Source organism: Ranitomeya imitator, chromosome 5 (genome assembly GCF_032444005.1).
Source record: "Ranitomeya imitator isolate aRanImi1 chromosome 5, aRanImi1.pri, whole genome shotgun sequence".
Lineage (NCBI taxonomy): Eukaryota > Metazoa > Chordata > Amphibia > Anura > Dendrobatidae > Ranitomeya > Ranitomeya imitator.
Window position 1 is genome coordinate 539,238,149 of NC_091286.1, and position 72,089 is coordinate 539,310,237.

Genomic DNA, 72,089 nt, shown 5'->3' on the forward strand with positions numbered 1-72,089 from the left:
GCTAGGTCTGTTACCATCAGTACTGTACAGCCTAAATTTCTTTTATCTGTGACCCTGATTTGCTCATTGTCGTCCTTTTCTGTCATGGCATTTGTGGATTCAGGTGCTGCCCTGAACTTAATGGACTTAGAATTTGCCAGGCGCTATGGTTTTTCCTTGCAGCCTTTGCAGAGCCCTATTCCTTTGAGGGGCATTGATGCTACACCATTGGCCAAGGATAAACCTCAGTACTGGATGCAGATGACCATGTACATGGCTCCTGCACATCAGGAAAATTGCCGTTTTGTGGTGTTGCATAACCTGCATGATGTTGTTGTACTGGGATTTCCATGGTTACAGGAACATAATCCATTGCTGGATTGGAAAACTATGTCTGTGACTAGTTGGGGTTGTCAAGGGGTACATAGTGACGTTCCTTTGATGTCAATTTCCTCTTCCCCCTCTTCTGAGGTCCCTGAGTTTTTGTCGGATTTCCAGGATGTATTTGATGAGCCCAAGTCCAGTTCCCTTCCTCCACATAAGGACTGTGATTGTGCTATTAACTTGATTCCAGGTTGTAAGTTCCCTAAGGGCTGACTTTTCAATCTGTCTGTGCCAGAGCATGCCGCCATGCGGAGCTATGTTAAGGAATCTTTGGAGAAGGGGCATATTCGGCCGTCTTCATCACCATTGGGAGCGGGTTTCTTTTTTGTTGCTAAGAAGGATGGCTCCTTGAGACCCTGTATAGATTATCGTCTTCTTAATAAGATCATGGTCAAATTCCAATACCCCTTGCCTTTGCTTTCTGATTTGTTTGCTCAGATTAAGGGGGCTAGTTGGTTTACTAAGATTGACCTCCGAGGGGCATATAATCTTGTTCGTATTAAACAGGGTGACGAATGGAAAACTGCATTTAATACGCCCGAAGGCCATTTTGAATACCTTGTGATGCCATTCGGGCTCTCTAATGCTCCATCTGTGTTCCAATCCTTCATGCATGATATTTTCCGCAATTATCTTGATAAATTCATGGTTGTATATTTGGATGATATTTTGATTTTTTCCGATGATTGGGAGTCTCTTGTGAAGCAGGTCAGGATGGTATTCCAGATCCTTCGTGATAATGCTTTATTTGTGAAGGGGTCTAAGTGCCTATTCGGAGTTCAGAAGGTCTCTTTTTTGGGTTTTATTTTTTCTCCCTCGTCTATGGAAATGGATCCTGTTAAGGTCCAAGCTATTCATGACTGGATTCAACCCACATCTGTGAAGAGCCTTCAAAAATTTTTGGGCTTTGCTAATTTCTATCGCCGTTTCATTGCCAACTTTTCCAGTGTGGTTAAGCCCCTTACTGATTTGACGAAGAAAGGCGCTGATGTGACGAATTGGTCCTCTGCGGCTGTTGAGGCCTTTCGGGAGCTTAAACGCCGATTTACTTCTGCCCCTGTGTTGCGTCAGCCAGATGTTTCTCTTCCTTTTCAGGTTGAGGTTGATGCTTCTGAGATTGGGGCAGGGGCCGTTTTGTCTCTGAGGGATTCTGATGGTTCTTTGATGAAACCGTGTGCTTTTTTTTCCAGAAAGTTTTCGCCTGCGGAACGCAATTATGATGTCGGCAATCGGGAGTTGTTGGCTATGAAGTGGGCGTTTGAGGAGTGGCGACATTGGTTTGAGGGAGCTAAGCACCGCGTTGTGGTCTTGAGTGATCATAAGAATCTGATTTACCTCGAGTCGGCCAAGCGGCTGAATCCTAGACAGGCTCGATGGTCCCTGTTTTTCTCCCGTTTTGATTTTGTGGTCTCGTATCTTCCGGGATCTAAGAATGTTAAGGCTGATGCCCTCTCTAGGAGTTTTTTGCCTGATTCTCCTGGAGTCCTTGAGCCGGGTGGCATTCTTAATGAAGGGGTGATTCTTTCTGCCATCTCCCCTGATTTGCGGCAGGTGCTTCGGGAATTTCAGGCTGATAGGCCTGACCGCTGTCCAGTGGGGAAGCTGTTTGTTCCTGATAGATGGACAAGTAAGGTGATTTCTGAGGTTCATTGTTTAGTGTTGGCTGGTCATCCTGGGATTTTTGGTACCAGAGATTTGGTTGCTAGGTCCTTTTGGTGGCCTTCCTTGTCGCGCGATGTGCGTGCTTTTGTGCAGTCCTGTGGGACTTGCGCCCGGGCCAAGCCTTGCTGTTCCCGCGCTAGTGGGTTGCTTTTGCCTTTGCCGGTCCCTGAGAGGCCCTGGATGCATATTTCCATGGATTTTATTTCAGATTTTCCTGTTTCCCAGAAGATGTCTGTTATCTGGGTTGTTTGTGACCGGTTCTCTAAAATGGTCCATCTGGTACCTTTGCCTAAGTTGCCTTCCTCCTCAGATTTGGTTCCATTGTTTCTTCAGCATGTGGTTCGTTTGCATGGCATTCCGGAGAATATTGTGTCTGACAGAGGTTCTCAGTTTGTCTCTAGGTTTTGGCGGGCCTTTTTCTGCTAGGATGGGCATTGATTTGTCTTTTTCTTCGGCGTTTCATCCTCAGACTAATGGCCAAACTGAGCGAACTAATCAGACCTTGGAGACCTATTTGAGATGCTTTGTGTCTGCTGATCAGGATGATTGGGTGGCTTTCTTGCCGTTAGCCGAGTTTGCCCTTAATAATCGAGCTAGTTCGGCTACTTTGGTTTCACCTTTCTTTTGTAATTTTGGTTTTCATCCTCGTTTTTCTTCTGGGCAGGTTGAGCCTTCTGATTGTCCTGGTGTGGATTCTGTGGTGGACAGGCTGCAGCAGATTTGGACTCATGTGGTGGACAATTTGACGTTGTCTCAGGAAAGGGCTCAACGTTTTGCTAACCGCCGTCGGTGTGTTGGTCCCCGGCTTCGTGTGGGGGATTTGGTTTGGTTGTCTTCTCGTCATGTTCCTATGAAGGTTTCTTCCGCTAAGTTTAAGCCTCGGTTTATAGGTCCTTATAAGATTTCTGAAATTATCAATCCGGTGTCTTTTCGTTTTGGCTCTTCCAGCCTCTTTTGCCATTCATAATGTTTTCCATAGATCTTTGTTGCGGAGATATGTGGTGCCCGTTGTTCCCTCGGTTGATCCTCCTGCCCCGGTGTTGGTTGAGGGAGAGTTGGAATATGAGGTTGAGAAAATTTAGGATTCTCGTTTTTCGAGGCGGAGGCTTCAGTATCTTGTCAAGTGGAATGGTTATGGCCAGGAGGATAATTCTTGGGTTGTTGCCTCCGATGTCCATGCCGCTGATTTGGTTCGTGCTTTTCACTTGACTCGTCCTGATCGGCCTGGGGGCTCTGGTGAGGGTTCGGTGACCCCTCCTCAAGGGGGGGTACTGTTGTGAATTCCGCTCTTGGGCTCCCTCCGGTGGTTGTAAGTGGCACTTTTGTGAGTTCTGCTCTTGGGCTCCCTCCGGTGGTTTTAAGTGGTATGGCTGCTCCTTGGATTTAGCAGTCTGCAGCTGCTTCCACTGATTGTCTTTCTGCTCGGCTATTTTTGCCTGGCTCTTCCCTTCAGCCAGTGCCACTTGTCTATGGTTCCTGGTTGGATTCACATCTCTTTTGGATTTCCATGTTATCCTGACCAGTTCAGCAAAGTTAAGTCCTTGCTTGCTCTTTTCTGTCCACAGGACTTATCCGTTCTGTGCTTTCTATGTTTTGTCCAGCTTGTCAGTATAAATTAATTCAGTGAAGCTGGAAGCTCTGGGAAGCAGATTTACCCTCCACACCTTTAGTCAGGTGTGGAGATTTTTGTAAACTCTGTGTGGATTTTTTGTAGTGTTTTATACTGACCGCACAGTATTCCATCCTGTCCTATCTATCTAGCTAGACTGGCCTCCTGTGCTACATCCTGGTTTCATTCTGTGTATGTCTTTTCCCTCTCCACTCACAGTCATTACTTGTGGGGGGCTATCTATCCTTTGGGGATTTTCTCTGAGGCAAGATAGTTTTCCTGTTTCTATCTTTAGGGGTAGTTAGTTCTCAGGCTGTGACGAGGTGCCTAGGGAGTGTCAGGAGCATCCCACGGCTACTTCTTGTGTTGTGTTGAGCTTAAGGACTGCGGTCAGTTCAGGTACCACTTCTTCAGAGCTCGTCCCATGTTGCTCCTAAACCACCAGCTCATAACAGCTGGCAGAGCGAATGTGCGCGCTGCTGTCCACCATTTTTGAGTGCATACACCTACTGTAGGCAGACATTTAGTCATAGTAGACTGTGTCTGAGAGTGTTCACCTCCAGTAGTCCAGAAAATTATGCAGATCAGAGCGCATGTTCGCTCTGGTGGCACCATTACAGCCTATGACTCCCTTGGCACATACTGTTATGATAGGCAATTCAGTAACACAATGTACATAGCGATCAGAGCACATACAGTGATCTGACAATAACCCAAAATAATAGAACAAGCTCTGAGACGTGGAAACTCTGTAGACCGCAATTCCTGATCCTCTCCAAACACAACTAGAGGCAGCTGTGGATTGCGCCTAACGCTCCCTATGCAACTCGGCACAGCCTGAGAAACTAACTAGCCTGAAGATAGAAAAATAAGCCTACCTTGCCTCAGAGAAATACCCCAAAGGAAAAGGCAGCCCCCCACATATAATGACTGTGAGTAAGATGAAAAGACAAACGTAGGGATGAAATAGATTCAGCAAAGTGAGGCCCGATATTCTAGACAGAACGAGGATAGGAAAGATAACTTTGCGGTCTACACAAAACCCTAAAGAAAACCACGCAAAGGGGGCAAAAAGACCCTCCGTACCGAACTAACGGCATGGAGGTACACCCTTTGCGTCCCAGAGCTTCCAGCAAAACAAATAGACAAGCTGGACAGAAAAAATAGCAACAAATAGCAAAGAAGCACTTAGCTATGCAGAGCAGCAGGCCACAGGAATGATCCAGAGAAACACAAGTCCAACACTGGAACATTGACAGGAAGCATGGATCAAAGCATCAGGTGGAGTTAAGTAGAGAAGCAGCTAACGACCTCACCAGATCACCTGAGGGAGGAAACTCAGAAGCTGCAGTACCACTTTCCTCCACAAACGGAAGCTCCCAGAGAGAATCAGCCGAAGTACCACTTGTGACCACAGGAGTGAACTCTGCCACAGAATTCACAACAACATACTTCCAAATCCCTGTTTTGCGTGTGGCTTGAACATATACCGAGCATCTCTCTAAATACAATGTGAAAGTACCCTTACCTAAACATGTGCATATGTGCATGCACTGTAGTGTGAGTGCATTAATATACTCACCTACCGCCGCATTCTCTGGTATCCAGCTCCATTCTGTGCCTCTTTTTAGTGACTACAAATTTAAAAAAATGACCGTCACATCCAAACATAGACTAAGTGTGAACAGGTGCTGAACCTAGAGTCACCTGGAAAGGCAAAGTCCTGGTAAACAAGAAATACCTTATCGTGGCTACCAGGTACACATGAATTGGCCAATTTATGCGCTAACCTTTCTAAATTTTTCATATTTCTAGTGCACTAATGCAATTCAATTTTCATATTTCATGTTTGCAAGTTTTGGTGCTACAGAGTGCTGCCTTTTTTGTTTGAATCTTTTTAGTGATGTCAGCGCACTTCAGACAATCCATCTCACTCTATGCTCTACGCGTGAGCCAGAAGTCTTTTTTGCAATGTAGATCTATTGAGCTTCGTTCTGACGCTACATAGACTTACATTGTAAGAGAGACTTCTGGGTCATACAAAACACAGTGTGACCCAAAGACTCTGAAGAGTCATGATGTCATTGTGAACAATGCTGGACACCGGATAAGATAGAGGCAGATAAGTATATTATCACACTGACAGTTCACTATATGCACATCTACTATATAATTGTCTAAGGGTCACTTCCTTCTTTCTGTCTTTCTGTCTGTCCTTCTTTCTGTCGCGGATATTCATTGGTCTGTCATGGAAATCCAAGTCGCTGATTGGTCGCGGCAAAACAGCCACGACCATTCAGCGACGGGCACAGTCCGGAAGAAAATGGCCGCTCCTTACTCCCCGCAGTCAGTGCCCTGCGCCCGCATACTCCCCTCCAGTCACCGCTCACACAGGGTTAATGCCGGCGGTAACGGACCGCATTATGCCTCGGGTAGCGCACTCCGTAACCGCTGCTATTAACCCTGTGTTTCCCCAACATTTTACTATTGATGCTGCCTATGTGGCATCAATAGTAAAAAAATGTAATGTTAAAAATAATAAAAAACAAAAAACCTGCTATTCTCACCCATCCGTAGTCCGCCGAGCCGCTCGCGCCGGCCGCCATCTTCCGTTCCCGGCGATGCATTGCGAAATTACCCAGAAGATTTAGCGGTCTCGCGAGACCGCTAAGTCATCTGAGTAATTTCACAATGCATCCTGGGAACGGAAGATGGCGGCAGCCGCACGCATATCGCCGGAACTTCGGTGGATCCCAGGGGGTGAGTATATAACTATTTTTATTTTAATTATTTTTTTAACAGGGATATGGTGCCCACACTGCTATATACTATGTGGGCTGTGTTAGATACCGAGTGGCTGCTATATACTACATAGGCAGTGTTATATACTGCGTGGGCTGTGCTATATATTACGTGGCCACTGTTATATACTGCATGGGCAGTGTTATATACTACGTGGCTGCTATATACTGTGTGGGCAGTGTTATATACTACGTTGCTGCTATATAGTGCGTGGGCTGTGTTATATACTATGTGGCTGCTATATACTGTGTAGTCAGTGTTATATACTATGTGGCTGCTATATACTGCGTGGGCTGTACTATATATTACGTTGCCAGTGTTATATACTATGTCGCCTGTGTTATATAATGCGTGGCTGCTATATACTGCGTGGGCTGTGTTATATAGTACGTGGCTGTGTTATATACTGTGTGGCCACTGTTATATATTGTGTGGCCTGTATTAACGCATCGGGTATTCTACAATATGTATGTATATAGCAGCCACATAGTATATAGCACAGGCCACGTAGTATTTGTCTGCTATATACTACATGGCTCCTATATACTGCGTGGCCTGTGCTATATATTATGTGGCTGCTATATACATACATAAATACATATTCTAGAATACGCGATGCATTAGAATCGGGCCACCATCTAGTGTACACATATTTAGGCAAAATAAGTTCATGGTAGTGCTTCTTTAAAGTCTATATTACTTCCCAACATAGCTGAGTATAGTGCTCAAGTATCTCCAGCAGCCCCATAGACTCTGAATAGTGCTCCAGTGCACTACTCTATTCAAGGTTTTGGCTTATTGACCTCTAGGGATTGGCAATGTTTAGGCAAAGTGGCCAGTTTTCATCTCTAGAACTTCTACAGACTTCTAAATGAACTTCAGCGTCTGCTAAAATCATTGTTAGTGCATCCCTTGTATAAAATATATGTTCATTGTTAAGGGCAATTGGCAAAATACAGTATGCTTCAGAACGGAGAACTCTATATTGGGCCACTGGTCTAGTTAAATAAAACATTCACAACTGTAGGAAAATAGCGTCTGCACACTTCATTATTATTGTACTCCAAATACGTGAGCAAAGACGGCAAGTTCACAAACTTTTCCACTAGTTATTTAAAGGAGTGTAGCATTTAAGTCTCAGTGAATGAATGTCTTCTTTGAATGTATTTAGGTTTTCATGAATGCAAGCTCATGACACATGAAAGTTTTCCTACTAATAACATGTCATCAACTGTCAGTAAATGATTAATGATAACACATCATGTAATGTCAAGTGATACTGTAACCAACTGGATAGTATTTGGGCAGTATATAATGTACCCTGCGAGTGCTATATGAATGTATCATGCAAAAATCCTTCTCAACATTGAAATTGCAACACAAAGAAGGAAAAGTCGTAGAATTATGGAAATCACAAGAACAATTGACATGCTAATGATATACAAATGATGAAAAACTGGAGTAAAATTTTTTAAAACATCTTGATTTATTCAGCATTGACTATGGGCCCCACGCCCAGAAATACATGTATTTACCAGCCTTGGCTGCTATTAATGAGGTTATTAATGGTTCTCTGAGGAAAGTTCTGTTACACTGAATGTAGTTGGGCACCAAAATAATTAAGATCTGGTGCTGGCAGGTCCCTTTGCACTGCCCCACCAATGATGTCCCAGATGTGATCGATGGTTGACAAGTATGAAGATGCAACAGGTCATGGTAGGACATCATTTTAAACCCTTAGTGACAGATGAAATTTTAATCTTAATTAGGGTTGAGCGAAACGGGTCGGCCACTTTCAGAAGTCGCCGACTTTTGGCAAAGTCGGGTTTCATGAAACCCGACCCCTGTGTGGGGGTCGGCCATGAAGTCGGCAATCTTCTGAATGTGGTATCGGAATTCTGATCCCGATTTCCGATATGTTTGCAATATCGGAAATCGGTATCGGAATCCATATTTAATGTTAAATGAAGAATTAAAATAAAAAATATCGCTATACTTACCCTCTGACGCGCCCTGGTACTAACCGGGAACCTTCCTTCGAATCAGCGCTTGCAGGACCTTGCGGTGACGTCGCGGCTTGTGATTGGTCGCGCGGCTGCCCACGTGACCGCTCGCGCGACCAATCACAAGCCGCGACGTCACCGCGACGTCACGCAAGGTCCTGCAAGCGCTGATTCTTAGGAAGGAAGGCTGCCGGAAAGAAGCAGGGCGCGTCCGAGGGTGAGTATATGCCTAATAGGAATATACTCACCCTCGGACACGCCCTGCTTCTTTCCGGCAGCCTTCCTTCCTAAGAATCAGCGCTTGCAGGACCTTGTGTGACGTCGCGGTGACGTCGCGGCTTGTGATTGGTCGCGCGAGCGGTCACATGGGCGGCCGCACGACCAATCACAAGCCGCAACGTCACCGCGACATCACCGCAAGGTCCTGGATGCGCTGATTCGAAGGAAGGTTCCCGGTTAGTACCAGGGCGCATCAGAGGGTAAGTATAGCGATATTTTTTATTTTAATTCTTTATTTTACACTTAAATATGGATCGCAGGGCCTGAAGGAGAGTTTCCTCTCCTTCAGACCCTGGGAACCATTGGAAACCCAATGCACTGCATTGGGTTTTGAGTTTCGGCCGACCCCGACCCCATTTAATTTCTAGGATCGGCCGATTTCACTCGACCCGACTTTTGAAAAAGTCGGGTTTCATGAAACCCGACCCGATCCTATAAAAGTAAAGGTCGCTCAACCCTAATCTTAATGACTATGCCAAATTTTTTAAGTTAGACCAATGTCACTTTATGTGGTAACAACTCTGGAAGATTCAAGGTATCCCAGTGATTCTAAGAATGCTTTGGTGACACATTGTACTTTAAGTTAGTTATAAATTTAGGTCGATATGTTTTACACTTCTTTGTGAAAATATCAGAATTTTGGCAAAAATGTTGAAAAGTTCATAATTTTCAAACTTTCAATCCTTATATCCTTAAACCAGTTAGTCATGCTGTACAAAATAATTAATAAATAACATTTCCCATATGTCTACTTTACATCTGTATCAATTTTCAAATGTCATTTTATTTTGTTAGGGTTATTTTGTTAAGGTTAAAACTTATTAGCAATTTTTATTTTTTTTTCAAGAAATTTACAAAACCTGTTTCTTTAGGGACCTATTCAGATTTAAATAGACTTTGAGAAGTCTATATATTGGAAACTCCTCAAAAAGTATACCATTTTAAAAACTGCACCCCTCAAATGCTTCAAAACTACTGTCAGGAAATGTTTCAACCCTTCAGGTGCTACACATGACTTAATATACCTTTATAAGGAATAGCACAAAAAAATGGACCCCACTATTTGCTACCTGTTTTTTCTAAGTTCCCCACATGGTCAGACACCTTTTGTTTGGACAAACGACGGGCTCAGAAGGGAAGGAACACCATTTGAACCACCCCAAAGGCACCCAAACAGCAGAAAACCCCCACATTTTGGAAACTACACCTGAGCATTTTGAATTCACAGGTACTACACAGAATTTGATAAGATTATATCGTCATCTTGAAAATGTTCATTTTTTTTTTACAAAAACGTTGTGAAATGGTTTCAATTTTGCAAGAGGTAACATAAAAGGTGGACCCCACAGTTTGCGACCCACTTTCTCCTGAGCATAGCAGTAAACCACATGTAGTCAAAATTTCTGTTTGGACATACGGCAGAGCTCAGAAGGGAAGACTGACATTTGGTATTTGGAATGTACATTTGGATGGAATAGATTGCAGACACCATGTTTCGTTTGCAGAAACCTCACAAGTGACCTCATTTTGGAAACTAGACGCATCAATTAATTCATCTAGAGCTGTGTTAAGTTTGTTGAACCCATAAACGCTTCACAGAATTTTTTAAAATGTGGATGTGAAAATGAAATTACGTTTTTTATCCTAAAATGTTGTTTTAGTCTCAAATTTGTAATTTTCACATTGAATAATAGGAAAAAACAGACCTCATAATATTTTGTGAAATTTGTTCCAAAGATGAAAATACTCCATATGTGGTCAGAAGCTGCAGTTTGAGAACACGGCAGGGCTCAGAAGGGAATAGGGGACATTTTGCATTTGGAATCTAAATTTGGCTGGAATAGATTGCAGACACCATGTTTCATTTGCAGAGCCCCTCTGGTACCAAACCAGCAGAAACCCCAACAAGTGAACACATTTTGGAAACTAGATGCATCAAATAATACATGTAGGGCTTTGTTGAGCTTGTTGAACCCATAGGCGCTTCACAGAACATGGAATAATAGGAAAAAATGGACCTGATAAATTTTTACGAAATTTGTTCCAAACACGAAAATACTCCATATGTGGCCAAAAACTGATGCTTGGAAAGGTAAAAGAGCTATTTGATTTTCGGAGTATAAATTTGTCTGGAATAGAATTAATTCACATTGTCATGAATGCAATGAATCATGGCATCTTCATGAGGGACACAGTATTTACATTCTACAGGATGTCAGCTTAGAGGAACCCGACCTCAGCTGAAAAAATACTGATCTGCTCCATTGGCCATCACTGAACCCATGGATACGTTTGGTGGTGTCAGGATGTGGAACCACCGGTCACCTGAGCTCCTTATATACATTTGAGAAAGCCAGGATTGGGACCCACCATTCACTTAGCTTTATGGAGATGTTTGGAGAAGCCAGGTTGTGACCCTCAGGTCACCTTGCCTTGTACCTCAATGGACTGTCAGCTTTCTAAGCCTGTCATTACCTCCTCTGTGTGTGTGCCACAGGTGGGGGTAGTTGGTCCTGGAAGCTCTGAAGTACCAGTTGCTCTTATCCCAGCGAGTCATTGGAAGGGTGAGACTCTGTAATTTTGCACTTGAGTATTTGCTGAGACTGTTCTATATGTTATTGATTGTTAGTGGTTCAATAAATTATTGCCACACTGTTTTACCCTCAACCTATGTTGTCTGAGTAGTATTATGCCCACAATTACAGGATAGTGAGCGTTCAGTGGAATTATCTCTGGTCCAAGCGGTCTCGAGGCAGCAGACTATAGCACCCATTTATCCCCCTGTCTCCACAAGCCTTATAAAATATTTTTTCCCATTATTAAGGAGTGGGTATCCTAGACTGATAATGCCCATGCACTAAATTCATAGGCTGAAAAACATAACCCATAGGGGGTATACATATATATCAAAGAAAGTTTGATGGGGGCTTCGAAAAATTGTCAATGCGGGCATCATAAACACCTTTAAAAAAATTATAGCGATGGTAGCAGGATCACCCTGTTGATGTGGTGGTGGTGGAGGAGGAGGATGACACAAAAAAGACAAAATGCTGAAGCATATACCCATTTTTGCTTGGGAAGGGGTGCATGGGAATAGACCAGAAAAAAAAACCCCAAACCGCTGCATTTGAGTTTATGTTCCGCTGCTGTCATCTGGTGTTATATAGAAGTCTTGCCCAATCCAGCCCTTATTCATTTTGATAAGAGTCAGCCTTTCAGCATTTTCAGTTGACAAGCGAATGCACTTATCGGTTATAATACCCTTGGTGGCACTGAAAAGCCTCTGACAAAACGTTAGCGACAGTGCAGGCCAGGACCTCCATAGAGTAGTGAGACAGTTCATACCACATGTCTAGCTTGGATAGCCAATAGTTAAAAGGCACAAAGAAATCACAGAGGATGCTGGTATGGTCTGCAAGTTACGCCTTCAGCATCTTCCAAAACATTTCCATCCTTGTCAGAGTACCCCACGCATCAAGGCCTGGGAGATGGGAGTCTGGGAAATCTGTCTCAGACCTTTGAGAGTGCTCCCCTGATTCTGCTACATCTGGTGTGTGTCTCCCTAGTCTCCACTCCTTGATTGTCCAAGGTACTGTGACTTCTGCTTCCTGACTTCAGAGCTTCAGGAGTTTAAATATCTGATAACCCTTCCAAGGGCTCTCAGGAAGGTTCAGGGGTTTAAATAGCTTAGAACTCTACCCAGAGTACTCAAGAATAAGTGATCAAAACCAGACCAAAACTAACCTCACAGCTCCCTGATTAAGTAGCACCAAAAGTTCTAAAAAAAAAAACAGGCCCAGCGGCAAAAGTGGAAATTGACGGAACACATGTATACGCAGATGTTACAAACAGATTATTGGGGAATATAAGAGTAATAAGGCTGCATTAACAGTCAGTTTCAGAAGTAATTATACAGTCTTTTGTTGTTTGAATGTCTGTCTATGGATTGGTACAAATACGGTGATATGAAATATTAATACTTTATATATGAAACATTTTTTAACAAAAAAAAGCATCTCTATGATATATTTTGTGTGATTGCATTCTGAGAGACATAACATTGATTTGCCTTCAATGACTTATATTTACATCATAATTTGCCAAAGGGCTACATCACGCTTCAAATGATCAAATGGATCTCAGAGTAAAATTACAATTAAATGTTGGCAACAAAAAATAAGTTAGGAGGTCAGTGGACAGTAATATCTACGGCAATAAAGAAATGGACATTTGACTAGTTAAGGGGAATCTGTCCCCAGGTTTTTGCGATATAATCTGAAAGCAGCATAATATAGGAAAAGAGACCCTGATTCCAGGGATGTATCATTTAGTTGACTATATGCTTCAGATGTGACACAATCAGAGTTTTTAGATACCAGGATGTACCAAAGCTCATAATGTTAACCCCACCCACACCTCAGCTTTCTTTGTGGATTGTCCATTAACAGTGAGATGTTTATCACAGGATGGGGTGTCATCATCAGATCAGAGCTCACAAGCTGCTGAAATCCAGCAGTGATAATCTAACCAAGTGATGAAGCCTTCTTTGTAAGTATATAACACACAAGAAGTGTAACAGAATGCCTAATAAGTGACACATTCAGTGTCTTAACCCTTAATTCATGCTCAGATCACATAGCAAAAACCTGCTTACAGATTGCCTTTAACCATTTTACTGTCCCCAAAAAGTGTACCTTGCCCATAAAGTGTTCCTTAACGGCAAATTGTATTCCTACTTCATAATGCCAGCATATTTACCGTATTTTCTTGTGTACAAGACGACTGGGTGTATAAGACGACCACCAACTTTTCCATATAAAATATGGAATTTGGGATATACCCGCCGTATAAGACGGAGGTCATCTTATATGCCCAGTCATCTTATACGGCGTGTGTGGTGCGTATGTTTGCCAGAGTCTGGAGAAGAGGAGACTCTCCTTCAGGCCCTGGGATCCATATTCATGTAAAAAATAAAGAACAAAAATAAAAATTATGGATATACTCACCCCCTCCGACAGACCCTGGCCCTCAGCGGTGCAAGCGTCTCTCACTCTGTTCCTAAGAATGCAGTGAGTGAAGGACCTTCGATGACGTCGCGGTCACCTGACCGGTCACGTGACCGCGATGTAATCGAAGGTCCTTCACTCACTGCATTCTTAGGAACGGAGGCAGACGCTTGCACCGCTGAGAGCCAGGGTCCGTCGGAGGGGTGAGTATATCCATAATTTTTATTTTTATTCCTTATTTTTTACATAAATATGGATCTCAGGGCCTGAAGGAGAGTCTCCTCTCCTTCAGACGCTGGGAACCATCCAGGATCGCTCCCTGCAGCCGTACCCGACGTATAAGACGACCCCCGACTTTTGGGACAATTTTTAGGGGTTAAAAAGTCGTCTTATACGCCAGAAAATACGGTATTTCAAATGTGTTTTGTTTGATGAACTATTGTAGCATTGTATTGGAGAATTTATAAAAAATGTGATAAATTTAATTATTAATAAGCAGCATGTGTTGTGTTTTTGAATTGCAATAGTAGTAATTACTTTGCTTTGTGGTAGATTGGCTCACTCGGCTGCACATTTAGGTAGACATAGGAACACTGTCTCTTTAATTCTTCCACTGGTTTATTAAGAGTACTGCATAAACCAGTGCAATGTTAGCATAACAAACATGGCCTTCCTGGCCTAACAGGAAAATAAAAACATAACACATATTGCTGTCCTTGTTGCTACAGGAATCCATTCAGGAACAAACAACACAAAGTTCAACTTTCCTTAATGTGAAAACACTGCTCCAGAGCTTGCACCTCCAGGCCCATCTACACCTGATTCCTCTAGAAGGTTGTGTATTTATCATCTGGACTCCACTCCCTCTATAGCTGTTCAACTAACCTAGCACTAAACAAGGCCAATTAACCCCTCTCAGCACTTAGTGTACTGGAACATTTTCCTAGGTTTATATTACTGGAGCTAACAAACTCAGTGCTACATATCTCTCCTCCAGCACTTTGCCAGCTCTTTCAAAAACAATAACATGAGCCTCTTAGTATTTATTCTCATTATCTACTCATTGCATTGGAAAGACTATATACAGTAGATCAAGAGATGATCTTCAAAAAAACCCCAAAACAAATAATCATAAGGCAAGATTGGCCTATAGATGGCACTTCCTAAATTTGCAAAAAATTCCTACAAACAGAATGGAAGTTGATGCCAGAGAAAAAGACTACAAAATCTTTATTAAATCACTTCTTTTTTAAATTATAAAAGCTTTTTTCTACATTAGAGATACACATGCAAAATATGACTGCCATAAGCAGACCAGTATCACAGACCATACATATCTTAAAGTTCTACTACTTCAAATGATTGACAGCAATTTATCCAAGTATATCAATATAAGTACCGTATTTCCGGCATATAAGACGACTTTTTAACCCCTAAAAATTGTCCCAAAATTCGGGAGTCGTCTTATACGCCGGGTACGGGTGCACGGAGCGATCCTGGATGGTTCCCAGGGTCAGAAGGAGAGAAGACTCTCCTTCAGACCCTGGGATCCATATTCATGTAAAAAATAAAGAATACAAATAAAAAATATGGATATACTCAACCCTCCGAAGGACCCTGGCTCTCAGCGCTGCAAGCCTCTGCCTCCGTTCCTAAAAATGCAGAGAGTGAAGGACCTTTGACGTCGGTCACGTGAGCGGTCAGGTGCAGAGATTGAGATCTCGGCTTAGATCTCAATCTGCATATGCGTTGACTCAGGAAGCCATTTTCGCGGATGCCACAGCATCAAGGCAAGGCTATAGATCTGCGGGGCTTTGGGCTTTCACATAATGTCGCCGGAGCCCCTGCAGAACCGAGGACGACAGAAACTGCCACACCATGTCCCCGGAGCCCCACACAGCACCGAGCACCCCTGAAACTGCCATACCATAACTCCGGAGCCGTGCACAGCAGCGGGCACAGCTGAAACTGCCGCACCATATCTCCGGAGCCCCACACAGCACCGAACACTGCTGAAACTGCCGCACCATGCTGGGGTGGTCGGAACACCTGAAGAATCGCCTGACTCCTGCTGCCACCAGTGCTGCCGATCCCCCCCCCCCCCCCGGGAAGATAAATTTAGGACTGTAAGACGGACCCCCATTTGAAGCATTATTTTTTTTCCCCATTTTCTTTCTGAAAATTTGGGGTGCGTCTTACGGTCCGGTGTGTCTTATAGTCTGAAAAATACGGTACCATATTAAGTAACATACCAATCAGGGCACAGAAACCATCTACAACGTCATGACACAAGGTCTTCTGTGATTTGTTACCGAAGTCACATGTCCCTGGCCATATAAAAAGCAGACTTCTAGATTGGATCTTGTCCTGTGTGAAATTGACCTTTTCAGCGAAAACTGTGTGGCAGTCTCCTGAGGTCCCAATTGGTACTACAAATCGTTAGTGCTAAAATTGTGTTTCAGTGGCAAATTAGAAGGCCAGATTTCCACTTAAAAATCATTTGGCCTAATATAGTGTTGCAGCCATGAGGTCCAATTAGCTGTTTCAAATATTTTGTGCTAAAACTGTTTCAGTGGCAAATCAGAAGGCTAAATTTTCTGTTAAAAATTGTTAGATCTGATATAGTGTTTCATCCACCAAGACCAATTAGCTACTCCAAATCGTTTGTGCTAAAACAGTGTTTCAGTGGCAAATCAGAAGGCCAGGTTTCCACTTAAAAATTGTTGGGCCTAATACAGTGGTGCAGCCACAAGGTCCAATTAGCTACTCCAAATTGTTTGTGCTAAAACTGTGTTTTAGTGGCAAATCAGAAGGCCGGATTTCCACTTAAAAATTGTTAGGCCTAATATAGTGTTGCAATCACGAGGCCCAATTAGTTACTCTAAATTGTTTGTGCTAAAGCTGTGCTTAGGTGGTAAATCGGAAGGCCAAATTTCCAAGTAAAAAATTGTTAGGCCTAATATGGTGGTGCAACCACGAGGTCCAATTAGATACTATAAATCATTTTGTGCTAAAACTGTGTTTCAATGGAAAATCAGAAGGCCAGATTTCCACTTAAAAATTGTTAGGCCTAATATAATGATGCAGCCAAGAGGCTCAATTAGCTACTCTAAGTTGTTTGTGCTAAAACTGAGCTTCAGTGGCAAATCAAAAGGCCAGAATTACAGTTGAAAATTGTTAGGCATAACAGTGTTGTTCAGGCACACTATCTAAGGAAATAAATAGTGATTGTTCATTTACTGACAGGTGACTTACAGCTGTGGGCTGTAGGTTGTGACACAGCAGGGTACAAGAGGGGAAGGCTGCCTACAACATGAGTGGGAAAAAGCGAGGTCAGGGTGGAGGAGGGAATAGGCTTGGTGTTCGACGTGTATGTGGGTTAGGTGTTAATGTGAATGGAAGCTCAACTGAACAAACACCGTCTTGTCCACTCCTATCCAAAGACCACTAGCAACATATGTTACAGGCTGGCCTACTCAACTCCCTTTATTTGGCAGCCGCCCAGTGGTACACCTTGTACATGAGGCTCAAAAAGAGTATGTGGCCTCTCCTCCTCTTGCTCCACCTTAAAATCACACACAGTACAATCCTCAGAGGTGACAACCTAATCACCCTTGTTTCCCCAAAAAACTGTGGGGAACCTCAGATGGGTCATTCTGAAGAGACTCAGATACCAGAGGTTCATGTGGCCTGTACTGTGGAGTCAGGGCAAAAATAAGAGGAGGTTGAATCTCTGGGTAAGAGGATGATGATGAGGTTGTAAATTCCACTTAATGTGAACCCAGATCTATGCAGCTGAGTAACTCAGCAGAGAAGGTTCAAGAGGAGGAAGATGAGGAGTTTAAGTTGCATCTTCCCACACAGACACAAAGTGATGCAACCATAACAAGCACTGCTTCCTCAGCCCCAACTCTAGCTGTGACCTGCACCGGTCATGAGTTCACAGGTGCAGCAATGGTTTCCTAGCCATGGGCATTTTTTGAGACAGCAAAGGATTACCCAACACACGTTATCTGTCAAATTTGCCCAGAAAAACTCAGTAAGGGCAAAAATTGCAATAATTTTACAACTACATGAATGAACTGGCACATGCGCAATCAGCATGACGTAGAGTGGGAATCTCACTGAGCTAAAATGCAGACTAGTGGGCCTCACCAACCACTGACCGTCTCATCAACATCATCTGATGCTTCTTCCTTCTCCATCACCATTCCAAGTCTTTACACACAGGTCTCCGGCTGCAGAAGCTACAACAGTTTACCCACTACAGTCTTGCTGAGTGAGAGCCGGTCAGCTGTTATGGAATTGAACATGACTGCTGCTTTTGTGTCACCTAGCACAACAAATCTTTCTCAATCCAACATAACATCTCTGCCTGTACCTCATTCACAGTCCAGCAGTTTGTCATGTTCTCCATAATCCGTCCTCTCAGCTCAGAAGCCAGGTCTCAGTCCCACAGTTGTGGACACATAACAGAATGTAATCTCCTACACATGGCAAAGCTAAGAGCTTGAAATCCACCATCTCCAATGTGTTGGCCATGGAAATGCTGCCTTTCTGCCTGGTGGATACAGATGGATTCTAAAAGTTGATGGCCATAGCAGTACCCCAGTACCAGTTGCCCAGTCGCCATTACTTCTCAAAGATAGCTGTGCTTGCGCTATACCAGCATGTCACCGACAACATCATCTGTTCCCTGAAAAAATCTATGTCTTCCAGAGTGCATTTCATCACTGATACCTGATGATGAGCAAACATGGGCAGGGGCATTACATCTCGCTGACTGGGCACTGGGTGACTCTAGTGTAAAGGCAGGCGGTTAAGGGGATGCTTCACAAGTCTTTAAATCCCCAAGGCTTGCAGGACAAACCTCTGTATCTAACAGTTTCTCTACTGCTTCTGTCTTCTCCACCTCCTCTAAAGCCTTCACCTGTGTCCTCAACCTCTCCCTTATTCAGACATGTGTTTCAACAGTACAGATAGAATCTCCCCCACCTCTGTACTGTGCAGCCATGGCTCACCGCAATCAGGCAGTGTTTAAATTAATATGCCTTGTAGATCTCAATCACACAGCTCAAAAGTTGTGGACAGTTATGCAGGCCAAGTTAGAGCCATGGCTGTCTCCACTAAACCTGGAGCTAAGGAAGGCCGTGTCCGGTAATGGTGCAAACCTGGTTGCAACCCTACTCCGTTGTAACCTCACACACATGCCTTGCTTGGCTCACATCCTCAACCTTGTGGTACAAGTAATTTCTCCTCTACTATCCTGGTCAGAATGCGCTGCTGCAGAAAGCAGGGTCGCTGTGTGCTCACTTCCAATGATCGCATTCCTCAGGTCATTGATTTGTATCACTACATAGTTCTTTCAGCCAGCCGGTTAACCGCTGATTAGGAATGTTGCAACACGGTGGAATTGCCCCCTGCACATGTTGCAGCGGCTGTGGCAGCAGCGATGAGTCCTGTTGCAGTATGTCCTTTTGCACAGCCTGGGCCAGCACAGTCTGGACGTGGTGCAAATCACGCTTGTCGAGTGGGCACAGGTGAAGGACCTCTACACCGTTCTGCACAGTTTTGAAATGGCTACTAACATTGTTAGTGCTAATGATGCCGTCATCAGCATCACTATTCTCGTCATCTATATGCTGGAGCACACTTTGAATTATTTGCCTGAGGAGGTAATGGTCCCAAAGGAATAGTTAGAAGCAGAGGAGGATGCAGAAGGGATAGCACTATATCAAATTTCTGGACTGTCATCGCACAGGTGGGTGCCATGGGAGAGTGGCTTACAGTGATCAATGAAGGCTCATGGTACCAGAGAAACTAGTGAAGATGCAGGAGCTGAGGAACAAATTGAGGATGATGAGGTGATGGACATTCAGGAGATAAAGAGAATAATAATACGCTCTCTGTTGTCAGTGGTTGGTGGGAAGTGATGGAGGAAGCAACCTTGAGAGTTACACCGCCAACAGCATGGACTTGGACCTCATGGAAGCACCCAACACATGAGCGCCTTCTTGCTGCACTATCTTCAACATGATGCCCGCATTCTTAGGGTTAGAAATAGTGCTGACAACTGGGTTACCACTCTGTTAGATCAAAAGTAAATTTAGTCAGATGCTTGTTCGCCTGGAAAGGGATGTGCGCATGCTGGAGTATCAAAATACGCTTACATACAATCTTAAGAGTGGTTTTCCCCAAGACAGCAGTGAGGCACACAGTGTGCATCCCAGTTGTAGATGTCCAACCCCGGGAACATCAAGGCTTCATTGAAAAAAACATTAGCAGCAGCAGTGTAAGTGGCATAAGCAATTTCTGTGAGTCGTTTAACACATTTTTTAGATGAGCCCATGCTGCAACCGCAGAACAGAGTACAATTCTGACACGTTGTGAATGACTGGAGAGGATGGTGCAGGAGTATCTGGAGCTCAATATCAATGTCATAGACCCTTTTACATTTTGTTCTTAAAAAAATTAAGGGTGTTCTGAGCTCACCTATCATGCCTTAGAGGTTTTGTCATTTGGCAGCCAGCGTTCTCTCAGACTGTATCTTTACTGGTGGTGTCCTGACGGATCTCCTTCTCTACTCCCCTCTCAGCTCTTCTTCCCACAACCACATCCAAGATTTCTACCGTGCTTCCCCCATACTCTGGAACTCTCTACCCCAACACATCAGACTCTTGCCTACCATAGAAACCTTCAAAAAGAACATGAAGACTCACCTCTTCTGACAAGCCTACAGCCTGCAGTGATCCTGAACCTACTGAACCACTGCACAACCAGCTCTACCCTCTCCTAGTGTATCCTCACCCATCCCCTGCAGACTGTGAGCCCTCGCAGGCAGGGTCCTCCCTCCTTATGTACCTGTGTGCCTTCTTTTTTGATCATGTTTAATGTATTTGTCTATATTTGCCCCCTTTTCACATGTAAAGCTCCATGGAATAAATGGCACTTTAAAAATGTATAATAATAATAATAATAATAATAAGCCCATCCGGCTGATCACTCAAAGTGTAGACTGCCTAACTTTCATAAAAATGAACAAGTCTTGGATCTCCGATGACTTTTACATCCCAGTCGCAGATTGGACAGACTAGGCGATGGTGTTGTTTTTAGTGTCATGTATTGATCTCACATAATTGCTGTTGCTACTGCTACTGATGCTAGAAACAATTTTTTGAAATGTGGAGACTCCAATATGGGCCTCCATCTGGTGGGTTGCCTGTAGTAGAAGGTGTTTCAGAGGCCAATAATACTTTTTCTACTCTGTGGAAATTGATGCCACTTTATTGCTGTGTGACAAATATTTTTTGGAATGTGGAGACTCAAAGTTGGGTCTCCATCTGGTGGGTTGCCTGTGGTAGAAGCTGTGTTAGAGGCCTGTTATTGTCATGCCCTCAGCCGCATGTCCGGTCTCCGCTGCGCAGGGAGACCGGCGCCTATTGCACAGCTTTACTCACCCTGTCCATGGCTCCAGACGTTCAGCGGCTTTCTCTGCTAAGAACCTGCGTCCTCTTGGCAGGTCTCCTGGAAATGCTCTTAGGAGCCACGCCCCGCTTCCTGCACATACTTAAAACAGCAGGGCACCTGTTCGCTATTAGGGATGTCTGTGTCATGATGCTCTGTGCATAATAAGCACCCTCCCCTTAAGGGAGGTGCCTGGGCAACGTGTTCATTCTCTGGATAGTTGCCCCAGCTTCAGGCCACACTCTGCTGTGCTCTGCACCTTAATTATACCTCTATTTTCACAGAGTCCTCTTCTGGCGATTCCAATCCTGGACTCCTCTGGTCTCTCTGGTTCCCACTCCAAGTTGTCTTGCCTCTCATCATGGAACCCTCCTGACCCAGCTACCGGTGGGATTAACCTTCCTGAACTTCATGGAGCTTCTGGGATTCTCTCAACCAGCAGGCCCAAGTATTCTATTGTGTTGCTGGTTTGTCAGTACGGGTCGTTCTCTGGTCCTGGTTTCGTAGCATTCAGGCTATCTGGTGTTGTGACGGGGGAATCCCTGTATAGGGGTACACCTAGCCCGGTGCTCCACTACGTGGTACAGTGTTGTGATCCAGAGGTTCTTTCCCTCTGACACCGTTTTCCTTTTTGTTGTTACCTTTTTAATAAATATCTTTTGGTTTATGAGATCCACTCTCCTGTCTTTTGAGTATCGGGCATACAGCCGCCACTGCACCATCAGTGGTCTAGTGAGTCCACTATACCTTGTCCCACCCTGTGGGCGTTACAGTTTGCTCAGGTCATGGACTCTGCTGATACCCGATTCTCAGTCCAGAGAGAGCTAGCTACGCTTTGTCAAAGCCAAGATCAGCTAGTTGCCTTCATGCAAACTCTGGATACCCGTTTATCTACTCTACAGGCCGCCATGTCCACCAACGTGACCCAGCTAGCAGAGCTCCGTCTGGAATTCAATTGCCAACATGAGACGCAGACCCGCTTGTTGGACTTCATAACCTCTGTGGATGACCAGTTAACTAAGGTACAGCATCCGACGGTTGAGCCCACCATGAGACCCTGTCCTCGTCTCTGCAAGCCTCCTCGTTACTATGGTGACCCCAAGTTGTGCAGAGGATTTCTCAACCTATGCTTGCTGCATTTTCATTTTTTGCCTCAGCATTTTCAGACAGACATGGCCAAGGTGGCTTTCCTTGCCTCTCATCTGGAGGGAGAGGCTTTAGCTTGGTTCAACCCCCTAATGGAGCGGAATGATCCCACCGTGTCTGATCTGCAGGTATTCTTGGACACGTTCCGCAAGATATTTGATGAGCCTGGTCGTGCCACATCTGCCATGGAGTCTCTCTTCAATTTGCAACAGGGCTCTCTCTCTGTCGGTCAGTATGCCATCCGTTTCCGCACCTTGGCCTCGGAGCTCCAGTGGACCAATGAGCCCCTGATCGGAGTCTTCCGGCGAGGGTTATCTGGAAGAATCAAGGATGAATTGGCAGGCAGGGACCTACCTGAGACCCTGGATGATCTCATATCCCTCGCCATTCGGATTGACCTACGTCTTCAGCAGCGTTCCAGCGAGAGGCTTCTCGAGAAGCAATTTCCTCATCCAGCGTCTTCTTCACCGAAACCTCGGTTTCCGCTTTGTCCTGCTCCTGTCATTGAGGATGAGCCCATGGAGCTTGACCGCGTAAAGGTGAAGAGGAATCAGCAGGAGGAGATTCTCACTAGGAATCCATATCGTTATGGTGGACGCTCCACTTCCAGTCAATGCAGTGGAACTGAGAGGTCGGAAAAACTCTTCCGCCTAGAACAGGTAAAGGAGACCTCCCTTGGTGAGAATTAATCTTCTCTCCCGCTAACCATATCCATACAGGTGATCTTCGGGAAGGTGTGGTTCTCCGAGTTGGCCTATCTGGACTCGGGGTCTGGTGGAAATTTCATCCAGCAAGCTGTGGCCAGGCGGTTCGGGACTCCAATCGTTCCACTGCAGCGGTCCTGGCGCATCGCCTCCATAGATGGTAGACCCCTGAAAGATGCCTTTATTGGTATCACCGAAGAGGTGGAGCTTCTAATTGGGGCACTCCACAGAGAGAAAATTTCCTTCTATGTGTTACCGAATCTTTCTCCACCATTCCTTCTAGGTCTCCCATGGTTACGCCTCCATGAACCTGTCCTGGATTGGCGGTCTGGAGATGTCCTTCAATGGGGTCAGTCTTGCCACGAACACTGCCTCAAACCAGTATGGCCTGGTTCTACCCAGCGGCCTCCTGCAGCTTTACCAGGGTTACCTTCTGCCTACTGGTCCTTCGCGGATGTATTCATTAAGAGGGAAGCTGAGACCCTTCTGCCTCACAGGCCTTACGATTGCCCCATCGATCTAATCCCTGGATCTACTCCGCCTCGAGGTAGGATCTACCCTCTTTCTCCCACTGAGACTCAAGCCATGTCCGATTACATCAAAGAGAATTTGGCTGGAGGGTTTATCCAGAAGTCCTCCTCCCCAGCTGGAGCTGGGTTCTTCTTCGTCAAGAAGAAAGATGGGTCTCTTTGCCCGTGCATCGACTACCGTGGTCTCAACCTAATAACGGTAAAGAACAGATACCCTCTTCCCTTAATTCCCGAGCTCTTTGATCGGCTTCGAGGTTCTAGGATTTTCACCAAGTTGGATATCCGTGGGGCATACAACCTCGTCAGGATACGATCCGGGGATGAGTGGAAAACCGCTTTCAACACGTGAGATGGTCACTATGAATATCGGGTCATGCCTTTCGGGTTAAGCAATGCACCCGCTGTCTTCCAGGAGTTTGTCAATGATGTGTTCCGTGACCTGCTCTATCTCTATGTAGTGGTATATCTAGATGACATCCTGGTGTTTTTTCCCAACTTACCAACTCACAGGAGGAATGTTCGTCTCATTCTCCAAAGATTGAGGAAGAATCGTCTCTACGCGAAGTTTGAAAAATGTCTGTTTGAACGGAGGTCTTTACCCTTTCTTGGCTATATTATTTCCGATACAAGTCTGGAGATGGATCCTGAGAAGGTCTTTGCCGTGTTAAAGTGGCCCCAACCTGAGGGAATCAAGGCCATTAAGTGGTTCCTAGGATTCGCCAACTACTATCGGCAATTCATTCCCCAATTCTCTTCTCTGGTAAGACCACTCACCGCCTTGACTTGTAAGGTGCCAAACCTAGGGATTGGACTCCTGAGGCCGAATCAGATTTCGCCTCCCTCAAGCAAGCCTTCTCAACAGCTCCAGCTCTTCATAGGCCTATGATCAACAAACAGTTTTTCCTTGAAGTGGACGCTTCGTCATCCGGATCGGGAGCAGTCTTCACACAAAAACTGCCTACCGGTAAGATGGTGACCTGTGGTTTCTTCTCCAAGGCATTTTCACACTGTGAACGTAACTATTCAATTGGCGATAGAGAGTTACTAGCCATTAAGCTAGCCTTAGAAGAATGGCGATATCTGCTTGAAGGCGCAGTTCATCCAGTCATCATTTACACTGATCATAAGAATCTGTCCTATCTTCAGTCTGCTCAAAGACTCAATCCTCGCCAAGCTCGTTGGTCATTATTCTTTGCTCGGTTCAATTTCTCTCTCCATTTCCGTCCTGCAGAGAGGAATATCAAAGCCGATGTGCTTTCCAGGTCCTTCTTGTCAGATGAATTTGAGGAGGAGCTTCAGCATATCATTGAACCGTCCAAGATGATCACGGTGGCTCCAGTCAGGCTGTCGCAGCTCCCTCCCGGTAAGACCCTTGTAACTGAAAGAGACAAGAAGCGAGTTCTCTGCTGGGGTCATTCTTCTAAGCTTGCCAGACACGCCGGTCGGAAGAAGATGTTACAACTAATAACTCAACACTACAGGTGGCCCACCTTGCGCCAAGATGTTCTGAACTTTATTGCAGCCTGTCCCTCCTGTGCTCGTAATAAAACACCCAAGAAACTGCCAGTCAGTCACCTCCTCCCACTCCCGTCTGCTCCCTGGCAACACATTGCCATGGATTTCATCACAGATCTACCAGCATCATCTGGTTGTACGGTAATCTGGGTTGTTGTGGACCGGTTCTCCAAGATGGGACATTTCACTCCACTGTCTGGTCTTCCATCCACTCCTAAACTCGCAGAGCTCTTCATTCTGCATGTCCTTCGGCTTCATGGACTTCCACTCCACATTGTTTCCGACAGAGGAGTCCAATTCATTTCCCGATTCTGGCGGTCCCTCTGAAAACTTTTGGATGTCACCCTGGACTTCTCCTCGGCCTATCACCCACAATCTAATGGCCAAGTGGAGAGAGTGAATCAAGTCCTCACCAACTATCTTCGACACTTCGTGAATGATCACCACAATGACTGGGCTGGCCTGCTGCCATGGGCTGAGTTTTCCTACAATAATCATGTCGGTGAATCCTCCTCTAACTCTCCATTTTTCATTGTTTATGGACAGCATCCTAAGATCCCGACTCCATTGCCTCTTGCTTCCGGCAATCCTGCAGCTGAGTCCCTGGCCAAGGACTTCACAAAAGTCTGGACTGAGACGAGGACCTCACTGGAGCAGGCATCTGTTCGAACCAAGGAACATGCGGATAAGAGACGTCTGGATCCTCCATCTTTCCATCCCGGAGATAAGGTATGGCTGTCTTCCAGGCACATCCGTCTTAAAGTCCCTTCTTATAAGCTGGCTCCTCATTTCATCGGTCCCTTTGAAGTACTCCACCGGATCAACGATGTGTGCTATCGTTTGAAATTGCCTGTCTCCTTACGGATCCATAACTCCTTCCATGTATCCCTGCTGAAACCAGTTGTTCTCAGTCGCTTCACCCAGGATCCAGGTAATTTTCCCTCTCCTGTCAGTTCCGAGGACATCTATGAAGTGAAGGACATCCTGGCCATGAAGAAAAAAGGGGGCAGGTCACTCTTTCTGGTTGACTGGAAGGGATATGGTCCTGAAGAGAGATCCTGGGAGCCTGAGGAGAACATTAATGCCCCGGTTCTTCTTAGAAGGTTCCTGGCAGATTTGAAGAAGGGGGAGCGTAAGGGGGGGCGGTACTGTCATGCCCTCAGCCGCAGGTTCGGTCTCTGCTGCGCAGGGAGACCGGCGCCAATTACACAGGTTTACTCACCCTGTCCGTGGCTCCAGACTTTCAGCGGCTTTCTCTGCTAAGAACCTGCGTCCTCTTGGCAGGTCTCCTGGAAATGCTCTTAGGAGCCGCGCCCCGCTTCCTGCACATACTTAAAACAGCAGGGCACCTGTTCGCTATTAGGGATGTCTGTGTCATGATGCTCTGTGCATAATAAGCACCCTCCCTTTAAAGGAGGTGCCTGGGCAACGTGTTCATTCTCTGTATAGTTGCCCAAGATTCATGCCACACTCTGCTGTGCTCTGCACCTTAATTATACCTCTATTTTCACAGAGTCCTCTTCTGGCGATTCCAATCCTGGACTCCTCTGGTCTCTCTGGTTCCCACTCCAAGTTGTCTTGCCTCTCATCATGGAACCCTCCTGACCCAGCTACCGGTGGGATCAACCTTCCTGAACTTCATGGAGCTTCTGGGATTCTCTCCACCTGCAGGCCCAAGTATTCTATTGTGTTGCTGGTTTGTCAGTACGGGTCGTCCTCTGGTCCTGGTTTCGTAGCATTCAGGCTATCTGGTGTTGTGACGGGGGAATCCCTGTATAGCGGTACACCTAGCCCGGTGCCCCACTACGTGGTACAGTGTTGTGATCCAGAGGTTCTTTCCCTCTGACACCGTTTTCCTTTTTGTTGTTACCTTGTTAATAAATATCTTTTGGTTTATGAGATCCACTCTGCTGTCTTTTGAGTATCGGGTATATAGCCGCCACTGCACCATCAGTGGTCTAGTGAGTCCACTATACCTTGTCCCACCCTGTGGGCATTACAGTTATACTGTTTCTACTCTGTGGAAATTGATGACACTTATTTGTTGTGTGACAATGTTTTTTTGAAAAGTGGAGACTCCAAATTGGGGCTCCATCTGGTGAGTTGCCTGTGTAAGTTGCCTGTGTAAGGAGGGCTCCCAGACAGGCAGGCCTGCACTTACTTTCAGTCAACTACCTGTGTTACTTTCCTTTCCTTACTGTATGAAACTGATGTTTGTGCCATCTGAGTGTGGCTGGAGTAAAAACAAAAATAAACAAATTGGAGGTGATGAATGAGGAATGAGGTCTCCCAGCTAAGAAGGCTTACACTGCTCCCTTAACCACCATGTCCTCATTGAAACTTCAATTCCAAGCTGTAAATGCTGAGCCAGGCCTTGATACCTCATGCATGGCCCATGGTTGACTGCTTCTGTGCCATTATAACAGGTTCTACTGTGGGTCAATTGATCAGTAAACTATCTGTGTTACTTTTCTTAAATTTTTATATCAATAGTAGTCTATGAAACTGATGTTAGTGTCATCTGAGTGTGGCTGGAATGATAATAAAAAAAAATATGGAAGTGTTGCATGAGGTGAGGTCTCCCACCTAAGAAGGCTTACACCGCTCCCTTAACCACCACATTCTCATTGAAAAATCAGGTATGAGGTTTCCCAGGAAAAAAGGTCCCATTGAATCTAGTGGGGTTCGGGTATGTTAGTCGCTATAAAGTTTAAAGCTTTCAAGGTTCGATTCTGTTGGGATTTGCTGAACAGACAACCGTTCGCAAAACAGTTGGCTGAACGGACCACTGAACAAAATTGAACCTTGAAAGGTTTGCTCCTCTCTAGTTAACACCTAAAAATGTTCTGACAAGAAGAGTAGAAGAAAATCATCATGTTATTTTGCTGCAGTAGGTTAAAAAAGTAGAAATCCAAATCCTTGTGAGTTTTTCCTGTGATAAAATAGAAAGTACACTGCAGAGGAGTTGCATGCATGAGTGCCATTGGTCAAGAAAGCCTCTCCTAAAGCCCAAGCATAAAAAAACCTGCTTACAGTTTGCCAGAGTCTTTGCTGAAAATATGAAGACTATGGGACTCTATACTCTGGAATGATGAGATCAAGACAAATGTTTCTGGAACCGATAGGTTTTAAACTTTATAGCATGGCGAAGGAGTAAAGAGAAACACGCATGCTGGCTATAGTGAATCATGGTGGAGGCAGTGTCTTGTGTGAGGCTAGAATGATTGTAGTTTGTATGGGGGGGTACATTTCATTGATGGTATCAGGAATTCACAGATGTGCTGCTCTATATTGAAAGAGAAGATGTTACATCTGCCTTTAGTACACGTGCATTTTTCCAACATAACAATGATCCAATACACACATTGTAGGCCCCTGTTGCTTCTCTGAAGAAGAACTGTGTGAAAGTGATTCATTGACCAAGTATGTTTACTGATCTGAACCCAAACACCTATGGGAAATTTTGAAGAGAAAAGTTAATGATCATTCATCATCTACCATCCAGGCTCTGAAAGAGGTCATGGCTACAAAAGTATGACCAAAGTTTTAAAGGCACTAAAATCTAGCAAGTAGCTTACCATCAATGTCAATAATGATATTAAATCACAGCTTTTAGCAAAAAATGAAAACTCATTTGGTTGAGGTAGATTAGTGAAGTAGATGAAACACAATTCACGTGCAATTTGTTACGTTTCATTTGGGTAAGAATGAAACTTTTTTTTACACAAGAAAAGGATAATGTGACAGAAGGCTTCATCCAGGGCACATGTGCAAAGTTTGTATTGTAGTTTAACCCCTTCATGACCCAGCCTATTTTGACCTTAAAGACCTTGCCGTTTTTTGCAATTCTGACCAGTGTCCCTTTATGAGGTAATAACTTATCAACGCTTCAATGGATCCTAGCGGTTCTGAGACTGTTTTTTCGTGACATATTGGGCTTCATGTTAGTGGTAAATTTAGGTCAATAAATTCTGTGTTTATTTGTGATAAAAACGGAAATTTGGCGAAAATTTTGAAAATTTCGCAATTTTCACATTTTGAATTTTTATTCTGTTAAACCAGAGAGTTATGTGACACAAAATAGTTAATAAATAACATTTCCCACACGTCTACTTTACATCAGCACAATGTTGTAAACAAAATTTTTTTTTGCTAGGAAGTTATAAGGGTTAAAATTTGACCAGCGATTTCTCATTTTTACAGCGAAATTTACAAAACCATTTTTTTTAGGGACCACCTCACATTTGAAGTCAGTTTGAGGGGTCTATATGGCTGAAAATACCCAAAAGTGACACCATTCTAAAAACTGCACCCCTCAAGGTGCACAAAACCACATTCAAGAAGTTTATTAACCCTTCAGGTGCTTCACAGCAGCAGAAGCAACATGGAAGGAAAAAATGAACATTTAACTTTTTAGTCACAAAAATGATTTTTTAGCAACAATTTTTTTATTTTCCCAATGGTAAAAGGAGAAACTGAACCACGAAAGTTGTTGTCCAATTTGTCCTGAGTACGCTGATGTGGGGGTAAACCACTGTTTGGGCGCACGGCAGGGCTTGGAAGGGAAGGAGCGCCATTTGACTTTTTGAATGAAAAATTGGCTGCACTCTTTAGCGGACACCATGTCACGTTTGGAGAGCCCCTGTGTGCCTAAAAATTGGAGCTCCCCACAAGTGACCCCATTTTGGAAACTAGACGCCCCAAGGAACTTATCTAGATGCATAGTGAGCCCTTTAAACCCCCAGGTGCTTCACAAATTGATCCGTAAAAATGAAAAAGTACTTTTTTTTTTTCACAAAAAAATTCTTTTAGCCTCAATTTTTTCATTTTCACATGGACAACAGGATAAAATGGATCCTAAAATTTGTTGGGTAATTTCTCCTGAGTACACCGATACCTCACATGTGGGGGTAAACCACTGTTTGGGCACATGGTAAGGCTCGGAAGAGAAGGAGCGCCATTTGACTTTTTGAATGAAAAATTATCTCCATCGTTAGAGGACACCATGTCGCGTTTGGAGAGACACTGTGTGCCTAAACATTGGAGCTCCCCCACAAGTAACCCCATTTTGGAAACTGGACCCCCCAAGGAACGTATCTAGATGCCTAGTGTTAGGGCTAGCGGAACGCACCAAATAATAAGACAGATAGTGTATGGTGCGTTCGCAGCCCGGGGTCCACCGTGCAGAGATGGAACCTGCTGCTAAGTAATGACGGACTATATGGCGGTAGTCATAAGTATACACACGTGGGTTAAACTTCACCCAGCGTGAAGGAAGCGATCCTGTTGCATCACAGGATCGCGGTACCGCACATAGAAGGCGAGCAAGTAGTCAGCGAACTCAACCCCAACTAGGATTGAAGTCCGATTAGACCCTTGCTGGCACAACACCGCAACTGGGTGTGTAAGGAAGCTGAATACAATATTAGGGCACAAGAGTGCATGCGGTGCCGCACTGACGAACGCCACTAACCACCCAGGCTTGGGTAAGGAAAGCACAGAGGAAGTGCACGGCGCCGTACTGGCAGTCACAGCAACTGGACGCTGTAATGTGTGATTAGTGCTGTAGGATAAGTCGGGCGCTAGATGGCAACCATACACCTTCCGCGAACAGACATTCAATAGGGAAGGGGTATCCAAGGACGACTTGCACTCACAACAAACACACGTAAGCAAATGTACACTAGCGCATGGCCGTGCGGTCATGCGCAGTTTATATAGTTGCAGCACAGGAAGTGGCCACGGAAACTTTGCCCTTCCAAGACCTGCCAAAAGGACCAATGGAATGTGCTGCAGAGCCTGAGCACATGACCCTCGATCTCCAACGGGAGATCTTGCCCTGGGCATGCTCAGTGTGTGCAGACAAGGACTTAGTCCCAGAGAAGTCCGCTCGCTGCTGACCAGCACTGGGTTTAATGGCAGAAGCTGAAGAAGCAGCAGTAACTCTCTGTACAGAGTGAGACTGAGCAAGACGCTGGGACCGACGTCCCTGCTAAGCAGACTCCACTGCGGCTGGATAAGAATGGGAGACCGCAGCGGAGATGGCTCGAGATTCCCCCTGTGCAGAAGCGGGAACTCGAGACCTAACATTACCCCCCCTCCGTGGGCCTCGCTACGCTCGAAGGCAGCAATGAGCTATGGGGCCCGAATGTTTTCAGCAGGCTCCCATGACCTGTCCTCTGAGCCATAACCCTTCCAATCCACCAGATAGAACTTTTTGCGCGTACCACCTTGCACCCCAAAATAGCGTTCACCTCGTAATCGTCCGTAGACGAACCCGATGTCCCGGCAGATGACTCGGAAAACCGGGACATGTATACGGGTTTCAAGAGGGACACATGAAAGGTGTCGGTGATACCCAAGCGTGGAGGAAGAGCCAAACGGCAGACCACAGGATTAACCTGTTCGAGAACCTTGAAGGGACCCAAGTAGCGAGGAGCAAACTTAGTGGACTCAACTCGCAGCCTGATGTTACGGGTGGAGAGCCACACCAAGTCGCCAGGAGCAAAGGTCGGAGCGGGGCGCCGATGAACATCGGCGGAGGACCTCATTCTCTCCTTGGAGGCCCGAATGGCATCCTTCGTGCGGTCCCAAATGTCCCGTGCCTTCACAGCCCAGTCTGCCACCCTGGAGTCAGCAGAAGACACAGGCATGGGCACAGGAACACGCGGATGCTGGCCGTAATTTAGGAGGAATGGAGTCTGACCGGTGGAGTCGGCTATCGCATTGTTAAGTGCAAACTCTGCCCACAGTAGCAAGGATGCCCAGTCATCCTGCCTGGCAGAAACAAAATGTCGTAAATATGTGACCAAGGTCTGGTTGGCCCTCTCTACCAACCCATTCGTCTCGGGATGATATGCTGAAGAGAGATTCAACTCAATACTGAGTAGACGACAAAGCTCTCTCCAGAATCGAGACGCAAACCGGGGACCCCGGTCACTAACAATTTTGTCTGGCATACCGTGTAGGCGAAAGATATGCATAACGAACAAGACAGCCAACGCCCGTGCAGAAGGTAGCCGTGGAAGAGGCACCAAGTGCACCATTTTGGAAAAATGGTCGGTGATCACCCAGATAATGGTGCAGTTACGAGACTTTGGTAAGCCCACCACAAAATCCATCCCGACCATCTCCCAGGGCCTGTCCGCCACCGGCAGAGGAAAAAGCAAACCAGCTGGCCGTTGCCGAGGAGTCTTGTTCTTGGCGCAAGAGACACACGCCCGAACATACTCTGCAACATCACGAGCCATATGCGGCCACCAGTACGTCCTCGCCAGTAACTCAGATGTCCTTTTGGTACCAAAATGTCCACCCACCCTGGACGAGTGTGCCCAAGAGAGAACCTCCGGTCGCAAATTGGATGAAACAAAAGTCTTGCCCGGGGGCACAGACTCTAGCGAAACCGGGGCCACAGTTCTCAAGCTCTCGGTGGGGACAATAAGCCGAGGCTCCTCCTCCTCCTCCGCAGATGACACAACGGAGCGAGAGAGAGCGCTCCCCAGAAAGAAAATGGAGGGTGAAATGAAACCGGGAGAAGAATAAGGACCATCTGGCCTGGCGAGAATTCAACCGCTGGGCTGTCTGCAGGTACACCAAATTTTTATGGTCTGTGAAGACTTGGAAGGGAAAACGTGCTCCCTCCAAGAGATGTCTCCACTCCGAGAAAGCCAACTTCATGGCTAGCAACTCCCTGTCCCCGATGGAATAATTCCTCTCTGCTGGTGAGAAGGTCTTGGAGAAAAAGAAGCAAGGATGCTTCCGACCTTGAGCATCCTTTTGGAAGAGGACTGCTCCAGCACCAACAGAAGAGGCATCCACCTCCATGATAAATGGTTTATCAACATCGGGGCGATGTAGGATGGGAGCGCTAGCGAAGTGTGACTTTATAGAGTTAAAGGCCTTGGAGACCTCCTCAGACCACAATTTGGGATTCGCCCCCTTCTTGGTGAGAGCAACCAAGGGAGCTACCAAAGTTGAGAAGTGCGGAATGAACTGGCGATAATAATTAATGAACCCCATAAAGCGCTGCACCGCTTTAAGAGAATGGGGTTCCTGCCAGTCCATCACAGCCTGTAGTTTGGCAGGATCCATAGCCAATCCCTGGGCAGAGATGATGTAGCCTAGGAAAGGTAGGGACTCCTGCTCAAACATACACTTCTCCAACTTGGCATAGAGGGAGTTTGCCCGTAGGAGGTCGAAGACTTTGCAAACATCTCTCCGGTGGGAGTCAATATCTGGAGAGTAGATGAGAATATCATCCAGATAGACTACGACCGAGGTGGAAAGCATATCCCGGAAGATATCGTTCACAAAGTCTTGGAAAACGGCTGGGGCATTACAGAGCCCGAAGGGCATCACCAGATATTCATAGAGCCCATCCCTGGTGTTAAAAGCCGTCTTCCATTCGTCCCCCTCACGGATGCGAATCAGGTTGTAAGCACCCCGCAGATCTAGTTTAGTAAATACCCTTGCTCCCCGAAGCCTATCGAAGAGCTCAGATATCAAGGGCAAAGGATACTTATTTTTACCGGTGATAGCGTTAAGGCCCCTGTAGTCTATGCATGGACGCAATTCCCCATTCTTCTTCTGCACGAAGAAGAACCCTGCCCCAGCAGGTGACACTGACTTCCTAATGAATCCTCTTGCCAGATTTTCCTGGATGTACTGTGACATTGCCTCCGTCTCTGGGAGAGATAGCGGATAGACTCGACCCCGGGGAGGCTCAGCACCAGGCAAGAGATCAATAGGACAGTCATAGGGGCGATGGGGCGGAAGGATCTCCGCCGCCTTTTTGGAGAACACGTCTGCATAAGACCAATACTGCTTGGGGAGAGAGGAAAGATCTGCGGGTACCTCTGTAGTAGCAACCTGAACGCACTCCCTCTGACACCTACCCCCACAAGATTCACCCCATCCCAGGATTCTGCCAGAGGACCACTCGATATGAGGAGAGTGGTACCGTAGCCAAGGTATTCCCAACAGGACCTCATCAATTCCCTCAGGAATGACGAGCAGAGATATAATCTCCTGATGAGATGGCGACATGGACAGAGTAAAAGGGATGGTCTGGTGTGTTATCTGTGAGGGCAGTGTCGACCCATTCACCACTCATACCGTTACTGGTTGAGCTAGCATAACCAGGGGTATTGCGTGACGTTGGGCGAAGGCAGAAGACATAAAATTGCCCTCTGCCCCAGAATCCACGCAGAGCTCTACCGAGTGGGAGAATGAGCCTATAGTAATTGTCCCCTTAAAGGACAATTTAGAGGCAAACGTTGCCGTGTCTAGTGTACCTCCACCTACTACCACTAGACGCTGACGTTTCCTCGACCGCTGAGAACATCTGGTGGCTAGATGTCCTGACTGCTGGCAAACATGACAGACCTTGAGTGCACAAGCGGTCCGAGACTTAGATCCCGCTTGTGACACTTCCCTGGCCTCATGTGACTCAGGAACCAGGACCGGAGATTCCAGAGGTTTGGCGAAGGTAGGAGCCAGCCGAAACCTCTGCCTGCACTGGGCTTGCTCTAACCTCCGCTCGTTAAAACGGAGGTCAATTCGAGTGGAGACAGTTATTAACTCCTCCAGTGTGTCAGGAATCTCCCTAGTGGCCAGAGCGTCCTTAACGTGGTCAGCCAGGCCCCTCCAAAATATGGGGATAAGAGCTTTATCCGACCAATCCAGCTCAGAAGCTAAAGTGCGGAATTGGACGGCAAAATGACTGACCAAGGACTCACCCTGAGTTAATGCCAGCAGTTGGAGCGCAGTATCATGGGTGACTTGAGGTCCTAAAAAGACCTGTTTCAGAGTGCTCAGAAACAGCGGAGCACTCTGCACCACATGATCACCACGCTCCCACAGCGGCGTAGCCCATTCCAACGCCCTGTCCGACAAGAGAGACACTATAAATCCCACCTTAGCCCGCTCTGTGGGAAAACGTGCAGCCAGGAGCTCGAGGTGAATAGAGCACTGACTCACAAATCCCCTACAAAACTTGCTATCACCAGAAAATTTTTCTGGCAGCGGGAGGTGAGAAAATGTCGGAACAGGGGTGGCAATGGACAGGGTTGCTGCAGCCACGCTAGCAGCCTATACAGCAACTGCGGTAACATCCACAGCTGAGGTTGCGCTCTCAAGAGCCGCCAACCTACCCTCCAGCTGCTGGATATACCGCAAGGATTGCTGTTTGTCCATCATTACTAGCCAGACCCTGGCGCTAGTGTAATGTTAGGGCTAGCGGAATGCACCAAATAATAAGACAGATAGTGTATGGTGCGTTCGCAGCCCGGGGTCCACCGTCAGTAATGACGGACTATATGGCGGTACTCATAAGTATACACATGTGGGTTAAACTTCACCCAGCGTGAAGGAAGCGATCCTGTTGCGTCACAGGATCGCGGTACCGCACATAGAAGGCGAGCAAGTAGTCAGCGAACTCAACCCCAACTAGGATTGAAGTCCGATTAGACCCCTGCTGGCACAACACCGCAACTGGGTGTGTAAGGAAGCTGAATACAATATTAGGGCACAAGAGTGCATGCGGTGCCGCACTGACGAACGCCACTAACTACCCAGGTTTGGGTAAGGAAAGCACAGAGGAAGTGCACGGCGCCGTACTGGCGGTCACAGTAACTGGACGCTGTAACGTGTGATTAGTGCTGTAGGATAAGTCAGGCGCTAGATAGCAACCATACACCTTCCGCGAACAGACATTCAATAGGGAAGGGGTATCCAAGGACGACTTGCACTCACAACAAACACACGTAAGCAAATGTACACTAGCGCATGGCCGTGCGGTCATGCGCAGTTTATATAGTTGCAGCACAGGAAGTGGCCACGGAAACTTTGCCCTTCCAAGACCTGCCAAAAGGACCAATGGAATGTGCTGCAGAGCCTGAGCACATGACCCTCGATCTCCAACGGGAGATCTTGCCCTGGGCATGCTCAGTGTGTGCAGACAAGGACTTAGTCCCAGAGAAGTCCGCTCGCTGCTGACCAGCACTGGGTTTAATGGCAGAAGCTGAAGAAGCAGCAGTAACTCTCTGTACAGAGTGAGACTGAGCAAGACGCTGGGACCGACGTCCCTGCTGAGCAGACTCCACTGCGGCTGGATAAGAATGGGAGACCGCAGCGGAGATGGCTCGAGATTCCCCCTGTACAGAAGCGGGAACTCGAGACCTAACACCTAGTGAGCACTTTAAACCCCCAGGTGCTTCACAAATTGATCCGTAAAAATGAAAAAGTACTTTTTTTTCACAAAAAAATTTTTTTAGCCTCAATTTTTTCATTTTCACATGGGCAATAGGATAAAATGGATCCTAAAATTTGTTGAGCAATTTCTCCCGAGTATGCCGATACCTCATATGTGGGGGTAAACCACTGTTTGGGCACACGGCAGGGCTCGGAAGGGAAGGCGCGCCTTTTGACTTTTTGAATGGAAAATTAGCTCCAATTGTTAGCGGACACCATGTCGCATTTGGAGAACCCCTGTGTGCCTATGCATTGGAGCTCCCCCACAAGTGACCCCATTTTGGAAACTAGACCCCCCAAGGAACTTATCTAGAAGCATACTGAGCACTTTAAACCCCCAGGTGCTTCACAGAAGTTTATAATGCAGAGCCATGAAAATAAAAAATAATTTTTCTTTTCTCAAAAATGATTTTTTAGCCTGGAATTTCCTATTTTGCCAATGGTAATAGGAGAAATTGGACCACAAATGTTGTTGTCCAGTTTGTCCTGAGTACGCAGATACCCCATATGTGGGGGTAAACCACTGTTTGGGCGCACGGCAGGGCTCAGAAGGGAAGGCACGCCATTTGGCTTTTTAAATGGAAAATTAGCTCCAATCATTAGCAGACACCATGTCGCGTTTGGACAGCCCCTGTGTGCCTAAACATTGGAGATCCCCCACAAATGACCCCGTTTTGGAAACTAGACCCCCAAAGGAACTAATCTAGATGTGTGGTGAGCACTTTGAACCCTCAAGTGCTTCACAGAAGTTTATAACGCAGAGCCATGAAAATTAAAAAAAAATTTCTTTTCTCAAAAATGATTTTTTAGCCCGCAATTTTTTATTTTCCCAAGGGTAACAGGAGAAATTTGACCACAAAAGTTGTTGTCCAGTTTCTCCTGAGTATGCTGATACCCCATATGTGGGGGTAAACCACTGTTTAGGCACATGCTGGGGCTCGGAAGTGAAGTAGTGACGTTTTGAAATGCAGACTTTGATGGAATGCTCTGCGGGCGTCACGTTGCGTTTGCAGAGCCCCTGATGTGGCTAAACAGTAGAAACCCCCCACAAGTGACCCCATTTTGGAAACTAGACCCCGAAAGGAACTTATCTAGATGTGAGGTGAGCACTTTGAACCCCCAAGTGCTTCACAGAAGTTCATAACACAGAGCAGTGAAAATAATAAATACGTTTTCTTTCCTCAAAAATAATTTTTTAGCCCAGAATATTTTAATTTTCCCAAGGGTAACAGGAGAAATTTGACCCCAATATTTGTTGTCCAGTTTCTCCTGAGTACGGTGATACCCCATATATGGGGGTAAACTACTATTTGGGCACTTGCCGGGGCTCGGAAGTGAAGTAGTGACGTTTTGAAATACAGACTTTGATGGAATGCTCTACGGGCGTCACGTTGCGTTTGCAGAGCCCCTGATGTGACTAAACAGTAGAAACCCCCCACAAGTGACCCCATTTCAGAAACTAGACCCCGAAATGAAATTATCTAGATATGTGGTGAGCACTTTCAACCCCCAAGTGCTTCACAGAAGTTTATAACGCAGAGCCGTGAAAATAATAAATACGTTTTCTTTCCTCAAAAATAAATTTTAGCCCAGATTTTTTTATTTTCCCAAGGGTTACAGGAGAAATTGGACCACAAAAGTTGTTGTCCAGTTTCTCCTGAGTCTGCCGATACCCCATGTGTGGGGGTAAACCACTGTTTGGGCACACGTCGGGGTTCAGAAGGGAAGTAGTGACTTTTGAAATGCAGACTTTGATGGAATGGTCTGCGGACGTCACGTTGCATTTGCAGAGCCCCTGGTGTGCCTAAACAGTAGAAACCCCCCACAAGTGACCCCATTTTGGAAACTAGACCCCCCAAGGAACTTATCTAGATATGTGGTGAGCACTTTGAACCCCCAAGTGCTTTACAGAAGCTTATAACGCAGAGCCGTGAAAATAATAAATACGTTTTCTTTCCTCAAAAATAATTTTTAGCCCAGAATTTTTTATTTTCCCAAGGGTTACAGGAGAAATTGGACCACAAAAGTTGTTGTCCAGTTTCTCCTGAGTACGCCGATACCCCATGTGTGGGGGTAAACCACTGTTTGGGCACACGTCGGGGCTCAGAAGGGAAGTAGTGACTTTTGAAATGCAGACTTTGATGGAATGGTCTGCGGAAGTCACGTTGCATTTGCAGAGCCCCTGGTGTGCCTAAACAGTAGAAACCCCCCACAAGTGACCCCATTTTGGAAACTAGACCCCCAAAGGAACTTATCTAGATATGTGGTGAGCACTTTGAACCCCCAAGTGTTTCACAGACGTTTACAACGCAGAGCCGTGAAAATAAACAATCATTTTTCTTTCCTCAAAAATGATGTTTTAGCAAGCAATTTTTTATTTTCTCAAGGGTAATAGGAGAAATTGGACCCCAGTAATTGTTGCGCAGTTTGTCCTGAGTATGCTGCTACCCCATATGTGGGGGTAAACCACTGTTTGGGCACACGTCGGGGCTCGGAAGTGAGGGAGCACCATTTGACTTTTTGAATACAAGATTGAGTGGAAACAATGGTGGCGCCATGTTGCGTTTGGAGACCCCCTGAAGTGCCTAAACAGTGGAAACCCCTCAATTCTAACTCCAACACACCCCTAAACCTTATCCCAACTGTAGCCGTAACCCTAATCACACCCCTAACCCCAACACACCCCTAACCACAACCCTAATTCCAACCCAACCCTAACCCTAAGGCTATGTGCCCATGTTGCGGATTCGTATGAGATTTTTCAGCACCATTTTTGAAAAATCCGCGGGTAAAAGGCACTGCGTTTTACCTGCGGATTTACCGCGGATTGCCAGTGTTTTTTGTGCGGATTTCATCTGTGGATTCCTATTGAGGAACAGGTGTAAAACGCTGCGGAAACCGCACAAAGAATTGACATGCTGCGGAAAATACAACGCAGCGTTCCTGCGCGGTATTTTCCGCACCATGGGCACAGCGGATTTGGTTTTCCATATGTTTACATGGTACTGTAAACCTGATGGAACACTGCTGTGAATCCTCAGCCAAATCCACACCGTGTGCACATAGCCTAATTCTAAAGGTATGTGCACACGCTGCGGAAAACGCTGCAGATCCGCAGCAGTTTCCCATGAGTTTACAGTTCAATGTAAACCTATGGGAAACAAAAATCGCTGTACACATGCTGCAGAAAAACTGCATGAAAACGCAGCTTTTTACATTCCGAGGCATGTCACTTCTTTCTGCGGATTCCGCAGCGGTTTTACAACTGCTCCAATAGAAAATCGCAGTTGTAAAACCGCAGTGAAATGCACAGAAAAACCGCGGTAAATCCACAGCGGTTTAGCACTGCAGATTTATCAAATCCTCTGCGGAAAAATCCGCAGAGGACCAGAATACGTGTGCACATCCCGAAACCTAACCCTAACCCTACCCCTAACCCTACCCCTAACCCTAACCCTATCCCTAACCCTAACCCTACCCCTAACCCTAACCCTACCCCTAACCCTAACCCTACCCCTAACCCTACCCCTAACCCTACTCCTAACCCTACCCCTACCCCTACCCCTAACCCTACCCCTAACCCTACCCCTAACCCTAACCCTAGTTCTTACCCCAACCTTAGTGGAAAAAAAAAAAATTCTTTATTTTTTTTATTGTCCCTACCTATGGGGGTGACAAAGGGGGGGGGGGTCATTTACTATTTTTTTTATTTTGATCACTGAGATAGGTTATATCTCAGTGATCAAAATTCACTCTGGAACGAATCTGCCGTCCGGCAGATTCGGCGGGCGCACATGCGCCCGCCATTCTGGAAGATGGCGGCGCCCAGGAAAGAAGACGGACGGACACCGGGAGGCTCGGTAAATATAAGGGGGGAGATCAGGGCACGGGGGGGGCGTCGGAGCATGGGGGGAGGGGATCGGAACACAGGGGGGGTGGATTGGAGCACGGGGTCGGGGATCGCTGAGCGGGGGGGTGGATCGGAGCACGGGGGGAATCGCTGTGCGTGGGGGGGATCGCTGTGCGGGGGGGATCGGAGTGCGGGGGGGTTGATTGGAGCATGGGGGGTGTGATTGGAGCACGGGGGGAGCGGACAGGAGGACGGGGGAGCGGAGCACAGGACGGAGGGGAGCGGACCACAGATCGGAGGGCTTGGGGGGAGATCGGTGGGGTGGGGTGGGTGCACATAAGTGTTTCCAGCCATGGCCGATGATATTGCAGCATCGGCCATGGCTGGATTGTAATATTTCACCAGTTTTTTAGGTGAAATATTACAAATCGCTCTGATTGGCAGTTTCACTTTCAACAGCCAATCAGAGCGATCGTAGCCACGGGGGGGTGAAGCCCCCCCCCTGGGCTAAACTACCACTCCCCCTGTCCCTGCAGATCGGGTGAAATGGGAGTTAACCCATTCACCCGATCTGCAGGGACGTGATCTTTCTGTGACACAGCATATGTGTCACAGGTCGGATTGGCACCGACTTTCATGACGCATACGCTGTGTCACAGGTCGGGAAGGGGTTAAGGGGTTTCGTGGGATATTGTTAATCTGTTGTAACTTCATATTCTCTTTACATCAGGATAAACTCATGATTTTTGCATGCCAACTAAGCATATCTAAATTTCTAAATTATTCTCACGAGAATACTTATAGAATTCCCTTACAATTCTTGATTTTACTAGAAAGACAGATGTTATGTGTGTATTTAGATACGAAGGGCTTCAGGTCACCATAGAAAATATCCCAACTCTTGAGGATAGTGCCTGCTGCTACACCGATTCACAGAATAGTGGTCCTAACACTGTTTTTCTCTCCCATCCCATTTCTTGAAGAGTCAAATTAAGAAAGATCTGGAATAGATGGCCATTCTGTCAGCGCATGAGCCCAGATTTTCTGAAGGGATCAATTGCTGATTAAATATTTTAATTTTAATTTTAAAATTGTGAAGTTGAATGAAATTTATTGGATATTTTAAATATTTGTGGAAAATAAAAAACTGAAAAGTGGGGCGTGCAATATTATTCGGCCCCTTTACTTTCAGTGCAGCAAACTCACTCCAGAAGTTCATTGTGGATCTCTGAATGATCCAATGTTGCCCTAAATGGCTAATGATGATAAATATAATCCACCTGTGTGTAATCAAGTCTCCGTATAAATGCACCTGCTCTGTGATAGTCTCAGGGTTCTGTTTGAAGCACAGAGAGCATCATGAAGACCAAGGAACACAGCAGGCAGGTCTGTGATACTGTTGTGGAGAAGTTTAAACCTGGATTGGATACAAAATGATTTCCAAAACTTTAAACATCCCAAGGAGCACTGTGCAAGTGATCATATTGAAATGGAAGGAGTATCATACCACTGCAAATCTACCAAGACCCAGCCGTCTTGCTAAACTTTCATCTCAAACAAGGAGAAGACTGATCAGAGATGCAGCCAAGAGGCCCATGATCATTCTGGATGGACTGCAGAGATCTACAGCTTAGGTGGGACAGTCTGTCCATGGGACAACAATCAGTCGTACACTGCACAAATCAGGCCTTTATGGAAGAGTGGCAATAAAAAAGTCATTTTTCAAAGATATCCATAAAAAGTGTAGTTTAAAGTTTGCAACAAGTCACCTGGGAGACACACCAAAGATGTGGAAGAAGGTGCTCTGGTCAGATGAAACCAAAATCAAATGTTTTGGCAACAATGCCAAACAATATGTTTGGCGTAAAGGCAACACAGCTCATCACCCTGAACACACCATCCCCACTTTCAAATATGGTGGTGGCAGCATCATGGTTTGGGCCTGCTTTTCTTCAGCAGGGAAAGGGAAGATGGTTAAAATTGATGGAAAGATGGATGGAGCCAATACAGGATCATTCTTGAAGAAAACCTGTTGGAGTCTGCAAAAGACCTGAGACTGGGACGGAGATTTGTCTTCTGACAAGACAATGATCCCAAACATAAAGCAAAATCTACATTGGAATGGTTCACAAATAAACGTATCCAGGTGTTAGAATGGCCAAGCCAAAGTCCAGACATCAATCCAATCGAGAATCTGTGGAAAGAGCTGAAAACTGCTGGTCACAAACGATCTCCATCAAACCTCACTGAGCTCGAGCTGTTTGCCAGGGAAGATTGGGCAAGAATTTCAGTCTCTCGATGTACAAAACTGATAGAGACATACCCCAAGCAACTTTCATCTGTAATCGCAGCAAAAGGTGGTGCAAAAAAGTATTACGTTAAAGGGGCCGAATAATATTGCACGCCCCACTTTTTTTAGTTTTTGAATTTCCACTGAAATGTAAAATAACCAATAAATTTCGTTCAACCTCACAATTGTGTTTCACTTGTTGTTGATTCTTCACCAAAAATTTACATTTGGTATCTTTATGTTTGAAGCATGATATGTGGGGAGAGGTTGAAAAGTTCAAGGGGTCAAATACTTTTGCAAGGCACCTACTGCTTTACTGTGCTGGAGTCCTGGGTTCAAATCCCACAAAGAACAACTTCTGCAAGCAGTTTATATGTTCTTCCCGTGTTTGTACAGATTTCCTCCCACACTCAAAAGACATACTGCTAGGGATTTTAGATTATGAGCCCACAATGGAGATAGCGATACCGCTCTGTGTAAAGACCTGTGGAATTAATGGCGCTATATAACTGAGTAAAATAAACACTTTTATGTAATATGCAATTGAGTGCGCTTTTGGTGCACCCTTGGCATCGCCTAAGCTTTGGTGCACCATTACAAACAAAGCTTTGCATATTAACCCCTTAATGACCGCCAATATGTCTTTTAACTGACCTGAAACACTTGTAAAGGGTGCACTCAAGCTGTATACACAAATAAATGTTATAGGGTGCAGCGCCTAGTCCAATATTAAATGTATAACCAAAAAAAGAAAACAGAATGGACTATGAAACAGGCCCGTACAACCATAGAAAGTAGAAAAATAACACAATGTTTATTGAACATCACAGCAAAACATATAAAACATTTAAAATGTACCAATAGTGTACAAAAACACCCCTATTCAAATGCCCTACAAATAAATATGAAGTCGACATGAAACATAATACAATGGGTCAGCATAATATACGTCACCTTATATAAATGAAATAATACCCCCTAGTTGAAAGGGAAACACATCCATATATGCTTAGGGCATAAGAGATCATAGGCGCAAAGAACCATAAGCCCCCTATTGGAAAAGCTAGAGCAAAGAAAACCTTGTAAAAAGGATGTCCGTATCAAATCTACTAATTGGCTTGGAAGTAAAGTGCCCAGCACATAACAAGGAAAAACAGCCTATAGTTACAGAGGGGGGCAATATAATGCCCAGCATACTCATCTGAGGCGGGGAGAAAAAAGGCAGGCTGGAATTTATCGACTACACAAAGTCAAATAGAAGCCAGTGCCTAAATGTGAATGGCATAAGGCAGAGTAGGGTAGGGTGTGTGAGCCCCACGCGTATCGCCGCCACAGCGGCTTCGTCAGGGGAAGGGGAAGCATAATGCATAACACAGTGCGGGGCGGGGATTCAGTAACAGGGTGGCCGCACTGCCCGCACAGGCGCAGTCAGGAACCTGGCATCTGAGCTATGACTGCCAATTCTCAATGCGCCTGCCCCAGGCAGGCACGCACAGCGCAGGCGCCGGATTTAAGAAGAACAGCGCACAGGGCGCGGCGACCATCACCCCAGAAGAGATGAGTAACGGCAGTTGGACGCTTCACAGAGGAGGCTTCAGACCCGCCTCCATGGACAAAGATAGGTATTTTTGAAAAGTTTCAAAGCGCTTTATTTTAGTAATACATGAACACAAAACTAAAAGAGCCACCTTGTTAGAATGCAGCATTACTGCTGCACAAGGTGGCTCTTTTAGTTTATAACGGCTGGAGGGGGGTGACAGTGGCCCTTTAAGGGCGTTTGCCAGTTGGCATTGCCTTCCTCATCTTAGTCTCCCCCCGGTTTCAATCTACAGTGGCTTGGAGTATGAGGTTCAGTGGGTTGTGGATTCTCAAAGAGTCTGTAGTTCCCTCCAATACCTCATCCACTAGAGGGGATATGGAACAGAGGAGAGATCTTTGGGTTTCAGATTGAGATGTGAAGGCCGAACTGTCTATGTGTTGATTTAGAGCTCTGCCATCCAACCTGAAACTGGGAGGCTCTGGCTGTCTAAATGTTCTGGGGTGAAGGTTGCCATACAGAGAATTGGGGATGTCTGTGGGTGAGGTTAAAAGAATATGGGGACTGCTCAGATTTGCCAAAAATGGAAGGCCTATAAAAGATGTTTGGTGGGTCCTTTGTTTAAGATTGAGGATAAGGTTTGGTTGTCATCTAGGAATATTCAACCTAAAGTGCTGTCAGTGAAGTTGAGTACAAAGTTTATTGGTCTATGTGAGATCCTAGAGGTGGTAAATTGGGTGGCATTCAGATTAAAGCTTCCTCCATCACTTTGCAACTCTAATGTGTTCCATAAATTCCCATTAAAGGCATTTGCCAGCTGGCATTGCCTCCCTCATCCCTGCCTCCCCCGATTTCAATCGACAGTGGCTTGGAGTATAAGGTTCAGAGGGTTGTGGATTCTCTAAGGGTCTGTAGTTCCCTCCAATACCTCATCCACTAGAGGGGATATGGAACAGAGGAGAGATCCTTGGGTTTAATCTTGAGATGAGAAGGTCGAACTGTCTATGTGTTGATTTACAGCTCTGCCATCCAACCTGAAACTGGGAGGCGCTGGCCGTCTCCAGTTATTCATTGTCCCAGATGATAGCCAGGTTACTTAACTGAGCTGTGTCTCCCAAAACTCTGCCAGATGTACATTCAGCTGCTGTGTGGCTCCTGTGTTTTGATCTTTCATTGCCTGACCTTGGACCTCGTTCTGACCATCCATCTGTTTAACCCCCTCTGCACTGATCCACTATCTCGTGGTATTCTGACCTTGGAACGTTACCTGTCTATGCCTTTGTCTCTTCTGTTTATGATGTACTCTCCTTGCTTTTGACCTTGGACACCTTGACTATCTCATTTCACTGCTTGTCCCTGAGAGGTGACTCGGCATCACAATAAAGCTTGCTTAAAGGCTGCCAGCGGTTGTAGTCAGCACCCGGCTTTTGTGAATAGCATTAATTTACTGCTATTCAGAGATGCCAGTGACATTGAGGATCGTGGACTACGAAAAAGGAGCTTTATGGGAACATTTTTTTAAATATATTAGAGAACAAGGGAAAGTATGGAGGAGTTTTTATTAAAATTAAGTTTTTCTGTGTGTGTTTATTTCAAATAAAGTATTTTTTTTCTGTGCGTGTGTTTTCATTTTTAATTACCAGGTTAGTAATGGGGGTGACTGCTAGATATCTCTCAAAAGTTTTGATGGCAGCTGTGATTTTTGACAATTCACAGCTTTCGTCAACTCCAACTTTATTTCCCCGATTGCCACAGCACCAGGACAATCAGGAAGAGCCAGGCAAAGTGACAGAATTGGCAAATTAACTGATGTGCCAATTGTGAGATGGCTGTGAGCTTGTAGTTTTAGGCTGGTTACGGGCCCAAAACCAGGGACCTTCCCAGCCTAATAATGTAAACCCACAGCTGTCTGCTTTACTTGGGCTGATTTTCAAAAAAAATGGGGGTAACCCACATCATTGTTTTCATCTATCTATTTAAGCTTGGTAATTTACAGCTATTTTACAACACCAATGTTCAGGTCACCATTGGCTTCTAAGGGGTTTGCATTCGGGGTCAAGTTCTGGTCAAGTCCTAGTACCCAAACTGAGAAAAGTTCAGGTCCAGTACAAGAACTCAAACTTCTACGGGTCCATTCATCCCTACCTACCACTCTTTCCTCACTTATGAACTATGATCTCCACACTGTCCCACCCCAAGCTGTCCCTCTTCACACTGTCCCTCCCATGATATTGTCCCACCATTGTAAGCACCCCCATACTGTACCTTCTCCATACTGAGCCCCCATGCTGGTCTATACTGAGGCACCCTTGCTTCCCAGTCTTCAAACTCCCTCATTCCGCTTCATTTTTTTAATGGGCCCCTCATGCTGTCTCTTCTCTCTTTCCAGAGCTCCCCATGCTGCCCCTTCTCCATATTGAGCTAGTAGGATGACCTTCTCTCTGTCCCTTCCATAATAAACCTTCCACGCTGCTCCCTCTCCAGTCTGAGCCCCCCTAAGCTTCTCCTTCTCCATACTGAGCCACCCACTCGGTTCACTTCCATACAAAGCCCTTCATGCAGCCCCCTCTCCATTCTAAGGCCATAAACTAACAAAAAAATTGCTAAAAGTTATACCTGTTTTGGTGTAGCAAATTAATTCTTTTTTTACATAAGTATGGATTGGGCAAAAATGTGCAACTTTTTAATGGTACAATTATGGCTCTACATAAATGTCTTTACATTCATCGGAGTACTTATTGTACCATTTTTTACTTTACATTTACATTTATACTTTTTCCTTGGATACTCAGGACTGCAAAGAACCATATTTTTTTTCCTGAAAAACTCATAAATATTTATTTATTTTTCAGGGCGAGTTGTAGTTTTGAATAATACCATTCATTTTACTATATAATTTGCTGAAAATTAGGAAATAAGTGAAAGCATGATAAAATATAAATCTTCCATTTTTTTTTAAAGTTTTTATGTAATTCATTTTGTGTTAAAAATAACCTAGCAGCATAATTCTTCAAGTCAAAAATTCTAAAACCAAACTTCTTTATTTTTCCTATATTTTAGTGATTGAAGAGGATTCAGAAAATTGTGAACAAAAACATTATGGTTTGTGTCTATATCTTCTGAAACCTATCACTTTTATATTATTTCTATTGAATGAGGGCTTGTATTTGACTTTGAGTTTTACTGATATTATTTTGGAGTGCATACAACATTTTGATCACTTTTTATTGTGCCTTTTAGGAAGCCTTTTCCAATCCTCCTTTCCTAATAACTTTTTATTACTTGTTGTTTGATATGTATGGCTTTATTGTAATTCCATGATGCTCTTTTTTGCATCAATCAATGCACATGTAATTTATTGTATTTATTATAAGTGACCACCTTCCAGGTTGGTAGTATGAGATTTAAAAAAAAATAAAAATAACTTTTTTTGTGGTGACATCTTATGTGGTAGCAACATAATGTGCAGAGTGTATACAGTGAAGAAAATAAGTATTTGATACACTAACGATTTTGCAAGTTTTCCCACCTATAAAGAATGGAGAGGTCTGTAATTTTTATTGTAGGTACACTGCAACTGTGAACGACAGAATCTAAAAATAAAAAACATAAAATCACATTGCATGATTTTTAAATAATTAAATTGCATTTTTTGTACAAAATAAGTTTTTGATCACCTACCAACCAGCAAGAATTCTGGCTCTCACAGACCTGATATTTTTTCTTTAAGAAGCCCTCCTACTCTGCACTCATTATCTGTATTAATTGCACCTGTTTGAACTCGTTACCTGTATAAAAGACACCTGTCCACACACTCAATCAGACTCCAAACTCTAAACCATAGCAAAGACCAAAGTGCTGTCTAAGGCCGGTCTCACACGTCAGTGGATCCGGTACGTGAGGTGACAGTTTCCTCACGTACCGGAGACACTGACTTACGTAGACACATTGAAATCAATGTGTCTCTGCACATGTCAGCGTGCTTTCACGGACCGTGTGTCCGTGTGCAAAACACGGAGACATGTCAGTGTTCGTGGGAGCGCAGGTGTTACACGGACCCATTAAAGTCAATGGGTCCGTGTAAAACACGTACCGCACACGGACGTTGTCCGTGTGCAGTCCGTGTGCCGTGCAGGAAACAGCACTACAGTAAGCGCTGTCCCCCCCCACATGGTGCTGAAGCAGCGATTCATATCTTCTCTGCAGCAGCGTTTGCTGTAGAGAAGATATGAAAAATCCTTTTTTTTTTTGTTTCTCGTGTTTAAAATAAAGATCCCTGTCCCCAACCTGTGCGCCTGTCCGCTGTTATTAAAATACTCACCCGGCTCCCTCGCAGTGTCTTGTCCTGGCCGCAGCTTCTCCTGTATGCGGTCACGTGGGGCCGCCCATTACAGAAATGAATATGCAGCTCCACCCCATAGTTATTTTAATCACAGCGGGCGGGCGCACAGGGGGTGGGAGGGGGGTGGGTACAGGGTCTTTATTTTAAACACGAGAAACAAAAACAAAAAAGATTTTTCATATCTTCTCTACAGCAAACGCTGCTGCAGAGAAGATATGAATCGCGCCATCAGCACCAGGTGCAGGGGACAGAGCTTAACTCTAGCGCTGTCTCCTGCACGGTGCGTGTGGTACCCAGTCGGCACACGGGCGGCACACATGTGCCACACTGATGTGCCACAGAAACGCACGGGCACACGGACACGGATAATTCCGGTACCGATTTTTCCGGTACCGGAATTATCTGGACGTGTGGGACTGCCCTAAGGACACCAAGGACAAGATTGTAGACCTGCGCAAGGCTGGGATGGGCTACAGGAGAATAGGCAAGCAGCTTGGTGAGAAGGCAACAACTGTTAGCACAGTTATTACAAAACGGAAAAAAAAAACAAGGTGACTGTCAATCTTTCTCAGTCTGGGGATCCATTCAAGATCTCGACTCATGCGGTAAGGATGATTCTGAGAAAGGGCAAGAATCAGCCCAGAGCTATATGGGAGGACCTGTTAAATGACCTGAAGAGAGCTGGGACCACATTATCAATAGTAACACACTATGCCGTCATGGATTAAAATCCTGGAGGGCACGCAATGTAACAAATAAAAACATACAAAGTGACTTTCTGGTTTTTATTTTTCGAATCTGTCTCTTTTAGTAGAAGTGCACCCATGATAAAGTGGGAATTGAGAAAACTTGCAAAATTGGCAATGTATCAAAGGAAATCTCATTAACAAGCTTATCAAATGTTAGGGCTAGCAGAACGCACCACAAAATTAGAGAGAAGGTAAGAGGTGCGTTCGCAGCCCGGGGTCCACCTTGCAGAGATGGAACATGCTGCTGGGTAATGACGGACTATATGGCGGTACAATGTGGATACACACATGGGTTAACTTCACCCTGTATGAAGGAAGCAAACCCTGTTGCGTCACAGGGCCGCAGTACCGCTCAAAGAATGTAAGGAAGGAATCACAAAACTCTATCCCAGGAAACAGGATTAGAGTTCGTGTAGACCTCTTGCACTCAACACCACAATCTCAGAGTAACTGAGAAAGCAACTTAAATGCACAAGAGTGCATGCTGTGCCACTCTGGCGGACGCCACTAACCACCCAGACTTAGGTATGGAAAGCACTCTAATAGCGCATGGCGCCACACTGGTGGTCACAGCAATTAGACGCTGTTTTGTGTGTTATTGTGCTGATAGCTCAGCCAGGCACTAGATAGCAGACATCCACCTTATGTGAGCAGTCATACACAAGGGAGGGGATGTTTAAAGAACAACTTGAACTCATCAACACACAAGTTTTCAAATGTACACTAGCGCATGGCCGAGCGGCCAATAGGAGCCGCAACAGGACCTGAGCATGTGACCCCGACCTCCAATGGGAGGTCATCCCATGGGCATGCTCAGTATGAGAAAAGCAAGACTTATTCCCAGAAAGACCTGCTCGCTGCTGATCACTGCTGGCTACAAAGACAGAGCCTGGAAGGGCAGTAGTAACCAATCGTCCAGTATCAGCCTGAGCTAGATGCTGGGACTGACATCTCTGCTGAGCAGGCTCCACTGCGCCTGGAGAAGAATGGCAGACCGCAGCGGAGATGGTTTGAGATTCCCCTTGTGCAGAGGTGGGAACTCGACACCTAACATCACAATCCTGATTATAAGATCCATATTGAAACAAAAAGATTGCATGGGTTTTCCTGAACTTTATAAAATTTGCATATTGGCAAACAGAGTGATAACATAATAAAATGGTCCATCTTTCAAATTCAATACCCTTCCAAAAAGTTGTTTAAGTACCACTCTGGTGTCTTTATGTGCGTCTTGCTCCTCCCTTCATAGAATTTTAAAGGCACCAACTGTAATCTGCTATCTCAGTAATGGGAACATCTGTCTTCACATAATACAGATACTTACCAATGAATTGAGAGTGAAAATCAGTACAAGAAAAAAGAAAAGCAAATTTGATGAGATACAAGTTTGTTATTTTCAATTGTACTATTAATATATATATTTTTTTTAAAAATTACAATGATGCTTACTCTATATGGAAGGATGTTCAGTGATATACAGTGGTATGTAAAAGTTTAAGCACCCCTGGTCAAAATTAATTTTAATGTGAAGAAAGTTGAAGATGAAATAACCTTGAAAAAGGCTAAAGCTAAAGATGACTGAGTTCCTTTCTTATCTTAGACAAAAAAATATATATTGTAACTTTTTACATTTTTAAAATTACAAAAATGCAAATAGGCTGATGCAAAAGTTTGGGTACCCTTGAAGATTTGAGTGCTTAGATAACGTTGACCAAGGTTTCAGACCTTAATTAGACTTTTAGGGATATGGCTTGTCCACTATCATCGTCTGGAAAGGCCAGGTGATGCAAATTTCATAGCTTTATAAAAATTATTATTATTTATTGTTATAGCGCCATTTATTCCATGGCGCTTTATATCTAAGGAGGGGTATACATAATAAAAACAAGTACAATAATCTTAAACAATACAAGTCATAACTGGTACAGGAGGAGAGAGGACCCTGCCCGCGAGGGCTCACAATCTACAAGGGATGGGTGAGAATACAGTAGGCGAGGGTAGAGCTGGTCATGCAGCGGTTTGGTGGATCGGTGGTTACTGCAGGTTATAGGCTTGCCGGAAGAGGTGGGTCTTCAGGTTCTTTTTGAAGGTTTCGATGGTAGGTGAGAGTCTGATATGTTGTGGTAGAGGGTTCCAGAGTAGGGGTGATACGCGAGAGAAATCTTGTATACGTCTGTGGGAAGAGGAGATAAGAGGGGAGTAAAGAAGGAGGTCTTGTGAGGATCGAAGTTGCGTGTAGGTAAGTACCGGGAGACGAGGTCACAGATGTATGGAGAAGACAGGTTGTGGATGGCTTTGTACGTCATGGTTAGGGTTTTGCACTGGAGTCTCTGGGCAATGGGGAGCCAGTGAAGGGATTGACAGAGGGGAGAAGCTGGGCAATAGCAGGGGGACAGGTGGATTAGTCGGGCAGCAGAGTTTAGAATAGATTGGAGGGGTGCGAGAGCAGGAGGTTGCAGTAGTCAAGTCGAGAGATGATGAGGGCATGGACTAAGGTTTTTGCTGATTCTTGGTTGAGGAATGAACCAATTTGTGAAATATTTTTGAGTTGAAGTTGGCAGGAAGTGGAAAGGGCTTGGATATGTGGCTTGAAGGAGAGATCAGCAAAAAAAATCCAGCTTCCTATAAACTTGTGCCAAAAAAACAGCAGCCATGGGTTCTCCAAAGTAGCTTCCTAGCACTCTGAAAATTACAATGGTGGAGGCCCACAAAGCAGGAGAGTGTTTTTAGAAGATAGCAAAGCATTTTCAAGTTGCCCATTCCTCAGTTCGAAATGTCATTAAGAAATGGAAGTTAACAGGAACAGTGGAGGTCAGGATAAAGTCTGCAAGACAAAGAAATATTTCAGTGAGAGCTGCTTGTCGGATTGCGAGAGAGGCAAATCAAAACTCCCATCTGACTGCAAAAGACCTTCAGAAAGATTTAGCACACTCTAGAGTTGTGATACATTGTTCTACTGTTTAGAGACATCTGCTCAAATATAGCCTTCATGCAAGAGTCATCAGAAAAAAAATCTGCTTCCTCACAATAAAATACAGGGTCAGAAGTATGCAAACATCTAAATAATCCTAATGTATTTTGGAAACAGTCCATGTGTGGACTGATGAGTTTAAAATAGAACTCTTTGGCCACAAGGTATGTGTAGAGAATAAAGGACACAGAATTTTAGGAAAAGAACCTCTCAACAACCATTACGTATGGGGGTGGATCCATCATGTTTTGGGGTTGGGGTTGTTTTGCAGTCAATGGCATGGGGAACATTTCAAGGGTAGAGGAAAGAATGGTTTAATGAACTTTCAAAAAATTCTTCATGCAAACATAACACCATTTGTAAAAAAAAGCTGAAGTTGAAAAGAGGATGCTTCTACAAATGAATAAAGATCCTAAAGACAAGTCAAAACCCACAATAGACTACCTCAAACGGCGCAAGCTGAAGGTTTTACAATGGCTCTCACAGTCCCCTGATCTAAACATCATTGAAAATCTGTGGCTAGACTTCAAAACAGCAGTGCATGCAATATGACTAAGGAATCTTACAGAACTAGAAGAATTTACCACGGAAGAATGGATGAAAACAAGAATTTAAAGTCTCCTGGCTGGCTGCAAAAAGCATTCACAAGCTGTGATACTTTCAAAAGGGGGTGCTACTAGGTACTAACCGTGCAAGGTGCTCAAACTTGTATTTTCTGTTTTGTAATTTTTAAATTGCAAAAGATGAAAAAAATGTATTTTTTTGCCTAAAATACAAAGGAAATGTGTCATCTTTAACTTTATTCCTTTTATAGATCATTCCATCTTCAACTTGCTTAATTGTTCACAATAACATGAACTTTGACTGGGGGTGGGGTGGGGCAAACCTTTACTTGCCACTGTGGATGTGGATGCAGAGTGTTTAATGGGAGAGGTTAGGTTTGGTAGGTACCCTTGTGTCCCATAAGAAAGGGGAAAACTGAGGGTTAGTTATGTTACTTGTGACCATTGGAAGATTAGGTAGGTTATTTGATGTGATGAAGAGAGGGAAAGAAAACAGATGGATAAGAATTGTTTTTGTAGGTAAGGCCAATGCTTCACAAATACAGGGATTGCACAGATATGTATCCAATACTATGTCCACTGATTAATTCAGGTGTAAATGGTGAAACTTTGTATGAGGGTAAAGATGAACTATATCACAATGTACTATACTACGTGTGCAGGTGTGAAATAATAGAAATAGGGTAGATATAAATGAAATACCTTCCAAGTGCCTAATGCAAGAAGCTAGTGAAAAAAAATCACTTTGGCCTGTTTAACGTGATTTTGCCAGTTCTTGCAAGTCATTTGACTATATTTTTGCAGCAATTTATTTTTTCCACGCAAGGCTCCATTCTGAGAGATGGAACTCTTACAATTTTTCAAAGCAACTCTCATACTTGATAGCAATCTGTAAAGAGTTTCTCACATGTCCTCACTTTGCAAAATGATTTCATGCATAACCGACAAAATGAAAAAAGGCTAAAGAAGCAAAAAAAAAGACATCTCTATTCATTTTTTTGTTTTGTTCCATTAATGTATTCCTACTTACATATTTGAAGTACAAGGATGTCTGACTTCTATGAAGTAATAATGCAATCTTAAGCAAGCCTTCAAAAATATTATAAATGCACTCCAAACGTGTTAGATCTGAAAAACATTATACATAAAACAGCCTTCTGTTAGCAAGTAGCATCCTCCTTCACATAACCTTTGAGATCTCTCTGCAGCAGTAGGCCGTGACACAGGCAGCTGCAACTTTCCTTTGTTTTATTTAACAGCTAAAACTTCAGGCATATTTAACAATGTGTCTTCCCAGAAATCTTGCACACATCACTTTTAGAAATTGATTTTTTAATTTCATGCACAAACACGATTCAGGCGGATAATCTCTACTGGCTATGGTCTGTACACAGCAGTTAGCGGTCACAGATTCTGACTAGACTCATTCCGGGCTCTCTCAATACCCTTGCATTGAGTGAGGTAGCATCCATCTAATCAGAATGTGGCAAGGTGAATGTACATTGCTAACTTGCAGTCAGATTACCACCTTCTTTCGGGGCTGGAGAATCCTCACTGCGTACATTGTGCGCAATGTGAGGATTCACAAGTCTGCAGTCACATACAGTATAGTGACTGCAGATTTGTATCTTAAAACTGGACAACCCTTTTAGTGCATGCTACCCATGCTTCTATTCCAACATGCTCACTCATAAAGCCATAAGTAGTCATGGCACATAACTTTCTGTTCAAGCCTATGTTGGGTTGACAGAGTTTTTAACTAATAGATGAAATACAGATACATTACAGTATTAAAAACTGCTATTTGAAGCCAAAGAGTAAATCCTTGCCTTAGCATGCGGGGACATTGTGTTGGACTGTAGATATTTATCCCAGATCTGGACAATTCCTTTAATATTAACTGCAAAAATATCACATGTATCATAAGAAGAAGAGTGAATAACCTATAGCAGGCCTGCATAACATACAGACCACTGAAGGATGTTTTACGGCCCGCGGAGAACCGGGAGACTCTGGTTGTCACCCTATATTCAACTGTATTCACAAATACAGTTAAATAATTAGATGCCGATACTGTGGTAGAGCAAAGGAGTGCTCATCAACCCCTGAACCAACGTGTAGCAGTGAGATGAGGTCATGACGCCACTCTATGACATCATTACACTGCTGAGGAGTCAAGGACACGCTGGAAAAAGTAAGTCCTCCAGGAGGAGCAGAGGATTGAATATATTATAATAGGTGGATGGATGAGGGTTGCTGTTACTATTAGGCCACATTTTGGGTCAAAGAGGGAAAGGATTGTGAAGAAGGGGCAGTGTGTGAGGGAATAATTACAAAGAGGAGCAATGTGAGAGGAATATGACATAGAGGAGCTGTGTGGGGGTAATATGATGAAGAGGAGCTGTATGGCGGAATATGATGAAGAGAAGCTGTGTGGGGGAATATGATGAAGAGGAGCTGTGTGGGGGGAATATGACGAAGAGGAGCTGTGTGCCAGGAATATGACAGTAAGGAGCTGTGTTGGGTGGAATATTACAGAGAGGACTTGTGTGGGAGGAATAATGTGGAAAGGAGCCATGTAGGGCAATATTGTGGAGGGGAGCTTAGTGGGGGAATATGATGGAGAGGAGAGTGTGGGGGATATTACAGAGAGGAGATGTGTGGGGGAAAATTATGGAGTTGCTATGTCGGGGTAATAATATGCAGTGGTGCTGTGTGGGGGAATATTACGGAGATGCTATGTGTGGGGGAATGTGACAGAAAGGAGTTGTGCGGGGTGAATATGATGAAAAGGAGCAGTGTGGATGGAATATTATGGAGAGGAGCAGTGAGGTGGGGATATTACAGAGAGCAGCAATGTGAGGGACTTTTAGAGAGTGGGGCTGTATTGGAGGAACATTATGGAGATGGGTAGTGTGGGAGAATATTATGTAGAGGGGACATTAGGATAGGGACAGTGTGAGGAGGATATTTTGACCAGAAAGTACACAAAGGGGAAATTATTTGTTCAGGGGCGCAACATGGGAGATATTTATACTTATGGAGAAATATAATGATACTTTTATTTTTAAGAACACCATGTTGGGAAGTGCAGCTAAATACGGAAGTCTGCAGAGACGAGTTTTGGGCATGAAATTTCATAATGGCAGCTGTACTTCATGGAGACTAAAGGGATGAGAATGATCAGAGAAGATGTCACCTATAAGGTACCTGGATGTAATGTTTATTTGTATTCCTTCCTTTGTCTCATCAGTGCTGTGGTTCTTGTATGGTCCGGAGTCTGATGATGGTTGGTAACAACAACTCCCACTATCTCCTTACCAATGTTAAGGACATACTGGAAGTTGCAGGCTTGCATGATACAAGTGTACATGGGGCAGACCTGAAACTGCAATTGACCACTGTACTCAGCTTAGTGATGTCTTAATGTACTGACGGTGGATATAGTGCTTGTTTCATGTACTGACTGTGGTTCTGGCAGTGCTTTCATATACTGATGGTGGTTCTGATATTATAGCAATCCATAACATGTTTCATGCTAAAATGGAAAAATCCTCAAAACTTAGTTTTGAGATTATGAGGAGGATTAGGTGGAGTTTCTGCTACAATAAACTCCATGCAAGTTTGGGTGTATTCACATTTTTTGAGCCAAAACTCTCCAAATCCTTCTTAACCCCTTTACCCCCAAGGGTGGTTTGCACGTTAATGACCAGGCCAATTTTTACAATTCTGACCACTGTCCCTTTATGAGGTTATAACTCCGAAACGCTTCAACGGATCCTGGTGATTCTGACATTGTTTTCTCGTGACATATTGTACTTCATGATAGTGGTAAAATTTCTTTGATAGTACCTGCGTTTATTTGTGAAAAAAACGGAAATTTGGCAAAAATTTTGAAAATTTCGCAATTTTCAAACTTTGAATTTTTATGCAATTAAATCACAGAGATATGTCACACAAAATACTTAATAAGTAACATTTCCCACATGTCTACTTTACATCAGCATAATTTTGGAACCAATTTTTTTTTTTGTTAGGGAGTTATAAGGGTTAAAAGTTGACCAGCAATTTCTCATTTTTACAACACCATTTTTTTTAGGGACCACGTCTCATTTGAAGTCATTTTGAGGGGTCTATATGATAGAAAATGCCCAAGTGTGACACCATTCTAAAAACTGCACCCCTCAAGGTGCTCAAAACCACATTCAAGAAGTTTATTAACCCTTCAGGTGTTTAATAGGAATTTTTGGAATGTTTAAAAAAAAATGAACATTTAACTTTTTTACACAAAAAATTTACTTCAGCTCCAATTTGTTTTATTTTACCAAGGGTAACAGGAGAAATTGGACCCAGAAAGTTGTTGTCCAATTTGTCCTGAGTACGCTGATACCCCATATGTGGCAGTAAACCACTGTTTGGGCGCATGGGAGAGCTAGGAAGGGAAGGAGCGCTATTTGACTTTTCAATGCAAAATTAACAGGAATTGAGATGGGACGCCATGTTGCGTTTGGAGAGCCACTGATGTGCCTAAACATTGAAACCCCCCACAAGTGACACCATTTTGGAAAGTAGACCCCCTAAGGAACTTATCTGGATGTGTGGTGAGCACTTTGACCCACCAAGTGCTTCACAGAAGTTTATAATGCAGAACCGTAAAAATAAAAAATCATATTTTTTCACAAAAATTATATTTTTGCCCCCAATTTTTTATTTTTCCAAGGGTAAGAGAAGAAATTGGACCTCAAAAGTTGTTGTCCAATTTGTCCTGAGTACGCTGATACCCCACATGTGGCAGTAAACCACTGTTTGGGCGCATGGGAGAGCTCGGAAGGGAAGGAGCGCAGTTTGACTTTTCAATGCAAAATTGACAGAAATTGAGATGGGACGCCATGTTGCGTTTGGAGAGCCACTGATGTGCCTAAACATTGAAACCCCCCACAAGTGACACCATTTTGGAAAGTAGACCCCCTAAGGAACTTATCTAGAGGTGTGGTGAGCACTTTGACCCACCAAGTGCTTCACAGAAGTTTATAATGCAGAACCGTAAAAATAAAAAATCATATTTTTTCACAAAAATCATATTTTTTCACAAAAATTATATTTTTGCCCCCAATTTTTTATTTTTCCAAGGGTAAGAGAAGAAATTGGACCTCAAAAGTTGTTGTACAATTTGTCCTGAGTACGCTGATACCCCATATGTGGCAGTAAACCACTGTTTGGGCGCATGGGAGAGCTCGGAAGGGAAGGAGCGCCGTTTGACTTTTCAATGCAAAATTGACAGGAATTGAGATGGGACGCCATGTTGCGTTTGGAGAGCCACTGATGTGCCTAAACATTGAAACCCCCCACAAGTGACACCATTTTGGAAAGTAGACCCCCTAAGGAACTTATCTGGATGTGTGGTGAGCACTTTGACCCACCAAGGGCTTCACAGAAGTTTATAATGCAGAGCCATAAAAATAAAACAAAATTTTTTTCCCACAAAAATTATTTTTTAGCCCCCAGTTTTGTATTTTCCCTAGGGTAACAGGAGAAATTGGACCCCAAAAGTTGTTGTCCAATTTGTCCTGAGTACGCTGATACCCCATATGTGGGGGGGAAGCACCGTTTGGGCGCATGGGAGGGCTCGGAAGGGAAGGAGCGCCATTTGGAATGCAGACTTAGATGGAATGGTCTGCAGGCGTCACATTGCGTTTGCAGAGCCCCTAATGTACCTAAACAGTAGAAACCCCCCACAAGTGACACCATTTTGGAAATTAGACCCCCTAAGGAACTCATCTTGATGTGTTGTGAGAGCTTTGAACCCCCAAGTATTTCACTACAGTTTATAACGCAGAGCCATGCAAATAAAAAATATTTTTTTTTCCACAAAAATTATATTTTAGCCCCCAGTTTTGTATTTTTCCAAGGTTAGCAGGAGAAATTGGACCCTAAATGTTGTTGTCCAATTTGTCCTGAGTACGCTGATACCCGATATGTGGGGGGGAACCACCGTTTGGGCGCATGGGAGGGCTCGGAAGGGAAGGAGCATCATTTGGAATGCAGACTTAGATGGATTGGTCTGCAGGCGTCACATTGCGTTTGCAGAGCCCCTAATGTACCTAAACAGTAGAAACCCCCCACAAGTGACCCCATATTGGAAACTAGACCCCTCAATGAACTTATCTAGATGTGTTGTGAGAACTTTGAACCCCCAAGTGTTTCACTACAGTTTATAACGCAGAGCCGTGAAAATAAAAAATCTTTTTGTTTTCCCACAAAAATTATTTTTTAGCCCCCAGTTTTGTATTTTCCCAAGGGTAACAGGAGAAATTGGTCCACAAAAGTTGTTGTCCAATTTGTCCTGAGTACGCTGATACCCCATATGTTGGGGTAAACTCCTGTTTGGGCACACAGTAGAGCTCGGAAGGGAAGGAGCACTGTTTTACTTTTTCAACGCAGAATTGGCTGGAATTGAGATCGGACGCCATGTCGTGTTTGGAGAGCCCCTGATGTGCCTAAACAGTGGAAACCCCCCAATTATAACTGAAACCCTAATCTAAACACACCCCTAACCCTAATTCCAACGGTAACCCTAACCACACCTCTAACCCTGACACACCCCTAACCCTAATCCCAACCCTATTCCCAACTGTAAATGTAATCTAAACCCTAACCCTAACTTTAGCCCCAACCCTAACTGTAGCCCCAACCCTAACCCTAACCCTAGCCCTAACCCTAGCCCTAACCCTAGCCCTAACCCTAACCCTAGCCCTAACCCTAGCCCTAACCCTAGCCCTAACCCTAGCCCTAACCCTAGCCCTAACCCTAGCCCTAGCCCTAACCCTAGCCCTAACCATAGCCCTAACCCTAGCCCTAACCCTAGCCCTAGCCCTAACCCTAGCCCTAACCCTAGCCCTAACCCTAACCCTAGCCCTAGCCCTAACCCTAGCCCTAACCCTAGCCCTAATGGGAAAATGGAAATAAATACATTTTTTTTTATTTTTCCCTAACTAAGGGGGTGATGAAGGGGGGTTTGATTTACTTTTATAGCGGGTTTTTTAGCGGATTTTTATGATTGGCAGCCGTCACACACTGAAAGACCCTTTTTATTGCAAAAAATATTTTTTGCAATACCACATTTTGAGAGCTATAATTTTTCCATATTTTGGTCCACAGAGTCATGTGAGGTCTTGTTTTTTGCGGGACGAGTTGACGTTTTTATTGAAAACATTTTTGGGCACGTGACATTTTTTGATCGCTTTTTATTCCGATTTTTGTGAGGAAGAATGACCAAAAGCCAGCTATTCATGAATTTCTATTGGGGGAGGCGTTTATACCGTTCCGCGTTTGGTAAAATTGATAAATCAGTTTTATTCTTCGGGTCAGTGCGATTACAGCGATACCTCATTTATATCATTATTTTATGGTTTGGCGCTTTTATACGATAAAAACTATTTTACAGAAAAAATAATTATTTTTGCATCGCTTTATTCTCAGGACTATAACTTTTTTATTTTTTTGCTGATGATGCTGTATGGCGGCTCTTTTTTTGCGGGACAATATGATGCTTTCAGCGGTACCATGGGTATTTATATCTGTCTTTTTGATCGCGTGTTATTCCACTTTTTGTTCGGCGGTATGATAATAAAGCGTTGTTTTTTGCCTCGTTTTTTTTTTTTTTTTCTTACGGTGTTTACTGAAGGGGTTAACTAGTGGGACAGTTTTATAGGTCGGGCCGTTACGGACGCGGCGATACTAAATATGTGTACTTTTATTGGTTTTTTTTTTATTTAGATGAAGAAATGTATTTATGGGAATAATATATATATTTTTTTTTCATTATTTTGGAATATTTTTTTTTATTTTTTTTACACATTTGGAAAATTTTTTTTTTTACTTTTTTACTTTGTCCCGGGGGGGACATCACAGATCAGTGATCTGACAGTTTGCACAGCACTCTGTCAGATCACTGATCTGACATGCAGCGCTGCAGGCTTCACAGTGCCTGCTCTGAGCAGGCTCTGTGAAGCCACCTCCCTCCCTGCAGGACCCGGATCCGCGGCCATCTTGGATCCGGGGCTGGAGGGAGCAGGGAGGGAGGTGAGACCCTCGCAGCAACGCGATCACATCGCGTTGCTCCGGGGGTCTCAGGGAAGCCCGCAGGGAGCCCCCTCCCTGCGCGGTGCTTCCCTGCACCGCCGGCACATCGCGATCATCTTTGATCGCGGTGTGCCAGGGGTTAATGTGCCGGGGGCGGTCCGTGACCGCTCCTGGCACATAGTGCCGGATGTCAGCTGCGATAAGCAGCTGACACCCGGCCGCGATCGGCCGCGCTCCCCCCGTGAGCGCGGCCGATCGGCTATGACGTACTATCCCGTCCAGGGTCAGATAAGCCCAGGGCACCTCGACGGGATAGTACGTCTAAGGTCACAGAGGGGTTAAATACTCAAAACTTAATTCTGCTACTGTGTTCATGTAAATAACAATTTACATTTTTTGTGGGCCTTTGGATTGGTTCAGTATGACTATGTGGCCTTGGGTCAAAAAATGTTGTGTACTATAGTTTGCATTTGCTGCAGTACCTAGCAAATTAGCTGTCATGCTCACCAGGCAGAAGCTGCTCTTCACTATAGGCATACCATTCGCACATGCTTTCAGAAGAACATTAGAGATTCTTGTCACAGATGTTTCTTTCATAAACTGTTGTGTGAGAACGACATTCTGCAAAAATGGTTTAGTACTCTTCTTTCTTCTCAGAAGGAAACAAAGTATGCTAGCGAGCTCAGCCAAATGGTCTCAAGAAACCCTCTTCATTTATTCCACAATAGCATTAAGGATCATGACATTTACTGAGCTGAACTTAAAAAAAAATCATTGGCAACTATGCAGTGCAGAGATATTTATCTAAAGTGTGTGCCATTGAAACAGGTTTTGTTCAACAGGATAAAAGTAGTCAGTTCTGTGTCCAGAACTCAAATACCGTAAAAAAAAGTTGTATTTTCACACCATTTTCTACAGATCTGTATGTGATGCTTTGGAAGTGATTGCTCAGAGATCTAGAAGTTACTGGTTAAAGTTAAGTAAAAAAAGAAGAGATTTTTTTCCTGTTATTTCGTTAGCAGATTAATGTCCTGTGCTCAATGTCAAGAGAGATCCCATAAAAAGTACATTCTTTGGTGTGTGAATACACTAGCAGGTATTTTTTTATTATTTGTTAACCTACAGTGGGTACGGAAAGTATTCATACCCCTTTACATTTTTCACTCTTTGTTTCATTGCAGCCATTTGGTAAATTCAAAAAAGTTCATTATTTCACATTATTGCACTCGCTGCACCCCATCTTGAATGAAAAAATCAGAAATGTAGAAATTTTTGAAAATGTAATGAAAAAGAAAAACTGAAATATCACATGGTCATAAGTATTCAGACCCTTTGCTCAGTCACATGCTGTCCATTTCCTTGTGATCCTTCTTGAGAAGGTTCTACTCCTTCATTGTAGGCCAGTTGTGTTTAATTAAACTGATAGGACTTGATTTGGAAAAGCACACATCTGTCTATATAAGACCTCACAGCTCTCATTGCATGTCAGACCAAATGAGAATCATGAGATAAAAGGAACTGGCCAAGGAGCTCAGAGACAGAATTGTGTCAAGTCACAGATCTGGTCAAGGTTACAACAGAATTTCTGCAGTACTCAAAGTTCCTAAAAGCACAGTGGCCTCCATAATCCTTAAATGGAAGAAGTTTGAGACCACCAGAAGTCTTCCTAGAACTGGCCGCCCAGCCACACTAAGCTCCTGAGATGCATTAGGGAGATGGGAGAAAGTTCCACAAAGTCAACTATCACTGCAGCTCTCCATCAGTAGGGCCTTTATGGCAGAGTGGCCCAATGGAAGCCCCTTCTCAGTGCAAGAGATATGAAAGCCCGCATAGAGTTTGCTAATAAACACATGAAGGACTCCCAGACTATGAGAAATAAAATTCTCTGGTCTGATGAGACGAAGACAGACTTTTTTGGTGATAATTCTAAGCAATGTGTGTGGAGAAAACCAGGCACTGCTCATCACCTTCCCAATACAATCCCAGCAGTGAAATATGGTGTTATGGGGGTGTTTTTCAGCTGCAGGGACAGGACGACTGGTTGTCATTGAAGCAAACATGAATGCGGCCAAGTGCAAAGATATCCTGGATGAAAACCTCTTCCAGAGTACTCTGGACCTCAGACTTGGCCAAAGGTTCACCTTACAATAAGACAATGACCCTAAGCACACAGCTAAAATAACAAAGGAGTGGCTTCAGAACAACTCTGTGACCATTCTTGACTCCCCCAGCCAGAGCGCTGACTTAAGGTACCGTTACACTAAACGACTTACCAACAATCACAACCAGCGATACGACCTGGCCGTGATCGTTGGTAAGTCGTTGTGTGGTTGCTGGGGAGCTGTCACACAGACAGCTCTCTCCAGCGACCAACGATCAGGGGAACGACCCCGGGTAACCAGGGTAAACATCGGGTTACTAAGTGCAGGGCCGTGCTTAGTAACCCGATATTTACCCTGGTTACCATTGTAAAAGTAAAAAAAAAAAAAACAGTACATACTCACATTCCGATGTCTGTTACGTCCCCTGCCGTCAGCTTCCCGCACTGACTGTGTCAGCGCCAGCCGTAAAGCAGAGCACAGCGGTAACGTCACCGCTGTGCTCTGCTTTACGGCCGGCGCTGACAGTCAGTGCAGGGAAGCTGACAGCGGGGGACATGACAGACATCGGAATGTGAGTATGTACTGTTTTTTTTTTTACTTTTACAATGGTAACCAGGGTAAATATCGGGTTACTAAGCGCGGTCCTGCGCTTAGTAACCTGTTATTTACCCTGGTTACAAGTGAACACATCGCTGGATCGGCGTCACACACGCCGATCCAGCGATGACAGCGGATGATCAGCGACCAAAAAAAGGTCCTGATCATTCCCCACCACCAACGATCTCCCAGCAGGGGCCCGATCATTGGTCGCTGTCACACATAATGAGATCGTTAGCGGGATCGTTGCTATGTCACAAAAAGCATGACGTTGCAACGATATCGTTAAAAAAATCGTTATGTGTGAAGGTACCTTTAAACCCAATTGAGCATCTCTTGAGAGACGTGAAAATGGCTGTCCACCAACGTTCACCATCCAACCTGATGGAAATGGAAAGGATCTGCAAGGAAGAATGGCAGAGGATCCCCAAATCCAGGTGTGAAAAACTTGTTGCATCATTCCCAAGAAGACTTATGGCTGTACTAGCTCAAAAGGATGCTTCTACTCAATACTGAGCAAAGGATCTGAATTCTTATGACCATGTGATATTTCAATTTTTCTTTTTTAATACATTTGCAGAAATTTCTACATTTCTGTTTTTTTCAGTCAATGAACTTTTTTTGAATTTAGCAAATGACTGCAATGAAACAAAGAGTGAAAAATGTAAAGGTTTATGAATACTTTCCGTACCCACTGTATTTTGTTACTATTTTATTTGTATATATATAGCATTATATAGCACCAAAACATTCTATTTTGGTTCAAAGAGGGATGTCCTGCAGGGAGGTGGCTTCTGAGTGCCTGCTGAGAGCAGGCACTGACATTCCTCCTTCCCTGCCTGTTAGATCCTGATCTGACTCTGTGCTGTGCAAAGTGTCAGATCAGCGATCTACTGTAATATAGTAATGTCCCATTCTGGGACAATGTAATAAAGTTAAAAAAAAAGTATTCTAAAGTGTTAAAATATTTTTTTTTTTAAATCCCTAAATGAAGATAAAAAAAAGAAATAAATATTTTTCCAACAAATAAATTTATTTAAATTAAAAAAAAATAAATAAAAGGACAAAAATTTGGTATTCATGTGTCCATAACGACCTGCTCTATAAAACTGTCCCACTAGTTAACCCCTTCAGTGAACACCTTAAAAAAATAAATAAAGGATGAGGCAAAAAACAATGCTTTATCATACCGCCGAAGTGCAATAAAACGCAAACAAAAATACGGATGTAAATAAAAATGGTACTGTTGAAAACGTCATCTTGTCCCACAAAAAACAAGCCACCATACAGCTCCATCAGCAGAAAAAAAAAGATATAGCTTTCAGACTAAAGCGATGGAAAAACAATTATTTTTTCTGTAAAATAGTTTTTATTGTGTAAAAGCGCCAATACATAAAAAAAAGTACAAATGAGAGATTGCTGTAAATGTACTGATCTGAAGAATAAAGCTGCCTTACCATTTTTACCACATGTGGAATGGTATAAAAAACTGAATTGCTGGTTTTTGCTCATTCTGTCTCCCAAAAATCGGAATAGAAAGCGATCAGAAATGTCATGTGCCCGAAAATCGTGCCAATAGAAATGTCATCTCGTCCTGCAAAAAACAAGCCCTCACATGACTCTGTCAGCTGAAATATGATAAAATTATAGCTCTCAAAATATGGTGATGAAGAAACTAGTTTTCACAATAAAAAGCGTCTGTTAGTGTGTGACTGCAGCCAAGCATAAAACTCAAATTAAATCTGGTATCGCTGTAATCGCACCAACCCAAAGAACAAAGCCAACTAATCACTTATACCGCACGAGTAACAGCATAAAAAATAAATAAAGCCAATTCTTCACATGCTGTTGATTTTTTCATTCTAACTCCCAAAGATTGCAGTAAGGCTCGGCGCACATTTATCCTGCGCTTTGCACTCAGCGTTTACATCGGGGTGTCCATGTAAATCTCTGAAATACATGATTCAGACAGAACCTCTGGCTGAAGATTCCATATAATGAGGCAGATGGAGGCACTGTGAACTCCATCTGACCTGTGATCCGGAGGTGTCCATCTTTTTAGGATTGGATAAAAGTGCCTTGGCCACAGTTTTGTGCACATCTGAAAGGAAGAACACTGTGGATCGGAGGCCAGACGGAGTCCAGAGTAACTCTGCTGCCTTACTGTAGTGAATGGATCCATCTGGGGTTTCATCTGAATCACGTCACTTTGAAACTTAGATGGAAACCCCAAAGTAAGTGCTCAGCATAGAACGCCAGATTAATGTGATCCCAAACGTTATGTAAAATGTTCCCAGTAAAAGCTTCCTCTCAATCCACAAAAAAAGCAAGACCCCACTTAGATCTGTCATCTGTTAAGGGAAATATAAGGGGCTTCCATGTTACTGGTAGCACAAAGGCTCTGGAAAAGCAAAATGGCTCCTCACCTGCCAAAAGAAATTCAGCAAATTCTCCGCTCCCAAATCCAAATGCCCCCTCCCTTTTGAGGCCCAGTGTGCCTAAACCACATATAGCACCCACATGTATGGCATTTCTTCTGTAGGAATGAGAGCCCACCTAATTTACAGGTGCGTGTCTACAGAAGCACAGGCTGGGCATCACGTACTGGTGACTGCAATGGCAGATTGCAATTTTCACTCAGCAACATCCACTGCTGCATGTTTCTGGAAAACACCCATGGAGTCAAAATCGTCACTACATATGTAGATAAATTCCCAAAGGGTTATAATTTCCAAAATGGGTGACTTATGAGGGGTTCTGCTGTTCGGGCACCTCAGTGGCTCTGTCAATATAACGTGGCACCCTCAAGCAAGTGCAGCAAAATCTGCACTGTAATATGGTGCTACTCCCCTTCTGAGCTTTGCATTGTGCCTCAAAAGTAGTTTTCGAACACATATGGGGGTATCGTTGAACTTAGGAGAAATTCCACAAACTTTGGAATCCATTTTCTCCTTTTGCCTTTGTGAAAATACTAAATTTGTAGCTAAGAAAGATTTCGTGGGAAAAATGTGATTCTTTTTATTTCCACAACTCAACGTTATAAACTTCTGTGAAGCACCTAGGGGTTTAAGGTGCTCAATACAGATCTAGATAAGGTCCCAAAGGGCTCTCGTTTCCAAAATGGTGTCACTTGTGGGGGGTTTCCACTGTTTACCACATCGGGAGCTCTTCAAACGCGGCATTGCGTCTGCTAATTATTCCATCAAGTTTTGCATTCCAAAAGTCAAATGGCGCTCCTCCCCTTAAAGCCCTGCCGTGTTCCTAAACAGTAGTATTCCCCCTCATATTGGGTATCGGCATACTCAGGAGAAATTGCACAGCAAACTGAATGGTGCAATTTCTCCTTTTACCTTTATGTAAATGCAAAATTTGAAGCTAAAAAGATTTATTTAGGAAAAATATGATTTTTTTTAGTTCCAAGGCTCAACGTTATAAGCTGTGGGTTCAAGGTGCTCAAAATACATCTAAACACTGTTTAGGCACATCAGGGGCTCTTCAAATGCGACAAGGCATATGGTAATTATTACATCAAATTTTACATTCCAAAAGTCAAAGGGCGCTCCTTCCCTTCCAAGCCCTGCCGTGCACCCAAACAGTACTTTTCCCCCACATATGGGGTATCGGCATACTCAGGAGAAATTGCACAACAAAATGTATGATACATTTTCTCCTGTTACCCTTGCGAAAGTAAAAAAAATAGGTCTAAAGAAATTTTTTGTTAAAGAAAAATTCCTGTGAAGCACCTGAAGGGTTAATAAACTTCTTGAATGTGGTTTTGAGTATATTTAAGGGTGCAGTTTTTAGAATGGTGTAACTTTTGGGTATTTTCTTTCATAAAGATCCCTCAAAGAGACTCATGTGATGTGGTCCCTAAAAAATGGTTTTGTAAAATTTGTTGAAAAAATTAAAAGTCGATAGTCAACTTTTAACCCTTATAACTTCCTAAAAAAAAAAATTTGTTCCAAAATTATGAGTAATATAGTAACATAGTTATTAAGGTTGAAGGAAGACTTTAAGTCCATCTAGTTCAACCCACAGCCTAACCTAACATGCCCTAACATGTTGATCTAGAGGAAGGCAAAAAAAAAACATGTGGCAAAGAGTGAGCTCCACATTGTGGAAAAAAATTCCTTCCACATACGGCAATCAGACTAGTTCCCTGGATCAACACCCTATCAAGGAATCTAGTATATATAACCTATAACATTACACTTTTCAAGAAAGGCATCCAGTCCTCTCTTAAATATTAGTAATGAATCACTCATTATAACATCATACGGCAGAGAGTTCCATAGTCTCACTGCTCTTACAGTAATGAATCCGCATCTGTTATTATGCTTAAACCTTTTTTCCTCCAGACGTAGAGGATGCCCCCTTGTCTCTGTCTCAGGTCTATGATTAAAAAGATCATCAGAAAGGTCTTTGTACTGTCCCCTCATACATTTATACATTAACATAAGATCACCCCTTAGCCTTCGTTTTTCCAAACTAAATAGCCCCAAGTGTAATAACCTATCTTGGTATTGCAGACCCCCCAGTCCTCTAATAACCTTGGTCGCTCTTCTCTGCACTCTCTTCAGTTCAGCTATGTCTTTGTTATACACCGGAGACCAGAACTGTGCACAGTATTCGTAGTGTGGTCGAACTAGTGACTTGTATAGAGGTAAAATTATGTTATCCTCATGAGCATCTATGTCTCTTTTAATGCATCCCATTATTTTATTTGCCCAGAGTTTTACAATTAAGCACATAGTTGTACATCTTATTTCTTTTACCCAAGTGCATGGCCTTACATTTATCCCCATTAAAGCTCATTTGCATTTATCAGTCCAAGCTTCTAGTTTACATAAATCATCCTGTAATATAAAATTGTCCTACTCTGTATTGATTACCCTGCAGAGTTTAGTGTCATTTGCAAATATTAAAATTCTGCTCTGTATGCCCCTACAAGGTCATTAATAAATATGTTAAAAAGAAGAGGGCCCAATACTGACCCCTGTGGTACCCCACTGCTAACCGCGAACCAGTCCGTTTATTCTCCATTAATAACCACCCTTTGTTTCCTATCCCTGAGCCAGCTCTAAACCCACTTACACATATTTTCCCTATCCCCATTATTCTCATTTTATGGATCAACCTTTTGTGTGGCACCGTATCAAAAGCTTTTGAAAAGTCCATATACACTACATCCACTGGGTTCCCTTGGTCCAGTCCAGAACTTTCCTCTTCATAGAAATTGATCATATTAGTCTGACAGGAACGGTCCCTAGTAAACCCGTGCTGATACTGGGTCATGAGGTTATTCCTCTTCAGATACTCCAGTATAGCATCCCTTAGAATGACCTCCAGGATTTTACCCACAGTTGAGGTTAAGCTTACTGGCCTATAATTTCCGAGTTCAGTTTTTGTCCCCTTTTTGAATATTGGCACCACATTTGCTATACAACAATCCTGTGGTACAGACCCTGTTATTATGGAGTCATTAAAAATTAAAAATAATGGTCTACCAATGACTGTACTTAATTCCTGCAGTACTCGGGGGTGTATCCCATCCAGGCCCGGGGAGTTGTCAATTTTAGTGATTTTTAGACGCCGCCGTACTTCCTGCTGGGTTAAGCAGGTGACATTTAATGGAGAATTTTTGTTATCACTGATCATTTTGTCTGCCATGGGATTTTCTTGTGTAAATACTGATGAAAAAAGTCATTTAGCATATTGGCTTTTTCCTCATCCTCATCCACCATTTCACCTAGACTATTTTTAAGGGGGCCAACAATATCATTTTTTAGTTTCTTACTATTTACATAGTTAAATAATATTTTGGGATTATTTTTACTCTCTCTGGCAAAGAGTCTCTCTGTCTCATTTTTTTCTGCCTTGATTTGCATTTTACAGAATTTACTTAATTTTCTGTATTTATTTAATGCCTCATCACTACCTACTTCCTTTAATTCTCTAAATGCTTTCTTTCTTTCACTTATTGCGCCCCTTACAGCTCTATTTAGCAATATTGGTTTCCTCCTATTTCTAGTATGATTATTCCCATATGTTATATATTGTGCACAGGTCCTATCCAGGATGCTAATAAACGTCTCCCATTTTCTTTGTGTATTTTTATGTCTCAGAATATCGTCCCAGTTAATTGCACCAAGATCATCTCTCATCTGTTGGAAATTTGCCCTCCTGAAGTTTAGTGTCCTTGTAACCCATCTACTACATATCCTATTAACCCCTTTCTGACCTTTGACGCCACGTAAGCATCATGAAAGTCGGTGCCAATCCGACCTGTGACGCCTATGTGGCGTCATGGAGGGATCGCGTTCCTGCAGATCGGGTGAAAGGGTTAACTCTAATTTCACCCGATCTGCAGGGACAGGGGGAGTGGTACTTCAGCCCAGGGGGGTGTGGCTTCACCTCCCCGTGGCTACGATCGCTCTGATTGGCTGTTGAAAGTGAAACTGCCAATCAGAGCGATTTGTAATATTTCACCTATAAAAACTGGTGAAATATTACAATCCAGCCATGACCGATGCTGCAATATCATTGGCCATGGCTGGAAACCTTGATGTGCCCCCCCACCACCACCGATCGCCTCCACAGTCCTCCGTCCTGTGCTCCGCTCCCCTCCTTCATCCTGTCTGCTCCCCCGTCCTCCTGCCCGCTCCCCCCGTGCTCCGATGCCACCCCCTGTCCTCCGATCCAACTATGCTCCGATCTCCCCCCTCATACTTACCGAGCCTCCCGGTGTCCGTCTGTCTTCTCCATGGGTGCCGCCACCATCTTCCAAAATGGCAGGCGCATGCGCCGTGCACCCGCCGAATCAGCCGGCCGGCAGGTTCTTTCCAGGTATATTTTGATCACTGTGATACAACCTATCACAGTGATCAAAATAAAAAACATAGTAAATGACCCCCCCCCTTTATCACCCCCATAGGTAGGGACAATAATAAAATAAAGAAAATATATATTTTTTTCTTCCACTAGGGTTAGGGTTAGGACTAGGGTTAGATTAGGGCTAGGGTTAGGGTTAGGTAAAGGGTTAGGGTATGTGAACACGGTGCGGATTTGGCTGCGGATATGCAATGGATTGGCCGCGGATCCGCAGCGGATTGGCCGCGGATCCGGAGCGGATTGGCCGCTGCAAATTCGTAGCAGTTTTCCATCAGTACCATGTAAACCTATGGAAAACCATATCCGCTGTGCCCATGGTGCGGAAAATACCATGCGGAAACGCTGCGTTGTGTTTTCCGCAGCATGTCAATTTTGTGCGGATTCTGCAGCGTTTTACACCTGTTCCTCAATAGGAATCCGCAGGTGAAATCCGTACAAAAAAACACTGGAAATCCGCTGCAAATCCGCAGGTAAAACGCAGTGCCTTTTACCTGCGGATTTTTCAAAATTCGTGCGGAAAAATCTCAGACAAATCCGCAACATGGGCACATAGCCTTAGGGTTAGGGTTGGAATTAGAGTTAGGGTTGGAATTAAGGCTAGGGTTGGAAATAGGGTTAAGATTAGGCTTGTGGTTAGGGTTATGGTGTGTCGGGGTTAAAGTTATGGTTAGGGTTGGGATTAGGGTTAGGGTTGGGATTAGGGTTAGGATTAGGGTTAGGGTTGGGATTAGGGTTACGGGTGTGTTGGGGTTAGGGTTGTGATTAGGGTTATGGCTACAGTTGGGATAAGGGTTAGGGGTGTGTTGGGGTTAGTGTTGAAGTTAGAATTGAGGGGTTTCCACTGTTTAGACACCTCAGGGGTCTCCAAACGCAACATGGCGCCACCATTGATTCCAGCCAATCTTGCATTCAAAAAATCAAATGGTGCTCCCTCCCTTCTGAGCCCTGACGTGTGCCCAAACAGTGGTTTATCCCCACATGTGGGGTACCAGCGTACTCAGGACAAACTGGGCAACAATTATTGGCATCCAATTTCTCCTGTTACCTTTGTGAAAATAAAAAAATTGCTTGCTAAATCATAATTTTGGAGGAAAGAAAATATTTTTTATTTTCACGACTCTGCGTTATAAACTTCTGTGAAGCACTTGGGGGTTGAAAGTGCACACCACACATCTAGATAAGTTCCTTGGGGGGTCTAGTTTCCAAAATGGGGTCACTTGTGGAGGGGTTTCTACTGTTTAGGCACATCAGGGACTCTGTAAATGCAACGTGACGCCCACAGACCATTTAATCAAAGTCTGCATTTCAAAAGTCACTACTTCCCTTCCGAGCCCCGACGTTTGCCCAAACAGTGGTTTACCCCCACATATGGGGTACCAGCATACTCAGGACAAACTGGGCAACAACTATTGGTGTCTAATTTCTTTTGTTATCCTTGTGAAAATAAAAAATTGCTTGCTAAAACAATTTTTGAGGAAAGAAAAATTATTTTTTATTTTCATGGCTCTGCGTTATAAACTTCTGTGAAGCACTTGGGGGTTGAAAGTGCTCACCACACATCTAGATAAGTTCCTTAGGGAGTCTAGTTTCCAAAATGGGGTCACTTGTGGGGGGTTTCTACTTTTTAGGCACATCAGGGGCTCTGCAAATGCAGCGTGACGCCCGCAGACCATGCCATCAAAGTCTGCATTTCAAAACGTCATTACTTCCTTTCCGAGCCCCGACATGTGCCCAAACAGTGGTTTACCCCCACATATGGGGTATCAGCGTACTCATGACAAA